The sequence below is a fragment of the Acanthopagrus latus genome, chromosome 11 (assembly GCF_904848185.1).
Source record: "Acanthopagrus latus isolate v.2019 chromosome 11, fAcaLat1.1, whole genome shotgun sequence".
NCBI classification, from domain to species: domain Eukaryota; kingdom Metazoa; phylum Chordata; class Actinopteri; order Spariformes; family Sparidae; genus Acanthopagrus; species Acanthopagrus latus.
In genome coordinates this window covers 26719358-26791446 of record NC_051049.1, presented here as the reverse complement: position 1 = coordinate 26791446, position 72089 = coordinate 26719358, and the positions used below count along the sequence as shown (strand labels likewise).

General features: G+C 40.9%; 2 long non-coding RNA genes across 2 annotated transcripts; both read right to left on the bottom strand.

Moving 5' to 3' along the window:
* Positions 1-27173: 27173 nt before the first annotated feature.
* Positions 27174-27985, bottom strand: LOC119029150. Its single transcript, XR_005077913.1, has 3 exons — positions 27844-27985; positions 27621-27727; positions 27174-27298 (listed from the first exon to the last, which is right to left on the bottom strand). It is a non-coding gene; the product is annotated as an uncharacterized LOC119029150 (long non-coding RNA).
* Positions 27986-57154: 29169 nt separating this feature from the next.
* On the bottom strand, positions 57155-57613 carry LOC119029154. The gene is made up of 2 exons (XR_005077915.1): positions 57440-57613; positions 57155-57310 (listed from the first exon to the last, which is right to left on the bottom strand). It is a non-coding gene; the product is annotated as an uncharacterized LOC119029154 (long non-coding RNA).
* Positions 57614-72089: the final 14476 nt, after the last annotated feature.

The window sequence follows — 72089 nt, the reverse complement described above, 5'->3', positions numbered from 1 at the left end:
AAACATAAAAAGGGTTAAAGTTTAATTTTCAGATTAAAAACTACCCAAATGCTTGACTGGATAAGTGATTCAATGTGTTTAAATTAGCAAGTGCTCTCCTTACGTAACAGCAAAACTAAACACAACTCCAAACCACTTTATCTGAAAGTGTTCCATGTGACAAAACACTTAACATTTCATCAGAAATATATATATATATATTTTTTTTTAAACTCCAAAAGGCTCTTTAGTGGAAACACTGTCCCTTTGTTCTCGCCCCGTGACCCGCTAAGTACTGTAATTCCATTAATTTCACTATCAACAATTAATGACCTCCATTAGCATATTAATGAGTGATGTTCATGAAATGGATCTCCATCATGTCTTGTGGAACTGGAGCAACCCAGTGGATTTGCGGCTCCAGTGTCTGTGATGAACAAGGCTGTGTAACTAATTTACACCTTAAGCACAGTCTCATTAGAGGACCTGGGAGTGTCTGGAGAGCATCCCATTCATTTTAGCTCTGCGACTGTCTGGACGGGTGCAGAAAATGTCCCTCCAATAGGGAGCCGGGTGGGTGGGGGTGGGGGTGGTGGGGTTGCGCAAGCTGTCACGTGTCATATTTGGCCTTTTTCGCTGTCATTCTTCATTTTGGAATGTCAGCATTCGGTTCAAAAGAGGAGTTCACGTCCGTGTCAGCTATGAGTCACTCCTGAATCAGAGATGAGATGTAACCTTTTTTGGGGGGGGCTCTCTCGGGTTTCACTCCGGCATGCTCCTTTGATACAACATTTTTGACGATTGCAAACTTTAACATGCAACAGGATTTGTGATTTTCTCCCGCTCCTGCGCCTCCGTCTCAGTAGATCCTACTGTACAGATGACTGGCTGACTGTCAGGCTCCGGCGAACTCTTAAGCAATCGCCGCCACCCCCACCACCCCAATATAATTTGACCTTAGCAGTCTCCAATATCCCCGAGGCAGCCATGGAGGACAGTTGATTCAGATAACTCCATTTCACTGGGCCTGTGAAATGAATTTAGGTCTGTTCAACTAAGGGCCCATTCATTTTGGCTCCATTTCACCGTCTATCATTTCCCCAGAATACCATCAGACCAGCAGTTATCTATTCTATATTTAAAACAGCAAGGATTATTTGGTGCATGGAAAGGAATATACCTCATACGGATCACCTCAAGCTACCTTGTGGTACCTTCTATCTGCTGCTGCACTACAGGTTCCGTATTAGAATATAAGCTGTAGCCAGCAATATCATACCCTGTTTATTATGGTATGCGCTTATCGCTGCGCATCCAGGACAAAAGGCTCATGAACGGAGGGAACTTTTAAGCTGCTCATGGGGAATATTTCACTTTTTTTTGTCTCATCACAGAGCCAATTCTGCTGCTTCCCCTCTTGACTTTTTTAAGGAGGCAAGGGGCAATCATCATCATTTAGCCGAGCCTTTATTGAACACCACACAAGAACAACCCCATTGACACGTTACCTAACTGGCTTCTGAAAAAGTCCTAATGAGACTCTTCAGGGTTAATGTTTTAATCTACCGGAACTTCTCATAATATCATAACCAGTTCCCAAATGTGCCATACTGTTGTACTTATTATACCATAAACAACACTTTGCGTAATGGCCACTACGAGGCTTAATGATGAACCTGATGAGAAGAGGAATTAAGTTGATACTGGAGGCCGCTATAAAGGAGATAACCTTGTTTTTTTTTTTTTTTGTTTGTTTTTTTTTGGCTGGAAGCGACCACGGTAATGCTGTGATAGTAATCAGTGTTCCCATTCAAGATATTTATCATGGAACGCCAGCATCAGTGCTTAACAGTGTGGACGCTAATTCGGTGGGATTGTAGGATTGATAGAGCAACTGTGGAGAGGGGAATGAGGGAGGTAAGCTGCTTTGTGTACCCGCCAGTAAACACAAATTCACATTGACTGTGTCGGACGGAGTTTGCGCTGTTGTTCTGAATAAATGTTCAGCCGTTCACTCGGCACATAGGAAGTGCAGGCGAAGAGTGTTTCAGTAAACATTTAAGTAAAGGTATCACGTTGAAATATTGCTCTGGTGAAAGTATAAATCACCCATATGAATAGTACTTGAGTAGAAGTCTTAAAGTACCTGATATAAAATGGACTTAAGTATTAAAAGTAATTTTCTGGCAATAAATGTACAAAGGCTCCTTGCATGGGTGAAATATAGTCCTGGTAGAAATACATTGAAACGGTCCAAGGCAGACTGTGGAATCTTTTTCTTTCCGTCAGCTCGAGAAATGTTCATCTGATCAGCATCACTCAAGGGACTTGGGTTTTGTTGCTGTGGACCCTTTTGTTGAACTGGGACACGTGTCACGTTCAACAAAAAAACAAAAAAAACAAAAAACATTTGGATCAAATGGCAGCGCTCTGTGCAGCAGTGTGGGCTCCGGCCTCTGAAGCTGGGCTCACATGTGACCCTCCTCACAAGATCCCATGGGGAAGCAGATGTAAACAAAATGGAGATTAGCGTGGTGCAACAACCTGCTGTAGTAACACATTGAAATTGTAAATATCAAACATGGAGTTCAGGAGGTGTGACACTGGGTCTGGAAACCCCTCACGTTACCAGATGATCTGTGTCTGGCGGCATGTTTTTCGATCGGGCACTGCACTGGTGTATTTAAAATGACTAACACAGGTCTTCATCAGGGTCATTGTTAGCAGCAGCTTGTATTTCACAAATAAGTTGAGGCGGCTCTCTATCACTGTGCCAGCCTATTGGTCCAAAACAAGGAAGTGATATATCACAGAGGGAAGAGAGAAGGAGACAGGGCGATAGAAGGGAAGAGAAGATGGATTCAGGGAAGGAGAAGGAGGACTGGAGCAAGAGTAAATCTCAGTAATTAAAAGAATATAGATTTAATGTGGCTGCTAAGTCGAGGTGGACCTAATCCTCTCTCTGCGCACACATCATACAGTCTGTTAACTGCTACACATTCTTCTTCTGTCTTTTCTGAAGGTGACATGCTTTTTATATTTCACGTCCCCGTGAGTACACCCGAAGTCTCCCAAAGAGCCCCTGTGTGTGGTCAACATAAAGACGCAGCAGTGCTTCCACTCCACTGTTTTAAATGACAAGAACACGTACTGTATATATCTACTGTATACTCTGGGGTCGACCAATCACCCACCTGATGGATTGATTGATTGAGTGTTGCTTGCTTGTTTGTTTGTTTGTTTTTTAATCTGATTAATTCAAAAAACTCCTACACTGGCACTGATGCTGCATGGACTCTATAAAGCAACCACCAACTAAAGTTATCAAATAAATGTAGTGGAGTAAAAGTTCAATATCTGGACTTCAGAATGTAGTGGCGTGTATACAGCAGCAGGAAATTGAGAAACTCAAGTCAAAGTGCCTCAAAATTGTACTTAAGTGCTGTACTTCATAACCTCCCACTATGACATAACTGGGAGAAACAAATTGTGTTTTCCTTCTGCAGTTAGAGAAGTGAGAATTAAAAGAATAAAAATAAAATAAAATAATAAAAAAAAAAAATCAGTTATTGATAAACATTTGACAAAGAATTCCCACTGCAACCATCCCCTTGCTGTTGCTGTAATGCATGTATCATGCCCAGAATAAAGGTTTAAAACACTGCATGATAAAACAAAAATGATGATGGTCTATGGCACAGCTGGTATCCACCTTTGTAGAGACTCACTCCAACTGTATAGATATAAATGGAGAATTGAGAGGCCAGATATGGACAGACCAGTGCCGCTGTACCAGGAGTGTGCCGCCGTGGCGGAAGCCTATCATTGAAACCCAATGAACAGATCGCTTGGAGATTTATCAGAAATGATATAGTGCTGTGAATGAGAAGGGTATGGCTTCTCCATTACCCATCCGTCACCAATGATGTATTGCAGATAAACTACCAGGCAGCAACAAGCTCTTGCTGAGAGGCTGACCTCGTTGATGAAAGCGAAAACTCCCCCATGGCCATTCCAGCATACACAGCCCCCTCTTTTCAATACAACAGTCAGAGCTTGTCTCTGTACGAGGTAACCCGTATCAACACTATTACTTCTTGGGGGTGGTGTGTGTGTGTGCACTGACAGAAAAGACCAAACACACAATTTGTCTACAGACATGGGATGGAAAGGCCCTCTGCTCTGCATCAGTGCTTGAAGGTGAAGTCAAAAGGCTACTCTCACACGGCGCAGCTGATGTGCATCTTCACTAGCCCGCGCCTCACCTGTTCAAACGGCACCTGGTTTTTATTCCACATTGGCAGTGATAAATAGACTGCAGCTGTGCCCGTCCCAGGCACTGTCAAGTTTTGCACCGGATTTCAGCACAGCGCAGCCCTCATTTTGAGTGCCTTAGTGCCCAGGAATCCCTTTAATCAGTAAACTGCCACATTATCAACACAAGTCAGTCTATAAACACTGTTTGCCGGATGACTCATCCCTCAAAAAGCACAAAAACATGACCTTAAGCAATTCCTTTGCATAATAATATCCTGACAATAACAGTCCCAGCGGATGCCTCACTTGAGTTTTTCAGCCATCTGATTCAAGTCCTTTAATATGGGGTGTCTGATAGAGGTCAACACAGTGTTTACATTTTCTTTCATTTTGCATAATGCCTGCACCGATGTACATAAGATAATTTATTTATGTTGAAATGACAGAGAAGAGTATGACTCTGGCTCTGTTGCTGGCAGGCTTGGGCAGCAGGGTTGGGCAACGTCTACAGTGAAACATCCTGATGGACGATGACATCCGTGTTCATGGATGTGAGGCAGCGTGTCCCCTCAGCGTGATCGTAAGGCAGTCGTTACATATCAGCTCGCCAACTGTAGCTGCCACTGTTGCTCTTCTTTGCTGTGACATGACTCTCCAACTGCGTCACTATCTCCTGTTAACACCGACACACATCCCTGTGCCAGGTTGAAAAGCGTCCCTGTCTACGCACCACATGTCCGTAACTGAGCGTTGTTCAGCCTCATATGCATAAAACAACGTTGGTCGACTAGCCAGCCAAGTGTGTAAAAACGGCACAACTCAGGAAAAAAACAAAACACTGCCGCCACAAATTTAACCAAATGTCTTGAGTTCTCCTTCCTGAGCCAGTTTAATAAGAAAGTAATAAACAAGACATGGAGAAGTAATGTTGGGGTCGCAAACAAAAACAGCTCTGCCCCACGGCAACACTGAGGGGACACGCCACTTCATCGTGCTCTCTGGTGGAGAGCCTTTTACGTCACGATTTTACGATGGTCAGGGAGTAGTAGTCCATGGCTGTCAGCCATCTACTGCTAATCCCTGACCATCCCTTATTTTTTTAGAGAAAATAAATGAAGTGATGCAACAGGAGACAAGCGAGGGACATGGCAAGAACGACACTAATAAATAAACAAAATGTCCACTGATAGTCCATTTCTTTTGGTTTCTTACAATATGTGCTTGGAACATCAAAAACGCTATCAAGCATTGGCTGTTTATGTCAAGGCACTCGCAGCACTTTCTTGCATTACTGTATCATGATGACGTAAATGTTGATCGCACAGTGTAATGGCTATAGTGTAACGACACTATCCACATTTAGCTTGGTTCCCTGTAAACTTTGCTTTAACGCGGCAATGTTGTCTGCCACCTGCCCAGAAATCTCCTGGGGAAAATGACAGCAGACTGGCGGTTTCTTCATTAAGCCTGCCTGGTACCAATAAACCTAAAGTGATCTGCATGTGTGCAGCAGCGGTGAGAATCACAAAGGAGAGTAGTGGTCTGTATCTACTTTAAGGTTGGGGAAATACCAAACTCCTGGCCATTAGCAGAAAAAGGCCAGGATGTTTTTTTTTTTGTTTTTTTTTTTTAACTGATTTTGCTGTTACCACACAAACACTGGCCCCTGGTATTAAAGTCTTACATGCCCACCATGTAAATCCATCCCAGCAACCTTCCTTCAGCTTGCATGCAGCACTCAATTGCAGCTCTTCCTTTACTTCAACGCGCATTACTCATAGAACACTGCTACGTAATTGGTGAAACAAATTACAAGAAGCTTCACCAGGCATTAGTGATGCAGAAATCCATAGTACCTCTCCAGACTGAACTGTCCTTTGTGCAATTAAAGGCCCTGTCCAACCAGTGCAGGAGCAACGAGGGCAGGATTCCTCACTGGCTTCCCATCATTCTGCTGAATGTCTTTGGTGGAAAGCACGATCAAGCCACAGGTGACAGGGAGTAGAGTTGTTCGGTGCAAGCTGGTTATCAAAGCTTTTACTCGCCCTTTCAGTGTGTGTAGGGTTGTCGGTGTCAATTAAATAAGAGGATTATATCCCAGTCCCCAGTTCATGCAGTCTACCAGTACATTTACATTTGACAGTGTCATCACCAACATACCAGAATGCCATTTCTAAAAGAAATGTGGTATCACTTTCATTTCAATGTTACTATCTTGACTTTCCCTCCAGGAGGTGGAAGAGATGGTGGTGTAGTGTACCGGCAAGCCTGTGCCCATGGCCAGAGACAGCGCTTCCAACGTTTCTAAGAGTGAAACCGCTGGGTATATTTGACAGAGACCACAGCATTTCAATATTTGTGATGCCAGTGGATAGTTTGAAGGAGACCTCGGCACAATTTGGATTTCCGATGCAAAGTCCTAACATCTCCAGCCAGGTTTGTGCCGGGAAGGAAAACGGGAATTTTAAGCCACAACCTGATCTCTTCCAAAAACCCAGCCATGTAGGTTTTGTGCCCAGCCCTAACCCAACTGTAAGCACGGCACTGTCATAACATCACACTGAAAACTCAACAAACGAAATGTAACTGTGGTTTGCAGAAACATTCATTCCGCCGACTGTGTTAAGGATTGGCAATGTGTCCACAAAGAAGCCCTGGACAAGCCTTTAGGAATTGCAGAAGAGTATCATCTCTCTCTCTGTTGTGTCAGATGGAAAAGGAGGGCTGGAAAAATGTAATGGTTTTCTTGTCTTTTTCATTCTCTGTGTATCCTCCTTATCCAACCTTTTGCTTCGGCTGGAAGAGGGTAAACAAATGACACAAAGCTGAGTGGAAGTCGCGGAGATAAATTCTCAACCTGTGGTTTGCAGAGGAATCGAGCGTTTGGACAAGTTAAGGCATGTGAAGTGACCCGGTCCACATTACCCCTGTCACTATCTGTATTTCCCAGCTTGGCCTGATAGATCCATGGGCCCTCTGCTGACAGAGATAATACAAGGTGGAAAGAAAGACTGTTTTGTGACAGCACTGGGGGGAAAAAAAGCAGAGAGCAGTGGGGGAAGGCAGAGAAGAAGGGGCGAGTGCATGACTCAGCGAAAGGTGTTGCACCATTAAAATCAAATTTACAGCTGGTTTCAGACAAATCTGGAAGCTCTGTGGCTGTAGGCAGAGGTGGTTGGGCATTTGGAGGACATTACAAATTGACACCCTACTTCTTAGGACTCCTGAATCATTTATTGCACCTACCACTACTTAAGCTGTCGAAGCGGTGATGGGTTTGGCACTGTGTTGTCCACAGTTAATTTATCAGGGATGAGCTGGCTGCTGCACTGTCTGCACAGTCTGCTGTCGAATCTCCCTCCGTCATTAAAGGTGTCAAAATCTCCAGCTTTTTATCTCATCAGTATCGCTAAACATCCAATGAACATGTTCGCCAAAGCATGTCACGGAGGACATTTATATGCAGGCTCTTTTGAATAATCAATATCCTAATGTACCGCTGCTGCTTGGCTATTTATTGTTTCCGTGTAAAGTCGTAAGAGCGTCAACAGTTACGGCTGAGGCGAGGTTTTAATTTCTCGAGCAGTGTGGCAGGTACCACATCATTCCCCGTGCAACTGATTTCTCAGCGGAGCGGCCTCAGTGGGACTCGGTCTCCGCTGAACCGCTGCGCGATGAAACGCTTCTATTGTCCCACCGAAAAGGGAATTTTTAAGCATCCAAAACCAGCCTACAGGAGAGAGGGAATAAAAAGGAAGATGTATGTAACCTGAGGGCTGTGCGATCTCAATGTGTGTGCAAAACCGTGGATAGAACTGATGAATTTCTCCCGTGGACTATGACCCCTGATTAAACAAACAAATTAAAAGCATAACTAAAACCTGGCTTTTCCCATTGAAGTATTACTAAAACCATACGCAAGGAAAGTGATTTTTTTTTTTTCTCCCCTCAACATTACCATAAAACCCTTATATCTGTCTGCCCAAATTAATTACTTCAGTTACAGTGGAGCTTAGCAGAATGGATTTGCATTTTTTTGGCCATAGAGCATAAGCCAGTCACTTCTATTTTTATCATTATTCATTTTTGAATACTGGATGAAAAAAAACAAAAAGAAAACCAAACACCACATGTCTACAAATAGGGTTTAGTGTTCTTTAAAGCTTATTTTTAGTCTTTTATCGCATTGAATATTTATATGGGTTTGGTACTGCATTTAGAAATGTAAATTTAAATCAAAATACGATGTGTGTTACATAAGACCATGGTTCTTACCAATCCGTGATTTTTGTGTTCCTTTCCATGTTATGCACTGAGGTTGGGAGTCTAGATAGAGCCGGTTTAGCTCGCATAGTGAAAGAATAGAATATGCCAAACATGTACCTGATCGTCCCCTGAACATTCAACAGTCAACATACTCTGGTTCATGTTCTGTGCATAATGTAGCATTTATGGCACAAGTTGAAATTAACAGCCCAGTATAACAGACCTGCTGATCCAGTTTGCTTTACATAGAAAAGAAAAGTACACATGCGTGATGTCTGAATCCTGTACGAGTCGAATGGGGATTGTTTTAAGCAAAACCAAGAATGTTTCCTTAACCTAAACCAAGTGTTTTGGGTGCCTGTGTATTGAAAGTGTAACTCAACGTTGCGTATTTTTTTAAAATTTCATACTTCACCACCGAATGAAAGTGACAGTGTCGCAGTGGACCTGTGGGCGTATTACATCGTTTTGTTGTGATACCAAACCATGTAGTCGACAATAAGCATTCAAAACTGGATTTGAAATTTTTTTTTTTTTTTTTTGTAGAAGTATTTTGGATGTGGTCAGTATCTGCACAGATTTGTTAGAGTTTCAACAAATAAATTATAAAATGTGTGATGTTTTCGTTATCGAAAGTCATTTTCATTATTCAAGAAGAGGGGATGAAAAGGTGTTTGGCGATGAATGATTTAGCCTCCAAGCCTCCGAGTGGGCCGACCAGTGAATGTACTTAACTGACAGGATACCTAGCAGGATTATAGCGGCACAATATAAACAAAGCCTGTAGCGTTTAAGCCAAGGACAGACAGCCATTTAGCATTGAAACCGGTCTTGAGTGATATCAAAGCTGTTCATATCGGACAAGAAAAACAGCTACGTAGCCTGCAGAATGATGCGGATGCTGCTGCTGTAGGCAGTCGTCTGTTATTGCGGGTTACTGTGGGTTGAAGCTGTGGTCAGGGTGTTATTCAGTGTCACTGTGATTGTACAACAATGATACTTCCCTCATCAATCGCCTCACCCTTCTATCTGCGTGTTGAAAGTCAGTGTTGCTGCATAAAACAACTTTCAGTACAGATACTAACATGCTGAATATGTCAAGTTTGGTTAATGATTTGGATCGTAGCGTGATTTGGACTTAAAAATGAGTTCTTTTGCTGGGGTTTGTTGAGCAACATTATCACTTTTCCTGTCTGACCACTTGGTGAATGTAAATCCGAGAGTTGCCCTCTTTTAGATCTGTTATGTCTCCAGAAACTCGGCAGGGAAATACCTGCCTCTTTAGCCCACAGTAAGTTGCGTACAGCGGGCTTTGAGAGAGTTTCGCCGAAAACAGCTGCCTGCTGTGGCCGCAGACGACACAGTAAGAGCAGCGAGAGCGAATGGAAATAGTACAGTCGAGCTGAAACCCGCTACAACGCTCCGTAAAGCTGAGGGCAGCTGCACATTCAGACGATCGCTTTGTGTAGGTTCATGACTACGAGCGAGCCATTCCTCAGTGCCACGCCGTGTTCACGTCGCCATTTGCTCCGTTGTTATTATAGAAATATCGATCAGAGCCACTTTAAATGAGGGTGATCTGTAATACAAGAGGCATCAGCACATCCCCGAGCAAATAATGACATGTGCCTTAATAAATCAAGCGATTGATTTCCAACAAACAACATCTGCAGTCGGGGTCGTTGAAAATATTGGATGTGTCCTCACTCGTGGCGAGAGAGAGAAAAAGGCGATTAAAGCCGCTGAAAATCTGCTTTAACCTTTACGTGCGGTGAGTTTAATGAACTGACTATCAATTCAATCCTCAGAGTACACAGAACCTAAAATAGAATATTTCAAAAGTACATGGTTATCAACCTGAAAACAAGGAAAGGTCACTGTCAGAAGAGTTTTTTTTTTTCTTTTTTGCACCAGTGAACTATTAAATCCAAGCTCAAAGTCAGTTCTATATTATAACTGCCTGCCTCAGGAATTCAAGTGGGTGTCTGTTCCACACACGGATATCTGCTCTTTATTGGGACGCTGAGCGCTGGTGATTTGGCTCGCTCTCAAGACAAACTTTCAACCATCAACATTAATTTAGTTTGAATGTTGGACATCTGTTTTTCAGGGTTTCAGAGAATATTTACTGCGAAACCGAGCTGTCGCCGGTCCCTTGAGTTGTTGTTTTATCCCCGCCACAACACAAGGGATTTAGAAGCCCTTTAGAAACAATGATTGACAGCCATGTTAAATTACACAGAGCTTCCGGAAGAGGCTGCTCCCCCCCCCTTGCGGTATGACTGGCTGTAATACTCCCTGAATCTGGTGCAAGAATTCCCCTGTTCCCGAGCCCTAATTTAACAGTCCTAAAACACCCCTGTGCACTCGGAGCTGAACAAAAAAACCAAATGCTGCTAATGCCAAGTTAATTAATAGAACCACAGCTGCTTGGGCCTCAGAAAGACATTCGATGCCAAGGAGGAAATATTGTGCTCTGTACGTGTCTATTGTGACAATAATGCTTTGGTGTCAATGGGACATGCCCTTATTGGCCCTCTCATCTGCTTTGTTAATTTTGTTTACAGAGCCAGCGCTTTCCAAAAAAATTGCCCTGATTAATTTTGGTATCGTGGCTCGTGGGGCTTCCATGAGCTGTCACATCTGAAAAGAATTTAGCGCCGCCACACAAGTGGATACTTTTCACTCAACACTGATTCATCAACACTTTCATCTGATGAAATCCAATTAGTTAGTTATTCTTATGCCGAGAAATTTCAGACTTCCCTGTGCCAAGTCTTTTTTTTTTTTTTCTTCTTTCTCCGCTGCTTTTCTGAAATCATACAGCAGCTGAAACGTGTACACTTAAGCACAACAGGATGTTTAGAATAGCAATTGTTTTTTTTTTTTTTGTTTTTTTTAATATGAAAACCTTTTCGTTCAATCATTACAACGTGTATATTGCCTAGAGGACAAACCATGACTGAAAGGCTCTGTGGTGCTGGATGAAATGTCTAGGATTCGCCAGTGAGGTGTTAGGGGTTTGAAAGACGACTGCCGGATGAAAAACAGTGGGGATAGCTCGTGCACAGCGGTGCTGCTCTGCTGGGTGCCGAGCGGTGCAGGGTAAACCACAGCGGATTAAGACATGATGTTCTTTGTACTCTTTCATATTCTTATCTATGGTATCTCACACAGTGTATCTACTTGTCCTCTGTAGTAGTATAGAATAGCCAGATTTTGTACTCACATTTTTAACTCATTGTCTTATGACATGTACTGTAATGTTTATTCTAGTTCTCTACAGCAGCGTTTTGATTGCAATTACACACGGTTGTTGACATTTGAGGTGCATTTGCATTGAGGAATATGAACCTGTTGGATCTTCTACTAATCATTACCTGATTATTTAAAAAAGGTGTCAGAGCGAATCTGATGAGGCGACGTGGATCGCTCCGTGTTGTTTTTTATTGCGACGTGTTAATAAAGTACTGTCAGTCCTAGTGTCCCGGTGTGCCCTTGAACATTTATTTTTCAGGTCAGCTATTAGATCAACTCCAATTACATTTGCAGAATATTCAACACGGGGGGGCCTTGAGCTGAATTGTAATCACTAACTCTTTAAGTTTCCCTTTCCAGGTTTTAATCATCTGGTCCAAATTTCAATTTGTCCAATTTGAGACCAGATATTTGCACAACTAACATTCTCATCACCCCAGCTGTATTCTGGGTTTAGTGCTACTTATCATGCTAACATGATGAGTGCTACGTAAACTGTATCATTTTGAACATTTCAGCACTCTGACATCAGACTGTCTTTCACAGCATCACCCTTCAGCGTACCAGCTACAGGTCTACTGAACTGTGCCTGTACGGGTGCCTTTGGTTCATTCAAGAAGACAACTTGGTTAGGTTTAAGAAAAGGTTGTAATTTAGGTTCAAATCAGAACCTCACTTCTGTAACTTCACTTACAAATGCACCTACCTAACATACTGCTTAGGTTACATTTGGTTTTCACCAATGTAGTTTCCAGATTGGCACTACTAAGTCTCATTACATTCAATTATATACATCACATTATAAGTTAATGTTTTTTGATGGTTTTGGACATTTAAAAAATGTATATAATTACCTCACTAAGAATGCTCTTCTCTGGTGTCTGATGTATGTTGACGGTGACGGTACTTGAATGTTTGAACATTTGGAATCATATTTCCGGTCTTGTGTGTATAGAGATATTTGTAAAATGACAAAGGCGACATATATGAGTTTAGGAAGTATCCCTAAATCTCCATGTGACAGCAAAGATTTACAGGAAAATTAGTATACATACTAATATACTACATAGAGTTAAAAGAGATGTTTGGTAAAATGATGTCCATGAATTTTTGATGAGAATCTGACATGAATATTAACATCCAAAGACTGCATTAAAAACAGGGGGTACACAGAGAACATCAGTTAGAGATGTGATGAAAGCTATATTTGAGATAATCACAGTATTTAAAACACCACTCTTTATCCTTCACTTGCAACAAGTTCCAAACCTTTTTACCCCCTCCTTTCAAATGTAATCCTCCCTCCCCTTCATCAAGGGACTGGGGTAATTGAAAGGATAGATAACAACATGTTTCCATTGGGTGGGAAGCCTTATCTAATCCAGTTTTGAGGGAAGATAATTAAAGGTCAAATGATTGACCCAGGTAGCTCTTCCATTTGAGCCGTTGCCCCCTCTGATAAAACACTGAGTCACCCAATCATTTAATTGACTTTGCTTTACATGTGGTATCTCAGAAATGGTGAGCGATATACGACTGTGGGAGGCAAGGTCATAAATCATCTGGCCTGACTGTAAACACTATCACTTAAAAGGGATGGTAGAGATTGAGCAGACGCTGTTAACAAATCTCCTTTGACCTGAAAAAACAGACCGGCGGCCCTCCTGCTTGGCCCCGCCGCTTTCAGCAGCGAGCCGAAGCGGCGCGTATCCACCTTTTTCTATCTGACTTTAATTTTTCATATCTTGCCTACGTCCTGATACGAAGAGGCAGGTCAAATTGAGAAACATTGCCCTGAGTATGGTAACTGTGGTCAGTTAATGGCTATGAAATATGTAGCCATTTTCCCCTCGTCTGAGGCATGCGTGCTATTGATTTCTCCGGGGCTCCATCAATCACGGCGATAACCTCACCGTCACAGAAGTTACTGAGAGCCATCGCTCAGGGCCGGAGGCCGAGGGAGGACGGGACAGGAAGAGACAGAAATCTATGGGCTCTCTGTCTTCCCAGTGTGTTTTATTCCTGTATGTTGTTTTGTTGCCACCGGTCACTGTGTGATGTCATTAAGGGCCAATGAATCAGCTGACATAAACATTTTCCCTCTAATTGTGTAAACTGAACCGTCTCCTGTTTTATCACCTCTTACCTAATCAGCTCTGTAGTATCATAACCTCGCAGGACTTTGGGATGCATATGGATTATGTGTAACGCTCTAAATTTATGCGTTCCATTAGTCCTTGTTTGGAAAGAAGAGAGGTCTACGGTGGAGGAAGACTACTGAATTAAGTACAGATTTATCTTTTTTAACTTGCTCAAAGCTCCACTAATCAATATTTTCTATATTGTTCTTCTTCTATTGTATCCCCATGTTTCTTCATGAGCAACTATACAGGAAAACAATACAGCAGATGTATGTGGTAAGCTTATTTGGAGCCTGAATAACAATAAATCAACAATCAAATGACTGTATGAAAGGTTTTCAAGTGTCCTTCGGTGCATTGCTTTGGTCTCATTGTCATCTGACCTTTCAGTTATTCTGCCAATTGGAAGATAATCATTTGAAAGCACCGGTGGGATGTTGGCCCAATCCCATTTCCAACTTTTACCACATCTTCGAGTGGCCCCTCGCCCCCCAGAGCAGAGTTACAAGGAGTGGTGGTTAACATAGGCCAACCCTCCAAGACCAACATGCATTGCCAGTCAATGCTGATGGCGTTGATGTAAACAGATACTAGCGGACAATTACAAAATGGCGTCTTGGGTTGTGGTGATTTCTCTTGTGTTAATGTTACAATCCCGTGTTACCACAATGCAATTCCCCATTTAATTGCTGGAGACAAAGAACGGATCAGACTGAAAAAGAACACTGCTTCACTGCCTGGCCACTGGCAGTGCTGTATAGGCTGACAATAGCAACATTAGCAATTGCAGCAACTTTACTGCTCAATTTATGTTATAGTTTGAGTGTCATGTCCCATCACCTAACACTGGCATATGTCAAGATGTTGGATTATTATGCAGAAATCAACAATGTAACGTTAGCCAGCTAGCTAGCAACCTCCCAAGACATCGATAAACTATGGCGCTTGCTTTATGCTTTTTCTAAAGAAAAAGGACTTCTATGCATTTAAACATTAAAAACTTCTCATAACATTTGTGTAGCCCTTGCACTTGACCCGACCCCTCAATCCTAACAAGAATTGGGACAAATTACCCTGAGGAATGAACACAAAAAACTGGCAAAATAGTAAGGGCAAAGGGTGAATTCAGATTGGGCCTCAGTGGCATCTTGCTGTGAAGTTGGAAATAGCAACTAACTGAGCACCACTTCACTCAGCCACCCCTCCGGTGGTGGCAGCTGAAAGCTCGCAAACTGTGAGGGGCCCTCTCCAGATTCGGTGTTTGATGGTCCGCCTGAGCTACTGTAGTAACATGGTGCTGCAAAAATTGCCTACTAAAATAATTCACCAAGATGTATGTCTTTTCACAAGGAAGCTGAGATCTAATCATCCCAGCGAGCGACCTGCGTGGGTGTGCCTTGAACAGGAGCATCTGTTGTTGTCTGATCTGGGTCTCTGAGATTAGAGCTCGACACGCACTTACCATTTTTATTCAGCCTCCAAGATATGAAACTTAATTCCATGATCACAAAAATAGAAAATAAAAATTTTTTTTTAAAAAGTATCGCCAAAAGGTATGTCTGCCTTGTGAGAGGAATATATCTTTTTGGTAATATATTGGTTTCCATAGTAGCTTTGGAATGAGCCTTCTGTACCTGCTACCTACAAGTAGTCAGACAGACCGTATCACTGACATACTGTATTCTTTGCTTTTTCTGTGTCATTTGTAAAACATGCGCATCTCATGGTGTGTCTGTCCTCCCAGTGTAACCTGGCCGTTAACTCAGAATTTCAGCTGGGTTTCAGGAGGGCTCTCGTGTCTGTATGTTGTTCTGCAAATACTTCACCTTGATCGGAGCGCTACTCAAGGAGAACCATGAATACGTGCAATAGTGGTATTCAAACACATTGAACATCAACAAAAAGAAATACTGGCATCTGCAAAGCCTCAGTCCTGAAAAATCCACATCGATATCTCCTGTACCAGCCACCGACAGCACAAGTACATTCTATTTGTTTTTAAGCACGTCACTGTTTGGTTTTGCGATACTTCAATGCAATTAGCTTTCTGACAGTAACAGAAATGAATCGGAAAGTCAATCTAGTATATTCTTCATGTGATTGACAACCTTTCAACACTGCTGCCACAGTCTTAATTGTGCCGGTGCAGTAAATCCCTGCCATCATGTACTGCACGCAGATTAAAACACAAAGATTGATTTGCAAGGACCTGGGCCTTACTCACAAGCCTGTGCAAATGTCACTCACAACACGCTGCACGTTCGAGCAAAGAGAGCCCGAAAGGCAGCCGAGAACAATATTTATTTAAAAATGATTTTGATGGCCTTGCAAAAGGGCCTGTGTTTCTTTTTTTTTTTTTTTTTCCTCTCCTCTGACAGCCAGCTGTGAGTAAACAAGTAGCCATTGTCTGATTGCTTTGCCGATGTCAAAGCTGCCCCTTGGGACTGACATAAAATATTCATAAGGCTTGTTTAGAAACGCGTTTAAAGCCATAGCAGTGAGTGAGTTGCAGAGGGGTTGCACTGTATCGCTTCAAGATCCTTTAATCTTGAGAAGAGCCGGCGTGCTTTAACCCCAGTGTCCACCTCCCCACTGCATGTCACCTTAAAGGCCCACACGGGTGTTTTCAGTCCAGGCTGATTAGACCTCTCCTCAGGTTGATGCTGAGTATTGATAAGACATGAATGAAAAAAAACAAAAAAAAACTAGGGCATGACCAATGATGCAATTAACTTTAAGATAACGTCTAGGAGGGAATGAGATATTCCTAAAAAATGTTAAAAAATCACTTACATTTTTAATAACACATAATTGTCAGGGTGTCCTAAATATTTTCAAGAAAGGAACTCATGTGCAACTGTAAATTGGAGGGAAGTTTCCTGGGCTGATATTAAAAAACTTGTGTAGAGTGTTCAGTTGGCACACTCCCAAAAAATGTATTCCTGGTGTTTGCATAATCTAGAGAGTCTTTTTTCAGCGTGCAGCAGGTCAGTTGAATATTCAAATGTGTGATTTCTGCAGGCGAGAATGCAATTCAACAAATGTGGAGACAAAAAAAAATAAATAAATAAATAAAATGATGGTGGAATATTTACTGTGGTTGGAGTGAGCTCTTTACGAATATAAACAACTGTAGAACAAAAATAACTTAAGGCGCAAATTGACTATTTGGACTGAATTCATCAGCATCTCTGTGCTCATAACCACAGGTGAATTATTCATCGATAGAATAAACCTTCATATGACAAAAAAAACTTAATCTGAATCTTTACAGTCATGCTTCATGCTTCATGCTTCACAGTGGGTGGACAGCAATAGCAGGACTTTGTTCTGAGACCTGCAGCTGCCTTGATATCGTGAGACTAATGGCAACAAGACATCGCACTAAAGTCAGGTATATCATGACCCAATTGTTATATCCTGCTGCATACTGCATACTAAGTGACTGTTTGAGGATGTATGTTTTACCTGCAGGCTGGTCACACTGAACAATATTCAAGTGAAACGTCTTCCCTGCAACAGACACTACTGATAACAACATTACCGCTCTCCTCATCACATCCACCAGCCAGCTCTGAATGAACCTGATTTATCACAGCTGTAAATCAACATTACGTACAATGCAATATATCCTTGGTTTATTCTAAGGGAAAGTGAAGCGCCCAAAGGAAGAGATACAATAAAGGCTATTGTTTGTGGTCCTCGTTTGATTTAAAGAACAAAGAACGTCGAGAAAATAACCATCAGGATCAGAGATGAACCGAGCAGCGTTATCAGCCACCGTCTGGGTGGAGAAGCAGAAGAGTATAGGCTGCTGAGCTGAGGGGGCGACTGCCAGTGAAAAGAGCCAGGAGGAGGAGGAGGATTTGTCTCAGGCTGTGTACCTTATCTTGTAAAGGAAAATAACTAAAATCAATGTGATACAGTTGACAGAAATGTTGCTGAAGTCAACCACTGCGTCTGCTGCTGCGGTCTGGGTGACCGCGGGGTGAGAAGGGGCTGCAAGCCGACCAGCGAGGCAGTTGGCCGGCTTGCTAACTAGCCTGACCCGCGGGCACACGTGGAGGTTCTGAATTCTGAGAACTCCTGCCCCACATTGCAGCTCCACACAGCTGACTTCTTTGTAAAATGTCCTGAGGAGGGGAAGATGGTGTTGGAACAGCATTCTCAAAAATTGAAAATACAACTCCGGCGCAGTGTTTGAACTGTCTGCCGTCTGACAGTCTAATGAGATACAATGCATTCTGGGTATGTGCAGAGGACGCACGCCGCATACTCAAAAACACAAAAAAGGTCTTGCTCGTGTAGGATACATTGGGAAATTCCTCGCATGCACAAAATCAATATACTATGCCGGTGAAACGCACTCCACTCGATTTGAAATCATCATTAGTAGAAATGATGTAAGCATGTGATTTAAAACAGGCTCAAGTTGCACAGAAATATAACCACAACACTGTGCCAGTGATTATAAGCAAGCCTACGGTATCATTTTTACCTTTATTAATTTAAAAAATGTATACAAGTTTTTCTCTCTCTTTTTTTAGAGGAAACTTAAACTCTAAATTTAATAGAAAACACTGTCCACAAGGTCAGTTGCTGTTGTCTTTTGGGGCGTGGGAGGGAACTGATCCGGGAGCTGTTCTGTGGTTAATGATATATATATATATATTCTTTTTAAAGAACAAATTAAAAAGCACCCCAGAAGAAAATAATATTGAACAAAATGTACAAGCTGTTCTGCCTGAAAAAGGTTTACCAAAAGGGAACATGACAGTGAGGTAATGCCACTGCAGCACAGTCCGTGGAGCACCTGTTGCTGTCTGATTATGAGCCTGACACACACTAGACTGCTGTTTTAGTGTGGTGTATATCTAAAAGGAAACACTGAGTTTGTATTTATTTATTTAATAAAAGCAGAAGTATTATCTGCTCAACACTGTTTTTTTTTTGTTTTATCTTTTTTTTGTTTTTTTTGCATGGAATTTAGTGTTGGGGTACGTATTGTTAGTGTCGCTCAGCCACTTCTTTTTTTTAGATTTCCATTTAAGGAGCTCTATTGACTTCAATCACGCAGAGCTCAAGAGGACTGAATCTTAATCGCATAAATGATGGGCACGTTTTCTCACCGGAGTTCATCCTCTTGGCTGCATTTGGCTCCCTGCGGCCTGATGATCTTTGCGATGACAAGTCGAGGATTTCGTTCTACCTTTTTTTTGGATTTAATGCATGCTCTTCGTCGTGATCCAACACATCTTGAGGTGGGCTTCCGACAGTTATTACCGTACCCCTCCCACATACTATTGAGTGCAAGCATTTGAAGAATGGGTGTGTGCCTCCGCTGAAAAGAACGTTCCCCTATTACCTCTTTTTCTGATCGATTTAGATGGTTTTGACAAGTGACACAAAACGGGAGCCGTTTCACTTTGTTGCCACTACTTTTGTGCTGTTGTACATGTGAAGCGTTACCTTCATAGAAGTCCTCCTGGACTGAATGCATATTGGTTCCCTTTGCCGCGCTGTTTGAGAGGAGACGGCAGGGAGGCAGAGTGGGAGAAAAACACTCTCTTTTCAACAGGAAGCAGCAGGGTTTATGGGGAAATGGCACAGGTGCTAGTGAGTTATCAACTCGCTACAACTACAGCTGTCAACTGAATGATTGATGCCTTCCACTGTTACTCGCTATGAATGAAATTGGAAAGCAAATAGCTTGAAATGCTCGAGTGTGATGCAAGGAAAAGGAATTGTTGTCTCTCAGAAAAAGAAGTCTTTCCAGAGTTTGTAGAATGACTTCCTTTTCTTTGAGGAAGCCAGTGCTTTTGATTTGATTTGATATTTTTTAAAAATCTAATGTCACAGACTTGGTAAGTGCAAAATGTGTAGAGGGGAGAGAAATGCCAGCGTCTGTAACTTAACCTGAGGGAGTTCTCACTACTTGACAAGGCAAATGAAGTCATGGTTGCAATATAATTCACAGTCTTTGGAGGAAGTTATAACACATCTTTTTTATAAGTATAAATTTAAAGCTAAATTTCATCGCGGCACCTTGTTAATAATTAACTCCAAGGTCTGAAAGAGGTTTGTCCTATCAAAACAAATTATCCCCAGCCAGTTTACGGAGACAAAATCGATTACAGCAATTACAGAACACCACCATAAACGGTGAAATTAGAGGTCGATCTCGAGGCAGACTGCTCCTCTCACACTGTGGAGTTTGGCTGCCATACGTAATGATATAAAATATCTGCACTCCCACTTTGGTGTATTTTTCAAACGCTTACTCATTACATACGCTGGAAATCAAAAAAGGAGTTTGTCATTTTCAGTCAGATCTTTCCCTCAATTACGCTCGGTGGAGTCGTGATTATTAAGACGGAGCCAACATTAACTTTTCTAATGCTGGTTTTTCGCACAGCGGGCGCCGTCATTAACACGGGCTCCTGCTGCGAGCCTCGAGCCTTTAACTGTCCTCAAACTGCCCATGCAAAAGTGGGAAATTAGCAAACGTCAATCAGCGGCTGACACTGCTATCAAGGGGAGTCAGTTGGAGCCTGAGCAGGCCTGGGGGGGTGTGTGGTGTGGTTCGGGGTGGTCTCTCCTACACATTGTCACACTCCGAGAATCAACTCATCATATTATGTTCGTCCTCCTCGCCGCGCCGAGTTCTTGCCCGCGGCGATTCGCGCCAAGTCATCTCGTCCTCCGTCACCTTGTTTGCTCAGAGTGACAGCCACTGGAAAATCGAGTGGGTGTGTCAATTAGACGGCAGCAGGGTACACACCGATTACTGGCACATTATCCATCCAGATTCCATCCAAGACACCTCTTCCTGTGATTCACTGTGTGGATGATGCGCTGAGGACATGAGGTGAAATTATCTGAGTTGACACCAAAATGTAAACGCAACTCCGAGCTGAAATAATGCCTAGTTCTTTCCAGTGTCTCCCCTGACTAATCCGTCCACCCGACAGGTGTGGGGTACCAAGATGCTAATCAAACAGCATGATTGCTGCACAGGTGCACCTCTGACTGGCTTACAACAAAGAACTGCACGTGTTGACAGTTTTCATCGAGCGTGGACGTTGCATGCTGACTGCAGGAGTCTCCACCGGAGCTATCGCCCATTCATTCAGTTATTTTCTCAAATGCGCTGGATCTGCATGATGTGTGTTCAACAGTTTTGTGGGATAAATGTTCAAGCAGTAGAGTCTTTTGTCGGCTGGACCAAAGAGGTTTGAATGCCCTCACGGGTATAATTTTAGATTTGGTCATGTTTTATCTTACTTGCTTTTTGTGGTCGTTTCAACACTATTAGTATTCTAAGAACAAATGCTGTGTCTCTGATGTAGAATGCTGTTCGTGGGGCATTGGGAAAAGTGCAGTCAAGGGTGCTCGGGGCGCGGATGCTGATTTTTGATGATGCTGCGTCAAAGCAAAGTGTGGACTTGAGGCACAAATGCATTATTTTGGAGCTTTCCAGGCTAATCAACACAGATCTGTGATGTGTCTTCTTTCCCTTTTTTAAAAAGCTGTGCTCAAAAACACTTGTACATGATACAAAAGATCTCTTGCAATACAAATAACTATATTCTACTTTTTTATATTTTTTTAAAAAACTCTCTCTCTCTCTCTCTCTCTCTCTCTCTCAGCTCTCTGAGCTGTTACATATTACCTTAATGTTTTACAGACTGTATGTTGCTTTGGATGTTCCAAATATTTATGACAAGTTTAAATAAATGTATTCCACGACTCCTTCACTGCAGTGCCAGTGATGAATCTGCATGTGGCCGATTTTATTTTTTTTTACCTGCATATGAATGTGACCGTAACATGCCAGTGTTGACAAGGACCTTCTAAATGCACCATTAAACAATTGTGGACGGTACAATGGGCCGCAAAGGGTGCAGCCGTTTGTGTCCTCCAAATTCAAACGCGGTTGGCTGCCTTTGGAAATGCACACGATGAGGGGATGCAGCCTTTGGACTGAGATGCAATGTGATTGAGTGCCATGTGGAAGGTCCCGGAGGCTCCCATTGTGTTCCTCCCTGCACGCAGTCCTGTGCTCCCCTGTCTCAGCTGCTCCTAATTAAGGCCTACCTTATTATCCCCAGTGTATTTAGGCTGCGTCCTTAGTCAGTTGTGCACTGGAGTCTCAGCTGCTGTCAGCACTGACAGACCAGTTTAATTAATAAAAATGGGCACAAAACAACGCAAATGGTCCCAATTTAGCATAACGTTTTTTTTTTTTGGTAGTTGACATTCTAAAGATTTTTAAGACAAGCCCGTGCTTTCATACAATCAGTGTTTTGGCGGAATAAGTGCCATTTACTGGGGAGAATGTTTTGAACATCTTGGATTCAAAACTTGGCTCGCTTATGAAAAAGTAAACAGGGGGAAAGACACGTTGATTTGCTTGTTTTCTACAAGCGCACACACACACAAAAAAAATAATAAAAAATCAAAGAACAAACAAGTGCCATGTGAGATACCCCAGCTATCTCACACAGTTTTAGCATTGCAATTTCCATGTTGTCAGATATAAATGGAATAAGCTTTTGGCGATGTGGCCTCTTAAGTGTGACCACCAACACAGATGTCAGAAGTGCCAAGACAGTTTACCGCTGGTGAACAGCTATAATTTGCATGCCAGCAAAGTTGAACCACGTTGGACAGCTCTGCACACTTGAACTCTGTCGCTGTTGGAGAATTGTCCACAATGTCCTCTGAAAAACAGTCTTATAGGTCGTCTCATAGGGCGACGAATCATTGTGCCCATAGAAATTAAGACAAGAGGAAAGGAGGACATCGGGAGACAGAGTATAAAGTGTGACCAAGTCTTTCACCCAGGAGATTTACATCACATGAGTTAACATATTTGAGTCATGTCGTGTATGAAACATAATTTCACTTGTGTCTACAAATAACATTTTAACCCAACCCATGATCTTTTCAGAAACCTGATGAGCTCCAACACTGTCACATTGTTAACCCCGTATTTGTTCAGAGCCTGTGTTGCTGCTACAGTCCAACTGTCAAACGTGCTGGTCTTGTGGTTTTGCATGTCCTTGGCAAATGACATATTTGTCACTATCATCCTGTTAAGGCACACACCTGGAGGCAGGCACCTGAACGCTACACACAGCAAAACAACCACAATCTCTGTGACTCGCTGACTTAAATATGGTCAATTCTTGGCCACAATGTATGACTGTTCAACATAGAGATTCTGCCACTAGGGGTTTCTCTATAAGAACAACACAATATTCGCAGAAAGGTTGTGTGGGTGGGACTGGGCAGAGCGGGTGGAGAATGCTGTTAAGAGCTTTTGATCTCTGGAGGAGAGAGTCAAGTGCAGAGCCAGACACTTGGAGTCACATCACAATCTGCTCGGATACAGAACTGAGATGAGAGCCAAGAGAGTACTTTTTAACTGCTGCAATTATAAAGTGGATTTATTTGTATTCCTGTTTGTCTTCCCACGTGCAGAGGTGCTCCGCGGAGGTGTCCTCCATTGTGTTTTACGTGCATGCATGTAATGTTACAGAGCAGAGAGGAGAAGAAGAGAGAACCAGAGTGGATGACGAGTTAAGCGAGAACTTGAGTTGAACCCACAAACACACAGACACATAAGCTCTTGACACGAGCCGTTGCTCGCTATCTTACGACTAATGTGCAGTAAAGTAATCCGGTGGTTGGGGTGGATAAACACATGCGAGTAACACACAAATGATATTGCAGTCAAACCTGGGTGAGTAAAAGGCGGTGCGAGGGTTCTTTGCTGGTGGTGAACACACCTTTAAACAACCACCATGCTGATGAAAATAACATCTGAACTTGTGAGTGTCTCTGGGTTTGAGATATTGCGGGTATACTTGACAAAATAACAATAGTTGTAAGGAGGTTAAATGACTGATAAATGATGATGTCATTAACTCACGTCACCCATCGGCACCACTCCCATGTGTGAACAGTGAATCAAAATGAAAAGCAACTTTTTTCATGTCATGTCATTCGATTGCTTTATTTGTAGACAAGGTGTCATCATTCAGTTTTTCAGTTCAGTTTTTCGGTGGATTTTCTGTTTTGGGTGTTTTTTCCCTTTATTGCCAGTGTGTTTCAGGGGCGCAGTGGAAGCCCGGTGTGTTTTTCCTGGAGGGCTGGAGTTTCCCATCTCACACACCTGCAGCAAATCTGCTTAAATGCTCTGGGCTACTCTGCATTCGATGCCAGATTGTTTCGTATCACCCACGTGGTAGATCAGGCATTCGAGCCGTGAGAGATTTTATATGCTTGTGTTTTGTTCTCCCGCAAACCTAACCCTGTCCCTCTTCATCTTCTCCAGTGCTGACATCCTACCCAGGCTCTATCCTCACAAGCCTCCAGCCTCCAGCCTGCGCGCCTCGCATCAGTCCTCCCAGATTACTCTCCGAGCCTGCCTCCCCGATCTCCACTCTGCGCTTCAGCACAGAAGGGCACAGCTCTGCCACCCAGCCAGCGACCCACCTGTCCGACGCTCGAGCCCGACCGCAGGTAACCCCTCAGTCCACCAAGCCTCCCTGCACTCAGCTCCTGCCAGCTGTTCACCTGCGCTATTACCCTACCTTTTTTGTCAATAGATTCCTTTGTACATTCCCCAGTCTGTTGTCCTCTCTTGGGTCCAGCAAAACACCCACCAACCATCAAACAAGGCTCACTGACTCACAAATATGTAAACATGTTGTCATCCGATTTTGACAGTGTCACAGTTTTCATGCGTGCTGCCTTTGGTCAACAAAGCTGAAAAGCAGTCCAGAAGCCCTGATTTCGATGATGAGCACAGATTTAACTTCCTCTCAGTGTTGTCTACTTTTGTCAGCAAAAGGGGGATTTAAAAAAAGCCTTTTTTGTGCAACAATTATGTACCAATTTAGTGTCATTTTTATTTCTCTTTTTAGTGTTGGTGTCACAGATTTTTTTTTATTTTTTTAACTATTTGTAAATTGTGGTTCTTCCACCAGTATTTACATGCCCACTGAACTCAACACATCGCTTTTGTCAAGTAAGCTTTGGACATTTAGTTCATCTGAGTAAGAACAACAGGCCAGTTAACTAACCAAAGCTTTAATACAAAACAAATCATGGACTTTAAAAGCTCCTCTCCAGGATGGCAGAGAGCAGCAATCTCACCAATTGGCTCAGATTTTAACAGCTCATGGTAAATTGCCAAGTCTGCTTCGGCTTACCTTTTTCCCCCAAATCTTGTAATGCTGAGAATCCTGGAGCCTGTGCTGCCTGGCCTTTCAATTCCTGTGCTTGTAGTTTCCAGGTCTGTATTAGCAGCAGAGTTCCTTGGAGCCCAACAAATCTGTGATGCCTCCCTACAGGTCTTTAACAAGCCCTAGTCTTTTTTTTTTTTTTATTCTTTTCCCATGGTTGCTTCTCTTCCAGTAAGCTGCACCGTGTCTACCAATTCCTTGAAAACTCAAGTGGGCTCTTATGAAATCAACCCTTCTGAGACCAGGAAGTGAGTGAAAAACGATGCAGGCGACACTCAAGGGCCACATCTTGCAAAAAGATGTATTCTGATATTTCCTTTCTCTGAATAACGAAAGCACAAGTGTGCCTTGTTGCCTTGCGTGATGGCTGAAGTGCTGTTGCCTTTGGATGCGGCCCTCGTCACTCTGCATGTCACCACTCTCGTGACTTATAGTGCTACATAACACCACAAATCATCAAATGTCAAAGGAACTGAGGGAAGGCATGATAATGATTACTAAACCAGCACGCTGCTGACTGGCATGTGGGTCTGGAGCCCAACCTTTCAGTTTGGAAAAATCACTGTGTTTAAAATAATGCGTGTTTTACAAATGATTGTTTTCTGACATTTTGGACACTGGACGGTATTTTTCAAGGGAAATGTTTTCCACTGTGCTTATGCTTACAGAGAGCTAGAGTGGAAGAGACAATGGAACATTTCAGTGATCAATTTTTTGTGTTGACCAGCCGGTTTTGAACAAATGAGAGCCGCTTTGGCGACTCCCGAGGGAAGAACTACAGAGTAATACATTGGAGGAAAACAAAAGCGAGAAATCTGATTGCAGCAGCAGCCGCTGATTTTATTTGCAGTGACTTTCACTCACCATCAGTCAGATGATAAGTAAAATATCTGCACAGCTCAAGACACCAGAAGTGTGCTGTGCTGCCTGATTGTTACTGACACATCCCCTCACTGTGCCTTTCCCCTGACTTTGACAAGTCATGTTTACAGCGACTCAAGGCCACCAAGTGAAAATGCCATCTCCCCTCTAAACACCATCTATCATATAAACAGAGCTGCCAGAGATGGTCATATTTTGTGTATGTTATTATAAGAGAAGGTGTGGAATAACGCAATCCATAATTTCTGCATCATTGCATAATTGACTGATTATGAATGGTGAAAACTGAAAATGTATTAAAAAAGAGGTTACCCTTTTTCATAGCAGACTTTGTGACCCTGGGCATTGAATGAAATCATATGTGTAGCGAATAGATTAACATTAACAGTGACTCCACGGGGGTAAAATGGACTTGAGCCATCATTAATTTGATTATTTACAACAGTGCTTTTCCCACTGCAGCACATCAATATTATGTATCAATACATATCTATCAATTTACTGTCGGTAAATCATATTGTTCAGAGTTATTTAGCTATTTTTTGATGCGGTTAGACAAACTGTTGTCATCATCTGATGTATTCAGATCATGGTGGATTGATAGACCTTTATGGAATTGTAACAACACTGTTAAATTTTCCCTTCATTATATATATATATATATATATATATATATATATATATATATATATATATATATATATATATAAAGAATATACATCCACTTCCTGCATAGTATTCCAATGTCATGCTCGTGTGTCCGGTACAGAGGAAATTCTAAAGAATCTGACATCTGGCTTTTTTTTTTTTACATCCCGTAAGGCATCAAAAAACATCATTCAGTAGTTTTTGTGTAATCCCACGGCTAAACAGTCAAGCCAAAAAGAATCCCTGACCAAGGAGAAGGGCAAAACACAAAATATTCATTTAAGTTAATGTAAATAAGGATTAAAAGTAATTTTGAAAAAGCTTTTTCACAGAAGAAATGTAATACATAATTTAATAAAAAAAACAAAAAACAAAAAAAAACCAATATAAATTATATTAAAAATAAACAAACCTTTTTTTCACACAGTGGTGGATCGGGTGGATGGGGGAGAACGGGTAGTCGGATAAGGAGCTGTTGCCGGGGCCCGGCTGTCGAGGCCTGGGTCCTCTCAGCTCTCCTCTCGGCCTCGATGTTTCCTCCATCGTCTCTTATCCCCCCACAGCTACCCCCCTGCTCCTGCTGGGTGGGTCTGCCGGCAGCCTCTGTTTGCTCTGTGGTAAAAATTCACATCAGTCACAATGATCAGATATTTAGATGCTCTTCAGTGAATATGAAGTTGTTAGACTGTACAAAGATCACATAAGAGGAACTGCATATGAATTGAATGAATATGGAAACAGAAAAGACCAAAAGGAATACAAAAACTGCAACGACTTCACATAAAAGCACATCAGTGAGAGTAGTTGAGGGGGCCAATTTGATATGGCATACCCGTCTCCTACTTACTGCACACATTTCAGCAGATAGATGAAGTGAAAGCTTTAATTGTGAGATGTTTTTTTTCCTGCCATCTATAAAATGTAAGTCACACACCTCTATTGAGCTGTTATGCTCACAGCAAACACCCAAGGGAAATCTGGTTCTCTGTTCGGCAGCTACAGCAGCCTCGTGCTTGCTTTTTTTGTACTGGAAACAATGTGCTGAGAGAACATACGGATATTATGCTTCTTTAAGAGCTAGTCGTGTGATTCATTGTTAATGTGATAATATAGATTTTTAGCTCCTGTAATAACATGTATTTAAAAAATGTAAGTACATTGTGCTTATGATGCATAATATTGCCAGTCCAGTCTAGAGTGCTCATTTTCTTAGCCTCTTAACAGTGAACATTAAAAACCACAGTGCAGACCACCAGCACCTATGGTGCAAGGTCTTTTCAGACGGCTTTAATGCAAATCTTAAACAAAGACAGATAGTCCATGATTAAGCTTCCACCTTTAAGGAAGGCTGGGTTTGATAGCATAAGAGTGTGAGATCATTTGCATTGATTATGTCACACTCTTGTTACAGAGAGCCAATCCCCGAGAATTAACTTCAGTTCCGGAACTCCAATAATTTTTAACCATCCTGCTGAAATGAAGGCAAGAGTGATCGATATGACTTCGACTGGTTCCATGTGAGGATCGCTCCACGTCTTATCTCCTCCTCTCACAGCATTGACAGATGAATTTAACAAGAGGGGCACTATCTGCCTCGCCAAGAATAGACCGGCTAAACTATCCGCGGCCTTGCTTGCATGGTTTCAGCAGTATTGATGAATATATCACAGTGTGTTCAGTCAGTAGGAACCAATCCTCCTCCCGCTTTTTTTTTTTTTTTTTTTAATCACTGATTCAGTTAGATCTCTTCCCATGGAGCTGGGTGTGATGACCCGCGGTAAGCTGCATTTTCACTCACAGATTTGTATTCTGTTAAATAGAATAAGCTATTGATGCTGAAATGCATTTATTCTGTCTTACCTCCCCGAGGTCATGATCACTGTTATAGTTCAGTAATCAAGTTGGGTGCAGCGTGTGTGGTAGAGTATGTAGGCAAATTAGCTCGAGCTACGAGATTTCTGACGTCACATTTTGCTACCTTAAGGAGAAACTGGCGCACAACAGCTTCGCATTAACTGACATCTTTTTGCACGTGCTTCTGGTTTCAGTTGCGTGGTAGACTGAAGTCTTGGGAACGAGGACTTGTGTTTTCCCAAGTTAGTCAGCTGCTGTAGTTAAGATGTACAACACAATTGTTAGTTTTTATATCAACTGTGTTTGTTTCTTGACTTTCCCAAGCCAGGGCAACTCACAGCACCTCAGGCAGACAATCTAATTTGATTGCAATTAGAAAGTGATACCATCTGTGGCTTTGTTGATCCCAGTCTTCATTAGTAAACCTTCAAGTAACAGTTGCCACAGTTCAACTTGAAAACATGTAGAGAAGCAACACTTTTGGTCTTGAACCAAACAGGTATGAATCCTAACTTAGACAATCTACAGGGAGTTTTTAACTGGTTATGAACGGGACTCAATTTAATACTGATGCCTCTATAAACACTGTATTACCAAACAGGACCATCGGCTGCAGGCTTTCATGTAATCTGGGTTTGTGAATGGCACTAAAGCAAATTTAATTTATTTTGCCGATGTTATTGTACAATGATTAATTTTACATAGCCCCGAATGGATATATTACATTACTACATTATTACATTACTTTGCATCCTGCGAACACCTGCCGTCTTTCACTTACAAAACAAATGCACAACCCAGCCAGATCAAGAGCTGCACGTGCGCAGGTATCTCTTAAAATGAAGCTGTTGCTGTGGATTTTCACCTTTGTACATCCATAGGTCACAGAAAACATCAACTCAGTTTTCAGTGTTTATGTCTCAGACGGGCAGAAACATTTGCCTCCTCATCCAGTCTTATATCAGTATATGCATCACTGGCAAATCTGAACTTGGCGCATAATGTGCCTTGACAGAATGGATATTATATTATTTATCTATAGAAAGTCGCAGACAATGCACACTGAAAATACTTATGGAAAATAGATGAAAAAAGGGTGCCATCAATGTTTTAAAAAATAGCATTATCCAATAAGCTGAAAATAGCCATACTTAGTTTCACAATGATTGTTCTACCTGGAGATGATGGGTAAGCTCTGGGCTAGAAGACAGCAGGCAGCTCTGGTGTTTGAACTGTCAAGCTTTATTAAGCAACATTGAAACTGATTAACAAGGACAGTTTTAGATGTTGCTCACTTACAGCCTATACTATTTACAACACCAACGTCTAGTCTAGTCTAACTATAGATAGCCCTGAGAAAAAAAACAAATAACAATATCCAACCAGGATTTTGATTCTGACACACAGCAAACAGTTAATAAATGCACTTCCGCACACGCTTTGAGTCAATGAGGAAATCAAATAGCATGTCCGGTTCTCAGAAGCTCAGTGAACCTGATGTGTTCGCTGTAGTCTGGACTTCTCACATGTACCATCTGGTGGTTGTTGGTTTTGTACTGCAGCTAATGCAAAATCAGCTGAATAAAGTCCTCCTCCTTTTCTGCCATGTCCTGGCACCTTTAACACCACAGCAATGGCGTCTTCTGAAAGGAGAAACATCTGTGCAGTACATCTCATAAGGTTGGTGCTTTTATGACATATATTTAATGCAGGTCGGGACAACTTTTACTTCAATATTTTGATGCATTCATCATCAGTGAACTTCTGTCCACTGTCAGTGATTGAATCATTTTTTTTCCCATTTTGAAATGAATCATACTGTATCGGACACATTGCCCTTGTTGTGTTCACCTCCAGGAGAAATCTTCAAAGGAAGAACTCCCTCCATGTGTCTCATGGCAGTGATGTTTGTAGTAGAGCCTGAGGTTTAGAAGTCTTACACAAAGCCTGGCAGCTTCCCTTGATACTCCTGGCGGGCACAAACCGTGCCTTCGGTTCAAGGTGAAACAACTATAAATGAAATCAAACTAAAACAATCTATCCCATACGTTTTTCTACTACATTTTCTGTTGTGTTGTGTTGTGTTGTGAGACTACTTATTTCCTGGCCTGTTGGTCCCAAGACAATTTAAGGGTCACACTTTATTTCAGAGTACACTAATAACATGCAATAAGCTATATTTTTTCGTAAAATTAGACAAGAACAAGAAATAATATGTAAATATATATATATTAGATAGTAAACTAAGACAGTTACAAGCTAAGTACAAAAATTAAAGTTAATAATCCATAATTGTATTAAGTTAGGCAAAAGCTAGAAATAACATGGTTTATATTGGACAGTAAACATACTGTACTTAGTTTATAATGGTGTACGTTTATTATGTAATAAAGGCCGTACTGTTTCTAGTTTTTGCCTAGTTCAATACAAGTTATGGTTTATTAAGTCTCTGTTAGCATACATAGCATATAACAGTGTATGTTCACTGTCTTATGTAGACCAGATTGTTTCTTTTTTGTTTAATTTGACAAAAAGTACAGTTTATAATCCCATATTAGTGTACTAAAGTGCAGTAAAATATAAGATTCCCATGAATAGAATATTGAACACAGATTGAACTGAATATGAACAACAAACCTTCAAATGTGTCCATTAAAAATCCTTATTCTACACATAATTTGTTCATGTTTTCAGCAGATGGATTATCATGTTTCCGGGGCACATTTACCATTTTCTCCGTCCAAAGTCATAATTAATGTTTATATTCATTAAATACCAATGTATTTATTAGCCTGATTGGATAAGTAAAAGCACCTGGATGGTGACACAGTTTGTTTCCTCAGGATTGATTTAGTGTGGTGCATAGGTTAACAAGATCCCACCGCGGGAAATGATGAAGGACACTTATTAATATCGCAGCACGCGCAGGCCTGGGGAAAAAGGGCGCTCATTGTTTTTCCAAGCAGTCTGCCATCCTACAGTGTCACTGTGGCGAGGCAGGGAGGGCTTATTTACCATTTGTCCCACAGGTTCTGTGACATTTTGGTATCAAATTTAACCCTTTACATCACTCTCTCTACCCTGCATTTGTATCGTTTTAAACAAATGTCTTCAAGAAAAAAAAATGTCCTTGGAGAGCATTGGCATTGTCAACTGGATAGGTATAACATAACAAACCACTCTTTCGATAGAGTGAGTAAATCCAAAAATTGTAAATATATCATGAGTCTCTCACCACCGTTCCACTCTATTTGTTACAACCACTATGGGTTTAAGCATTCACTGAAATGTGAAGCTTCTAGGGCAAGGTGAGTGATATGAATGTGGAGTATGTTTGCGTGTGTGTGCAGCACAGATATAATGTAGGCTATTTGGTTAGGGGGTTGCTGATGACAGAATACCATCAGGTGATGTGAAGATATTATCCCCAGGGATGAGTGTATTTTGTGGTGTGTATTTTTCTTGCCATTCTTTGGACGGTGTGGAAACCATGCTCATAAATCAAATCATGATGGGAAGAAAATATTGTAAAGGTTAGATACTGTACAGCAGTGTAATGCGATCATTGGCTCAGCATTCACTTGCTCGGTCTGACAATAATTTAGCTTCTTATTGTAATAAAAGAAAAAAAAAAGTGTCTTTAAGCTGCATTTATGTATCTTTGGTCATGAACAACACAAACTGAGAGCTATCTTTGCATCTAACTATGCCTCACACGCCACCCAACCAAACACCGTTGCAGACCAAGTGCACCCTTTAATGGCAAGGGCACTCTCTAAATGGCAGTGGTCATTTAAAGGGGCAAACTTGCTAAATAAAATAGTATATTTAAGATCCAACAAACATAAAGTATACACTTCAGCATACATAACATAAATTATGTCTTTGAAATATGGCTAATGAATTCCAGTCAAAGCATACAAGTAGGCTTTAGTATGCATAGTTACATACTGTGTATAGTACACTATTCTATCATCTACTATACAATCTATCATCATTAATGTTACACTGTAGTGTTATCTACAGTTTTTACATTTCAGCATTGTGGAAGTGCTGCTTACAGTGTGGTTAAGGATAAAATGAGTTATTTGTTTATTTGAACACAGTGTGGGGGTAAAAAGCAGCAGGACAGATAATGTTCTGATTGTTCCTGTCAACACTAGCACCATCTGGACCGGCAGGCAGTGGTTAACTTCATACAGCAATTACAAAACGAGCGCCCTGTGTATACTTTCATCAAATCTCAAAATAATCTCAATATGTTCAGTATTATGTATGCACAGAGAGGCACCAATAACCCAAGTTATGTTTCGTTGTTCTCAGTTTTTCAGATCACCCATTTGTTAATGCATTGTTACATCTTCTGTTTTGTGTTTAACTACTCTACGAAAAAGAAAAAAAATAAAGTCTGCGCTGCAATGGTGACGTGTCGACAATTAACTCTGAGTTTCCTGCAGTATAGACTAACTTTCAGTTGTGTTTATTGGCCTCCAAAATGACACGTTATGTCTTTTTTTAAATTTTCCTGCGGAGGTAATTAGAGTAATGAGGAACATGGCTGTTTAACAGGAGCAGGCTGCACAATTGTGTTTGGGCAGACAACCACTGCTGCATTGAAATGTGTTGATGGCTGAATTGTAAATGCTGGACTGGCAAGCAAGCAGAGGAATTTTAACAGAAGCAAAGACGGAGCGAAAAGAGAAGGGGGGGGTAATCATTGGGAGAGGAATGTGCTATCCACAGGGGCTCCTGCTAATTGCCTCGCTCATGAGTTTATGGGACGTGTTAGTCGGCTACTGGATCTGGATCCAGCTCTGCCGCCTCAGGGGTGTTGGCATCTCAGCTCACCAGACGACAGCTCAGTTTGACATGGACTTTTTTTCCCCCCTTCCTCCCAGCAATTGCAGCTTGCCTCCCCTAGAGGTTTTCCCCCATCAGAAGTGGCCTAGCTGTGATGGATTGGCATCCTGTGAGTGTCAAACTGCTTTATGGCTCTTTAATGAGGCGATCAGGCAGAGGGAGCCGCCACTGCCGCTATTGGCGCTTAAATAGGAAATCAAAACAGGTGAAGTTTCATTATAGCCGCCGCTGTTAGCATCAGCCTCCAGTGACCAAACTGCTCCTAAGTCGAAACAAACATGCACATTTTCACCGAGAGTTAAAATTGAAGTTTTTCCATATTTCAGCTTGCCTCAGGTCAAACATTTATATTTTATGTAATGCACATTCTCAAAGGATTCCTGGGAATGCAATTTTTTTTTTTCTCCCATTTTTAATGTGAGTAATGACTTTCTGGAGATGCAGTTCTATGAGCGTAATCACAAAACCAAGATTGCATTCTTTTTACATTTCCATTCAAATGAAGGCCCATATTGTATTCATATGTGCTCATGTGTTTTGCATAAATTAAAGATAAGGCTATGGCACACACATGCAGAAAGCAGATGTCTTCCTGTCATCAATATAGCATTAATTCTGGAATTACATCATTAGTGAAACACCGCAGAACAGCCAGCAGATAGCTTCATTAAATAATGATGTTACAGCTCGCAACAATCTGTTGCTTTAAAGTATTCTGCACCGACGGAGCACCCACCCACACTTACAGTCTGGATATATGCACACACACACACACACACACACACACACACACACACCTACCCTTTTTCAGACATACAGGTCTGCGCACCGCTAGACCAGTAGCCAACACACACTCAAACACACACAAGCACTCCAAACGGGAGCAATATGAACCCTGTTGACAAAGAAATACTCCAATTATGCATAAAAGAAGATACAGAAGCAAGCAATTACTCAAACTGTGCCAGCTGTCACCACAGTAATATGGCTGTGCATATGCTGTATTCCATCAATCAAGAAACTGCCACATGTTTGCCGCAGCACAGAGCTGTAGTCTGGTGACTGGCGAAAATAATCTACCCTGACAAAATTAGTCACAACTGGAAAGCAAAAAATAGGTCTGTTTATTGCAAACAACCAATCACACTAGACTGTGTGAGTGTATTTTAATTATTTCTGTTTGGCTCGGAGAACAATTTAGCAAACCCAAGTAATAGTTAAAGGTACAATATGTAGGGTAGTTGGCGCTAACATCATCAAAACTACTAGATGTAATACACATTGTTGAGTTGTGTACTAACTTTATCTCAAATGCTTCCAACAATGTTTAAATGAAGAGATATCCACATGTTTACCAGACGGATCAGTGTGTCATTTGGTCACCTGTTGCTATAATTTCCAGGACAGAGCCATGTGTGTGAGTGTGAGGGAGGAAGTTGGCAAAAGGGACCAAACACAACGTGAATGAAACAAAAACATTGTGTCATCTATTTACATTTGTGCTGACTGACATCAGATGGAGTTTCACCTAGTTGCACTTATGCATTCTAACATGGCAATATGTGCTAACCTGTGTGTGCAGATATCATTTTTATTGTATTTAATATGCTATAAATGTCCACCAGAGATATATGCAGCTGGCTGTGGACGATACTATACATAAACTACAGGCTCATAACCACCATTATCTCAGTTCTAGTCCACTTTATTTGTCCAGTATGAGGAAATTAAAACAACATATTGAGAGTGATACCATAAATACACGCTCATGTCGAATTCCTTAACACAGATACCCCTTAATGTCGCTGCTTGTTTTATTTTTTGGGGGGAAAATGAGCCAAAACAGTGAGCTCTGCGTTGTCTTGTATTTCCATTGCCCCACAGAGGGTGAACATTCAGAGTTCTCTGATTGGAAATTCTTGCTCCTCTTTTGAAAAAAAAAAAAAAAAAGTGTCCCAGGAATTGCTTGCAAACAGAACCAATTTCATGCTGCTTTAACACTCAGAATACCATTTTAACTCAGGACCACAAAGTTTATCCCAGACTGCTTCTGTCAGATGAAGGCCATTACGAGTCTGGGATTAAATCAACAATACATGGTATTGGCATGAAACTCAGTGTATTCCTGAACAGTGTACAGATTCAGCAGCTCCCCCCATGAGGCTTACCGAACTGACAGCTTCGCTGATATGTTTGAATCGTATAATTGCGCCTCTGAGAACTGTCCTCTGCACTATACACTACTACAGCCACTATAGGTTTATGCTCAGTACATTCAATGATAAGTTGATAGTCGAGTATCCTGTATCCAGTATCACGTTCTATTAGAGTCTTCAACATATGTGATAACCAGACCAACTATTAATTTTAGTCCTTTTCAAACCATGAGTCCATTAAGTCCTTCTCTAACATGTGTAATGACTCTGGACACATTTTAGCATTTGAGAATACCTTTCTCGTAATTTATACCATTGGTTTTAAAGCATGTTATATGGTTCAGCCTGGAAACACATGTATGTGAGCTAATGTAGAACTGACCCCACTCCTCACTTGATTTGTTACCTCGTTAATAATGTAAAGTTTCCCAGTGACTTTATGGTCTCAATTGCTAGTTTTCAAATCTTTGTCAATAAAGCATAATGTCCTCTTGTAATTTATGGTGCCATTTTCTTTACTTTTTTTTGTTTTTTGTTTTTTGTTTTTTAATGACCTAAGTCTTAAGGTTCTCCCATCCAATCAGGGTATCCTGCCCAGCTCCACCCTCTCATCCAAATGTGGTTACTCATGGCACCAGATTAAGGTGGTGAATGCTGTCATGACTGCAAACCAAAGGATAACATCTGGTAGGTTTGCACTTGGGTGGACCACGCATTTAAGGAATTCTCTCTGATTACTGCTTGCCTGATTTCAAACCTCTTGGATTGTAGCCCATATCTCCAAGTTTGTTTTTTAGTGTTTGTAGTGGTTAGTGGTTTCAGAGCTGTTTCTTAAGTTTGTCAAATAGCCAAGCCACGCAGATTAAACTAACGACCACTAACATGTCTATGTTTACTGAAAACAATATTGTTGGAATAAATGCTACATTCTTCTGGTTCATATTGCCAAGATAACACCCCCCCTTCAGAACAAAGAACAGCTTACATCCGCACACTGTTAGACTGAATCATGAAGAAAAGTGAAAGTCACAGTTTAGTTTGACCAGGAATTGGTCAGAATGTCATGAGAGCTACAAACCCTTTTTCATTATATTCTGGTTTTCACATACTTCTGATGTTTGAGGTTGTGCACACAATTATCCTCGCAAAAAATGACATAGTTATTTTCCCTGATTTTAGTATACCATTTACTGTAACCACGTTTTTTGCCAAATGTTAACTAATGTTAACTATACCTTACCATGTGCTGGTATTGTCAGAGAAAAATGTGTTTAAATAATAATAATAATAATAATAATAATAATAATAATAATAATAATAATAATAATAATTCAGAGTTTTGCACATTCCATTACCAACATTTTTTCCTACTGACAAGGCTAAATTGGCAGGCTGAGTTATGTCTGCCTCATGCATACTGTGGGTCCGGCACACAAGCGCAAGCAATAATATTTTTCTTTTTGCAAAAAACCTCTCCCATTGAAGCTGAGGCTTGGGTGGGGCCATGTTCAGCGCAACACTGCTTTATATGCAAAGCAAACCCATAACCTCCGTGCTTCGCCACCACAGTGACTCTGACACTTAGTCTGTCACTCCACAGAATAGCCTCCCTAAAAAGCACAGCAAGTGGTGATTATGTAAGGTGGTGAGTGGGTTTCAAATGAATCATATCCTGCAGACTGGCCCTATGGAACAAATTCAATCTCCCCAAAAGTGCAAGCACTGCCTCTCCACCATGGAACCCATACACTTAAACTCATTTTAAGCATCCTGATTGCTATTTGTCCATACTTTAGATTCTAATCCCGCTGCATGGCTGACTGTTGAAGGCAGCAGGTACCATTAAAAAGTTTCCAAGGATAATGATTTATGTTGACGTTGTGCATTTGTAAAAGCCAAAATTGTACACAAAAATACGTCAATACTTCAAAATAAAGGGGTATGCCACATTTTCAAATGTGATGCCTAAAGTAAAGGACAAGACAGAGCATTAGCCATTTTTTGTACTATTTACATTTAAGATCAATTATTGACAGTAGCTTGGCAGAAAACACCTGGCACTGTCCTCGCATACTGGAATTTTCTCTACTGAACAGACTATCAGCTGATGAATGCTACACGACACGTTTAGAAGGGCCAGTTGTTGGATTTTACGGTCAAACAAGGTGAGGACCCAAATGGGATCTTAACACCGGTGGGTCGATCATTTTCAAAGGTTGTAAAGTTTAGAATTTAAATATGTTGTGGTTTTTTCTCGACTTTATTCGTTTTCCCAGTTGAAAAACAAACCCTGTATATGCTCTTTCTAAATGACCAAGTTATCACGTTATTCGCTGATGAGGACAAGATGTGGCTGAAAGCTCCACAAAATGTTCGGTTATCAGACTTGGAGCCACGCACCAAACCTCTTCATGTTACTTTACTTTTATCATCTCTACTGCGTGATAAGCCTTGATGCTCTCATTTTCTGTTTCTTTGTTTGCTGAAAAATGTTATTTATTTTGTTAAATTGAACATCTAAATCATAGATAACACGTTTTTGATCATTATTTGTTGGAAGAGTGAGCACAGTATGTTGTCCAGGAAGCCTGCTGTTTCTTCTATCCCAATGTCAGTGAGAAAGACTGCATTTAAATTATCTCATCTTTATAATAAAGAATCATAATATCAAAGTTTTACTTTATGTAAATGGTTTGTTGAGTGTACTTTTCATATTGCCAATGAGCAGTTTGGACTAATGATTCTGCTTCATTATTACTGATATAACACAGTAATGGCTTTGCTGGAATACTTTATGCAAGTTAAATTCTATATATTGGACAATGGCTCTGCAGCGCCGTGTTATTACTGAGATGAGCCCTCCAACTTTGCTCGTTTCCATCCAAATGTCAGCTTTGATTAATCACCTCAGTGAGAGCCCTCCACCATCTCATGCATCTGCCAAGACCCAGCACACCACACAGCACACCAGCAGACTCTCAAACAGGGCCCTGTCCACTGGCAGCCTCAGGATTGAGAAATTACAGTATGCGCTTCAGTACAGCGAGAGGATATTGGAAGAATGTCACCAGAGTTTCATCAAATTAAATCATTTCTGAGATGATATCAAACGATTTGGTAGTCTAAATTGAATTAGTAGAAGTCATGGTATTCCCACCACATTGATTGACATTTCCGTCATATGTCATGTCCCAATAAATGTTTATCATCTTTCAATCAAATTACAAATTGAAAAATCGACATTATCGCGGGTTATTTTTTTCTGACTGCTCCGGTGAAAGCACTTTGACTGAGGACATCTTGACAGTTAAATGCAAAGTTGGTGGGAATAAAATCAATAAAGTTTTTGAAATTAAATCCGATGCAAGCCTCCATAATAGTTTTATTAAGCAAAATAAATGGCATGCAATATTTTATTCCCCATTATTAATAGAAAAAAAAAGAATGATATCAGTGAGGTAAGATAAGTTAATCTGTCAAACTTGTCTTTCAAAAATGATTTGTTTTTAAACCATTTATAATAATTGTGCTTTATTACTGATGACTGATAGGGGAAACAGATTAACATCTTCCAATTACGTAGCACAGGTGGTGATTTATGAAATATTATCTAATTACGATAAAGAAAGTTATTAATAAAGCTCACACAAAGTTTGGTGTGGAAAACAAAAATTCAGATATCAGGCGCAAACTTCCTCAACCAAAATTCAATCCAGGCAACATTTCAGTGCTGATTTGTGTCATTGTATTTTGCTGTTTTGTTTTGTTTTGTTTTGTTTTGTTTTGTTTTGTTTTGTTTTTTTATGGTGTAAATTGTTATGGCTATTATTAATAATATTATTATTTGTGCCTAAAACAATAACACTATGAGCTGAAGAAATTACAGCTTGACATTGCAGATTTGTGTTGCCATTCTGCTTCAAATGAATCTTCCCATTCTTCCCCTCTGACAATCCTCTAGTTCATACTGGTGTATTACTCTGTAATTAAACTCTTCATTTTTACCTTGGTAAACATGTGTGTCATATTGCTGCACACCATGTGTGTCTTACATATTTGTGTGCGGTCATGTGCAATTCTCTTCCTTGGTCATTTCTGCAAGAGAAAGGAGAGTAAAGTGTATATGGTCCCACTGAATTATATGTTTTTGTCTTGTTTTCATTTTTATCCATCATTTAATCACTGATCAACTTTTAATTTTGACTGTTTCCCCAGTATGGGATCAATAAAGTCTTATATTATCTTAAGTCATACTATTTGTCCCCATTACACCTCCAAGCCTCTCATAGAAAACTCATCAGTATTCACATTTCCAGTGCAAAATGTACAGCTTTTTGAGGCAAAAAAATGTCCCCTTATCCAAAGCAAGTATTTGCTGTTTGTATGGCCACAAGTGTCTGTAGACTTTTGGGGTTATTCAAGGTAAATAACTATGCTCAACTGTAAATTTGTTGTTATAAAAAGTTTGTTTTTTATCTCAAAACTTTTTAAATTTCAAATCTAAATGAGATTCAGTCAGTTCTGAATTAAATGATGTACTTTCATCTCCAGACAAAATCTCTGCGGAGCATCCTCCACTCTCCCTGGACACTCTCTGCAGGTGTGTACCGGTAATGTTAAAGAATATAAAAGTATAGCGTGGTAATCACAGCTACGGGGGATGAAGTGGGCCTCGTACATTCAAAGGTAATTGTCGGGCAAATTATTGTCAGCTAACAGATGGTGCAATAGAGTAGTCACTGATGAAGAAAATCTCCTGGCAAAGTTCCTGGATTGTTCATTTTTTGAAAATTACTGAATGGCTCAGCCACCCAAGTTTTGCGGATATTCTTCTCCACTCTGAATGAAAATAGAGCCATTAAAATAGACGGAGAACGCAAAATTGGAATACTAATGAAACGGTGGTTAACGTCAGTGTGGTGGAAACACAAACACTTGCACGTGCACAAATCCTAAATGCTTTAGATTTACCTCAGCAAGGTGTGTGTGTGTGTGTGTGTGCGTGTGTGCATGCGTGTGCATGAATAAGAGCAGAGAATTAATCGTCTGTCTTTTTCTGCATCAACAAAAAACAATTCTTCCTTTAGCTTTATCGCCTATGATGAAAGACCAGTGAACATACAGTCCCTCTGAGTTAGCGGTTCATTTATTTCTCTGGTATATGGCCACCTTATACATAGTACTGAATATATATGGGGTTATTTCACAGATATTTGACCTGAGCTGTGTGTGTGTGTGTGTGTGTGTGTGTGTGTGTGTGTAGGCTAACATGAAGACCACCAGAGTAACAATGAGCAACAGGGAACACATTAAATGACCTGAACTGGAACTACTGTATTTTCTTTTTTTTTTTTTTTATCGTTCTCTCATGAATGCCACAGCACTTAATGAAGGCACAGCACAACACATGAGGTCTACAGCTGTATGACCGTTAAAGGCAAATTCAACCTTGCTTTGATAATTTGCCCATCATTTCAATCACTGAGGAAAATGTCTCCTTTATCACCGAATCAGAATGACGGTTTCCTCTGCTGTTGAAGATGGTCACAGCCCCCTCTCAGTGGTAAAGAAAGACGTAACATGATAAGTTTGTGACTTCCAACACCTGCGTATGGTAAAGAAGTATTCTCCTTTACCATCAGTCACAGTTGCTAAAAGTTCCACCCACTCCACCCAGGCCTCCCTCCAAAAAAACAAGAACACGCCCCACCTGATTACAACAGCACCGAATGCCCTGAGCTCTTACAGCTGGCCGGAAAGGGACTTATGTGCGAATGATAAGTTGGCTACGTTCAACAGGCTTATCAAATTTTTATTTTTTTTTTTCTTAATTGTTTTTAGCCTTATAAATATATGACCCAACAACACTGTTAAATGTCACGATCACAAACACAAGCAATATAGCTGTCAATGTACCTCAGATGGAAAAGGCTACCTGGCACAGCAGCTACTGCTCGCTGCTGTGGGTGTGTGCTCGTGCTAACACTGCAGAGTTGGTTAGTGTGCCAGAGTCTGTCACTGCTGCAGCAGCTCGCGCTTTGCCTCGGGGGCTGTTGTCACTGTTGTCATCGCTAATATTGATGTGCTGGTTGTGAATGAGCAGGTTCTACGGGCCTGCTCTTTTAAGTGAAAGATGGGAGCCTGCTCCCGTCTGAGAGCCACGTTGCTTCCTACTGAATGAACACCAGACAGAAGAATAGGGAGATGAGCACGTGTGCGAAGCAGAGTTCCTGATACGTCTGACTTCAGTCAAAATGAAAAAAAAGTTCAATATAGATAAAACATGTTTGATGTTTTCACATCATTTGATTTCAGCGTGAGTTTCAGTGTGACTGTGATTACATCGATTAATTAAATTGATATGTGCCCACATACCCATCACAGGTCAACAGTGCAAAATGTGTCTCAGTTATACAGAACAAAAGTGATTGTTTATGCTGAGCTGAGACAAATGATCTGGCTCATTTATCTCTAACCATATACAACTGCCTCATGTCTCATTCACATCAGGATGAACTTATCCAATGAACACACAGCTGTAGTGCTATTAAACTAGCATGTTAGTACTGGGCAGTTTCACTAGCATTTCCCTGCCACATTTGAGCGGCTAGCTGGCTAAAAGCCTTAGCAATTAATATACCCACTTTGCAGCTCATACCTGGGCAGAGTGTGTGTAGGCCAGCAGTCTGTCCATTCATTTAATTTAACCTGAATGACATGATCGGACTGGCTGATTAGAAGCAGACACAGACACTAGGTTGTTTCCTTTATTTGTCAGACCATTTGAATTACTGATTACTGTTGATGATGAAGGTCCTAATTCATCCAGGTCACGGTAATTCTAAGTGCCGTATTGTAGGCAACTGGGCTTTTTATTTCAGTTTCAGTTTCTTAAAGATGTTTCACCTCTCATCCAAGAGGACTGGAGAACTGAAGAAGCCTCATGGATGAGAAGCGTCCTCAAGAAACTGAGACAAGTCCAGTTGCCTGTGATACAGCTCTTAAGAATTTATTACTGTTGACTGTTTTCAAACCATGGCTTTAAGCGCTAAATGCTCCATGTGCTGGTGATGGGCAGAGAGTGTACAGTCCATTTGATTTGTCAGAGCTTCTTCACTAAAAAAAGGCTGCTATTTGCATCAGGATGCAACATTTGTTAAGACTAAACCAAGTCAGTCATCACTGTCAGCGATTCTTTTCCTTTTTTCATAGTAGTCAAGAGAGATTTACATTCTAAGATTTAAGATTTGAACCACAAAGGTGAAAATGTAATATTCGTTGTGTACTTGATTTTTTTATTCACCTGCTCAATTGAGGACAAATTGGACCATCTGACACTTGGGCTCTGTGTGGAGCATCAGGTCTTCAAGTCTGATTTTAAACATGTCCAGCTTTCAGACCACTTATTTTGAACTGAAAGGCACATCTGGTGTGCCAGAGCTACTTTCTGGTTCGAATTTTCCCTGCAGTTCTTACCTTAGACGCGTGCATGGAGCATTCCACATTGTTTTCCCTTTTCAAATAAGTGTTTTACATACACTGGAATAAGACCACTTAAACACTTTCTGTTTCCAATGCCATACCCATGTGTGGTCTCATTGTACTACTACATCCCAGCAATTCATCTGGTGAGAAAAATGTTATTGTGACACAGAGGAATGATTACAAATGTAACACCCAGGCTGTTTCAGAGCAGAACTTCTCTCTTTGATAAGTACTTGCTCAGGTGCTGTGGCCCTGATGCCATGATAAAAACCTTTCAAACGGCTCCGAAGAGCACTAGAAGCAACTTTTTAATTACAATAACAAAACAATACACCCCCATGCCCACGTTTGGCTTATCACTTCTTTAAGCCTCTCTGATGTTGAAAATGCCTTTAATACTTAATGGACTGTGGTGGTAAAGAGCTTTAAAATGATCCATTAATGGAAAAGCAAGACATTCTTTCTCCTTCCATCAAACGTGACACTGCTCGCAGCAACAGAGTTGCTCTTGAGAGGACATTCAAATACATCATGTCAGGGACGAGAGACGAGTTTTTTAAATTTGATTTCATTTTTTTTTCCCACGTACGTTCTGCTTTATACTAAAGTTTGCCCCTCAGAACTCAGAGTACTGCATGGTGAAGAGAGAAGGGGCATCTCTCTTCAAAATAAGAGGCCGTTTCCATCAACCTCTGACACGGAGGAATCTGAGCACTAAAGGAACATCTGTTGATGCTGTGTGACTGTGCATTCATGTCCCGGCCCTCCCTGCACTGATAGTCCCAAAATACATCAGAAACTCTCAGAGGCCCAGATCAATCAAGCCCACCAAAGTGCCCAAATGTCTGACACATCCCCATCCAGTCCTGCGTTTTCTAACCACATTCCAGCTCAGCAGCATGTAAATGTTTTAAAGCCCCCACATCTTAAATATCTGCAGCAATTCCAATTTTATGATCTGAAGATGTTGTTAAACCTCTCAATTAGCTTCTAATTAAGGCTCCTTGAAGCGGCTGAGGCAGGAGGGAGAAGTAGGTCAACCAGAAAGCATCGCAGCCTGGTCAGACTCAGCGGCTGCGTTAATGAAAACTGAACAGGGTACGTTTCGTTGCGAAAGACAACAGGCTAACTTAAAGGCTGCGAGCCAGGCACAGAGCTGTGCTAGTTCCTGTTGAAAAGGACATTATTAATCATATAAGCTGGCTTTCTGAGTTATATGTCTTGTGTTGTCACCTCCATAGGGTTTTTTTGTGGATCACAAGTCGAGGCAGCCCATTTGGAGCAAGGTTTTGCTGGTAGCATGTTACATCCTGATGCAAAAGGTAGCTGTTTTTAGTGAAGAAGATTTGATAAATCCACTCCACCGTATATTATGACCCAAAAAACATTATACGTGTCAATAACAGATGTGCTGATTTGCACAAAATGTTTAACGTGATAAATTGTCACAGAAACCTAAGACTTGGGGAGCCAAATTGCACATCATATGCATTGCTGCATAATGTTGCTTTAATGACGACAGTCATCAGAGGATGTGAGAATGATGAGATCCCCCCCCTTTTCATTGTGAAATTCTTCAGAGGATGTTTAATTAGTAATTAGTTGTCAGTTGTTGGTTGAATAATATGACAAAACTTACTTTACTGTAGAGTAAAGTTTTGTATCATCATGTACATCTAAATTGTAGTTTTATTTGGTTTAGTTTTTTGGTATTACTGTGCATACCCACACCCCGCTATGCATCTTCAACCAGCGTGTCCTTTCACTGAGAACACTGCCACAGCATTCTGTTGTCTCTCATTCAACTGGTTGCCACATTGTCTTTTGTGCATTTTGACAGCTGGGAAAAGAACAAAATTTGAATTTTCCCTTGAGCAGCAGTGTGGCATGAATACACAGCTACAAACAGTGTGTCTAGAAAACTGGGATTTCTGTAATGGCTACATCTGTACTGTCAGCCCTCGTATTGAGAATGAGAAAGCATCAATAATCATGTTTTCTATTTTCGTGGCATGTGGCGGGGGGTGCTCGCTCGTCTGTTTGTGTAGACTGTCTTCTCAGAGAAGAGGGACCAGCGCTGTGGGATCTATTGCAATCTGCTCTTGCCACATTTCAGATCATATAATGTGACGGGGCAAACATCTCGCTGCAGTCTGCACACCAATGTGCACAGGCTCGGATAACGGTGTCCTCAGTGGAATGTCAGAATGTTACAGAAAGATACATTGCAGGTCATGGTAAAGTACTGGCCTCTTTTTTTTCTGAGTGGAATGTATATATCACGCTGTGATAAGTGGTCTGACTCTCATAAATCATCCCCTACATTATTCTCCTTGGAGACTGGCAGTGGGTGATTCTCTTACGCTAATACATACACACACCCGCCCACACACACACAAACAAACACATGCAGCTGAAAAGCTGAATTGATAGGTGGTTTCTAATAACATCCAAATGTACAAATCGTAGTGTATTCCAGGACTGGATCCAAGAATAAAGCACCTGTATAAAGCTCAGCAATGAGGTTTTCATGTTTTGTAAATCCCATTCATATCCTGAGTGGAGCCACATGTCCTAACCATCCGATGTAGACTCACCACGAGCTATAAGATTGTGAAAGGATGGTATTTGCTCCTATAGAAGTCTGTATAATATCAAAATTGTGGTCAGAACTTGGAGAAATGTCTACAAGATGACTACAAGCCAGGCCATGTATTTGGGAGTCGATAGTTGTTGGAAAGAAATCAATGGCTTTGGTTTATGAGAACAGTAGTCCTTACTCCTGAATATTTATGTACGCAGTTTTGACCGCCTTTCAAAATTAGATTTTGCTGCGAGTGAAATCTTTCATGCTCGCGACTCATCACATGTCAATGTTTGGCTGGATTCGGGGCGCTCCGAGACGTAGGTGGAGAGAATGAATGGGAAATTCCCCTCCAGAACCAGTGCCATTCAGAAAGTGGTGAGTGTTGTGCTCCATCGGAACCACAGCTAAAATACAGTAGCCTGCTCTCGCTCTCAACGCCTCAAACACACCAGCCCAGTCAGCCTGTATGCTTCTGAGTTTAAAGCTGTAGCTACCCCTCGAGCACCGCTTCTTGAAGCATGGTCGGGGTGGTCACAAACTAAGACTATTTTCACGGACACCAGGGTTCGTGTCCTGAGTTTGACCAATGATGTTCTTCAGCAGCTTTATTTTGAAAGCGTAATCTAACCTTGCATGTTATGTATAATTGACTGCAGAGCCATGCACATGCAAACCAGAAGCTAGAGGGTTCAATAAAGCATCATAGTTTAAGATTAAGGTTGTGAACAAGCTGTGCAGACAATTTCACGTTCATTGTTTTTTTTTTTTTTTTTTTATATATCTAAATTATAGGATATTCTCAATCTGTATTCAGTGTGGCAGTGCTGTTGCGTGGATGCAGCGACTTTGCTCTCACTATTCTATTGATTTATCTGTTATTTTCTTTCGGTTCTTTGAGAGGATTTGCCACATCATCATGCAAACAAAATTCCCCATGTGTCTTCTTTGCCGTGATCACAGAAATGGATTTAAAAATACACCTTAACATTCTGGTTAGAAGGGCAGAGACAAGGAAACAGCCCAATGCCACATAGTTGGTCTGGATGAATTGTTGCAGCTGAAAAAAGGACAGCAGGTTTAACTCAGAGCCCTGTTTGTGTCCCAGGTGGTGTTTTTACCAGGTGGCATTTCTTGTGTGTTGTGTGTGTGTGTGTGTGAAAACAAAAAAAAAAAAAGAGAAGAAAAGCTTCTGCTCCAACATTTGTAACAATATCCTCCCATGTTTTCTTAATTCGGTCTTTGTCTCTTCATAGTTTTGGTTAATGGTTTTTATTATAGTCACCAATCCATGTCTGAGATGATGGGATGCAGCATCATTGCCAGAATGTTAAGTAACACGGGCAGTCAGTCGGTCAGAGAGACTGCGGACAAATCTCCATATTTATGTAATTTATTTGGAGAAAAAATGGAGGCGAATATGTTTGATTTGACGGACTCGATAATGTTCCTGTTGTCGTTACGTTGCCACATACTTTCATCTAGTAACACAAATGGCCATCAGTATGCAACATTTCCTGATGTGTCAGTATAGCTTGAGTACTATACAAAGCAGCGTTGGGCAAGTTACTCCAGACATGTGATATATTACCTAATACTAGATACAATCACGGATGAAAGAAATAAAGTACTTAACAGTATTACTGTCAGTGCAGAGTAATTGGTTACACTGTTACTTTTGCCAAATAACAGCAGATGTAGGATGAGGCATTATAAAACGTTTCACTATAGTAGCTTCAGTGGTGTGGTGGTGTGTATTGACTAAAGAACCTCTTCTTGTCCTTTCAGACTCGTTGTTTATCATCAGTTTTCTTGTGTTCTGCATCCAGCTGCATTTAGCAAACTAGAGGAAAAACAACATCATTGCAAAAGCCTGTGATCTGTCTGACTGGGCCCTGAAGCAGTCAGTGACTCGGGACACCGCGTTAAGACACAAGCATGAAATAGGTTGGCTCCCATGCAGCCCAACTACCCACTAACACACCGTTGGAAAGAGAAAATGATTGGCTACTATCGTGGGTTACTGATTTGATGACAGCCAATGCAGGCTTGTTGTCGTTGGCTCCCATGGCAGCAAAGACACACTGGCCTTCCAAACTGGGAGCGCTTGAGATACTGCAGGAGCTGTCCGGGGGTTTCAACTGAACTGAAAAAGGTGGGAACACATTCATGGTGCAGGTGGCAACAAAACGAAAACAACAACACCGGGCAGGAAGAAGAGAGACCAGGGAATATTTCTCCTGCTGAAAGACGTAATGTTTTTCTTTGTTTGTGGTGGAACAGAGTTGGCAGACAGTGAGCTGTGGACTTCACAGGACAATTTTGGATTAATTTATGAAAACCCCGTTTGAGTTTTTTGATCTGTAGAACATTACAGACAAAAGGAATATAAATCATCAAGCAATGGACACAAATAAGAGCTTTATGACTGCTTCAAAGACTCACCGCTTTCCTTACCATGTCAGCAAATTTGAATTAGTCTTAAATTATTATGGTTTCCATGACTGAAAAACTGAATTGCGGATAATCTAATAGATTTAATTACTGTAACACATTACTTTAGTAGTGCATTACCACCAACACTGGTGCTAAGTGCACTTTGAGTGATTTCAATCCATTTCCTTTCAAGCAACTGGCTGACAACACAGTGTGGCAAATGAGTAGTGGCCACTACCTTTCATTTGTTTCTACAAGCTGTGGCAAATCACTTGCTGTATATGACAGCTGTGTCAGCAGCAAAGGGCAGGCAATACATTCAAAAATGAGTGAACTTTGATCCAGAGGTGGTGGAAAGTCACCGTGTGGCAACCAACCCCATTTTTTTTTTTTAACCACCTAATAAATTTTCCCCTTCTCTTCTGTACCTTGTTGAGCAGAAGAGGCTTTTGCCCGGCCTGTTGAACACCCCAAAGTGCTTATTCATCACAGAATGACCTATTAAAGGTCCACAGTATGTAATTTAAGTCACAAAAGGAATAAAATATTGATGATTGTTTTCATGACTGAATAATCACCTAATCATCTAAAGAGGGCTTCTTTTGTTTCTTTTGTTTTGTGACCTCTGCCAAGATGATTATTTTCTCTTCCACTGATGTTGAATGGCTCTTGAACCAGACCCCAGTAATATTCTGGTGCAGGTTCAGCTAAAGGGGTGAATCCAGGAGTTTTCTCTCACTTTCTTTAACATTGCGTAATAGGGCGTTATTCAACAGTTATTATATACATTCTCAGGGAACAGTGCCTGGACCATTATGAAGACATTTTAAAACACATATTGTTCAATTTAAAGAGGTCATAATATGCTTCTTGGGGTTTTGCCTGTCCTTATTTGTGTCAAGTAACATTTCTGCGTTATTCTGGATCACACTACCTTGACCTGCATGACCTGCTCTATTCAGCCTCTGATTGGCTACATGCTGCCCATTAAGTGATGACATGTGCAACTCTCACCAAAGACTAAACAAAGGTGAGATGTCTCACTCTGTTGCTGTAACGGTGCGTTCAAGACACAGTGTGAAAATGGCTGCTGTAGCAATGCACCATATGAGAAATATGATGAGTTTTTTGAAAATAAAAGTACGTAAACTTATTCTACCAGGAACCCCCAAATAAAAGTTTGAACCTGAAAATTTGCATAGTATAAAAACCTATACTTTCATCGAAATATAACTGTTACAGTGTATGAATGTTCACTTGCTAACACGTGACATGCACCACAGCACCAGTTAAAAACGGATTGAATGCTGTGAATCCTATTATTTTCTTGCTTCATGGATTTACATGAACATAAAAAAAAAATAAAACGTTAAACATCACACCGTCACACAATACTGGTAGTATTTAAAGTGGGATCTGTTTCTGTGAGTTTCAGGGAGAGCCCGTTAAATTCAACAGGACAGATTTTTTTGCTACGCTTCTTTGAGCAAGTGGGTGAAATGAGCACAAATCATGCTAATCCTTGACACAAACCTTCGCTGCGCTGCTTGTTAGTGACATACCCTCTACCTAACCTTTCTCTCTCCTCGGGTGCAACCAATTCCACAGTAAATACCAAGCTGGCACAGGTGAGAGGAACTAAAAACCTGTGACAACAAGCCTTGCCATCCACCATATGCCATCTGATTTCTGTATTTCAAGACAGTGATCCAAGAGGGCAAATGATTATGCCTTATTGTCCTAATGCAGGATATGTCTAATTATATGTCTGTGTATATATATTACATTTTTTTAATATCATCTTTATGACAAGCAGATACCACCTACAGAGGAACTAATGGGACAGACTACTGGGCCAGATATGGCAGATGTGCCAAGTGTAGCTGCGAAGTCCCCTGTTGTGTCATTTGGCCCAGGTAGTTTACCACACATGAGCAAAAACCACAACAAGCCTGCGTGGGGCTTTCTCCAGGCGTGCAGCTTGCCTAAAAGCAGGAAACCCACAGAAAAAGCCTCACAGGGCCAGCGCTGCTGGCTCATCAGAGGGGAAATGACTGCCAGAGTACGCCGTTCCAACTGTTGATTATTATTTTTCACTGTAAAACTACCACAGTGATAGATTTTATTGTAGTAATACTTATGTAGGGCTCATTATCTGAGATTTTTTTTTTTTTTTTTCAAAATTTATTATACATCCCTCAGCATCTCATACAGACACAGAAGGTACGCTTTAGCATGGAGCACCTGAAGTTTGCTTACTTTGGTCTGGCTCATGTATTTTGTCGCATTTTCTGGTCTGGTTCCTGTTCCCCATGGCTTTTTACAAACCAACCTAGAGAAGTAAACATGAAGTCGTACAGAGTGACACACCCCGATCCGCCAGTTTTGGCGATTGTCATCCTGCATCATTATGACCCACGCTGGGAAATCAAACAACAGCACACAGAAGTTTATGTGGCACTTTAATGCGTCTGATGTGCGTTTATGTTCTTCGGTATCACAAAGAGCTCATGAAGAAATGACTGATTAGAAGTGTCATTAGCAGACTGTACCTGTTGGTCATTATTCAAGACATTCATTAAATTTGCAGACGGAACGAAAAAGGCGGCCTCTCGTACAGTAATGACTCGGGGCTTATTAGTGTGGGGTTGCTGTCACACACTTTAATGGATTTAATGAAGTGAAAAGTACAAAGAGCACAGCATTTTTAACAGTTTCTGACTTGTTAAGCAGTGAAAATTCCCATGGTGACATGCTTAAGTGGTGCCATGAAATAATATAACCTAACATAAATACACGGCATACAGACAACAGATTCAATTATACTATCGCTTCTTAAATGATCATGAGATGGATTTAGTGTTATTTAGCTTTTCAGATTCTTCTAACATCACACATGTATTATTAACGAGCCTGCGGTTGGTCCACTTGTCATCACACCACAAATAAACCACACCAGAGTTCACTTGGAAGTGAGCAAGACCCACCTTTTTAAGTGATCCCGGCCTGGTTGTGTGGCACACATCAGTGTTCCATTGATAGCTTTAACACCAGTCCAAACAATCCGCACTTAACAAAGCAGGGTCCATTTTAACCGGGGCCAAACAGGTCAGGTGTGAAACATCCGGCTTTAAACTAACTCAGATGTAAATCAGTCCGAGGCAAGTATGAGACCATCAGAGCAACTTCTTCACGCGACGTAGCATACGGAGCAGAAATGTCCCCACACGGATGGAAGCTGGAGTTAAGAAGAGGGTCACAAAAAAAAAGAGTTTGCAATCCCTGATTTCCTGGGTGATCAAACCAAGCCAACATTTCATAGGCTTTCTGGCACGAAGGCTTGACATGTCACACAATTAAAATTCAAAGATCAGTTAGAGACATTTCTCATTGCAAGTAAAATGAGGGCTGTATTTCAAAATAAAATAGGCTGCATAACAGAGAGCTTTTGAAAAATGTGCCTCTAACGTGCTTAATTTTAGAAAAAATACAGTTTACCTTGAGTCTCCCCTGTTTCTCTTATAGTTAACTCCGTTTTACATCTTAACATTCTCAACCAGCTGTATGAAAACAGTCTCAACACCTCCTAACAAGTGAGCGGTCGTTCTTTCCCTCTTATGCCTCACTCCCCTTCACTCCTTCTCTTGTTCAGTGAGCAACATGAGCGTCAGCTTGTCCTGCCAGGATTTTAAATCTGGGCTGTAATGGTTTCAGGGCCGTTCTCATACACCTGTGTAGGTGCTCAATGTGAGCCTGGAGCCATATTTTCTTTAGATAATGTTCACAGTGGAGAAAGCTGCCATTATATCTGGTGCCCTTATTTCAGATTTGAGCCTGTATGTTTGCTTTAAGACGTATGCTTCGTCTCACAGTGGCGCTTCACATGCTGCTTTTAATAGTCGCCGCGGTATCAGAATGTACGAGATGTACTGGTTTTAAGTTGCCTGTGGGAAGGATCAACATGTTAGAGTCCATTCGTGATTAAAAGCTCTGTTTTCGTCATCCACGTTTCTCTTTTTTTGAGCACGACATTTGAAATGCCTCTTCTTGGATGTCTGAGTGTTTATTTTTCTACTCACTCGAGTCGCCCCGCTTGTCTGAATAAGCTGATTTGACTGGCAATGTTGCGTCATGTTAGATGATTTACAGCACATGCAGTTGGTCTGTGGGTTTTGGGGTGTTGCTAAACCAGCACTGTAAAGGCTGGAAAAGTGGCAATACTTTTTATATATATATATATATATATATATATATATATATATATATATATATATATATATATATATATATATAAATCCATTAAAATGGGATAATTTTGCAATAATTTATTGGTTATCAGTCTGTGACTGGATGTATGGGTCTGGGTCTGGACCGCCATCCACTGACTGATGCCCCTTTGTGCATCCGTACGGGATTCCAACAAATGTGACAAAGCAATGTCGGTGTACGATTACGTGTGGGAATTTGACGTCAGGTTATTATTTAAAAAGTGATAAAAAAAACTGTGACTAATAAAATCCACATAGATATTGAAATGGGGAGGATAATTAAATCTTTATGTTTGTGAATTATCTCTGGTGAAAATCTGTTCCACTGACTGCACTTATGGAGCAGGGCAGCTAATTATTACAATGACTTTTGTTTTACATCCCATGGCGTACAGATGGCTGCTTTATTATTGTGTGAGAAAAAGTAGTCAAACTTCAGAAAAGAATAGTTTAAACAGCTCATTGTGAGCAATTGGTATCACAGCAGTGGGAGATAAATGTCATCTTACAACTGCGACTGAGAATGTAAATGAATTGGTGCACGTGTTCGGCCTGTGTGAACAGAAGTGATATCGAAACAAATAATGTCCAATAAAATGGGTAGGAAATGAAACCCTTTTGTGAACAGACATTGGACAAGGACCCGATTTAAAAAAAAAAAAAAAAATCCCAAAACACAGATGTAAGATAATTTCCCCTCTCTCATATATCCACAAGCTCCAGGATACTGATGGAAATAGTCTGGTCATTGTTTCCAGCAGGAAAAAAAAAATATCCTCCCAGCTGAGCAGAGAATAGGTCAGGGCCCTGAGAGAGAGATTGGATCTAAATTGCTCCAATCTTTGCGTTAGATATTGGCGGAAGGACCCCCGCTGCTGCGCTGTTGCACGGCTCCGCACAATCACAGGAGCTGTAACGAGAGGTCCGCAGGTTCGCTCTTCATTATTTAGTCTTTTAAAATGTTGCCCTTTCGCATGCCTTTCACCAGAACAGTCAGCCCCCAAAACAGCAGCAGGGCCCTCCGGAGCCACTTTAATCAGCCGTGGGTGTTGTTGAGGTTAATCTGTATTGTTCACGGCGATGTGAGAAGAGGGGTGGGTCTCCCCCGACCTCCTCCATGTGCTGATAGCTGCTTCCTAACAGGCAACCAACATCCCATGGCACGTCTTGTTTATGTAGCCCTGCAGTGGGACTGTTTGTTGTGCTTGTGTCATGGACACAGAGATAACCTCACTCCAGCAAGGAGTTTAATTGCTTGCCCCCTGTGTTGGCAGGATCAGAAGAGAGGAGGAGGAGAAAAGAGCTCTGCAATCTCTCTCATGGGGCTAACTCCATCTGAAAGCACACTGATATGACTGTAAAGCAACAAATAGCCAAATATGCGCTGGAACAATTTTGAGACTAATTAAAGTTACTGTAACTAATTGAAATGCATTGTTAGTTTTGACAGCAAATTTGTATCTAATTTGAGTTAGGCTTTTGGCTAAAATTCTATTTAGTAATAGTCAAATTTTACTCAAATGAATTGTGTTACTCTAGTTTTGGTGGACTAAATATAAGATTTCAGTTGACTAAATCCGAAGTAGGATAAGTCGACTAATGGGGTCAGTTAAAATTAGGGATGCACAATATGAATTCTCTAAGCCGAAACCAATAACCAAAAAGTACCTGCTTCTCATGGCAGATACTACCACCAATAACCATAAAAACTTACCAGGTTTATATTTTAAAATTTGTTCATAACCCGTTCATGTATCCCTGAGGGTAAAAAGGCTAAGATGTACTGAGCCATAATATTCCACATCTCTGACCTCACGATTGTTAATGCACCAAAGACAAAGAACAGTTCTGACTTCAAATACATTGGCTTTCATATAAAAAAATGTTATGAAGTATTAATTAAATGCACTGACAATATCTCAGACCGGACACGTATTAAACACAAGTAATTGAATCAAATGGATGAAGTGCGTCCCTAAACATGGAAATAAAGGCAAGCCTTTTTAGCCTCCAGAGAAAACATTGACAAAAGGTACATAGTTGGCATACACATTTTTATGAAATCAACAAACCAAATACATTTCTTTACTCAACTCATATACTTGCTTAACAAACTTACTACTTGCTACTTTGGGGGCATTAGGGTGAGGAAAATAAGCATCTCTGCCTTCTCGTATCTGATAACCTAAGTAGGTTACTGTATCTTTTCTCATCAACTACACGAGTGACAGCAGATAGCAAATGCTCACTGTGGACACTAGTGCAGGGGGCTGACAGGTATTTCAGTGCAAGTTGGACAAGATTCAGCAAACAGGTTTTGTTGCTTCTCTAGTGCTCCATGGTGTGCTATTAGTCCTGGGATTTAGGGACTGAAAAACCTCCATGCTGTTATACACAGCTGTACACAGGCACAGTAGTGTGACGCCATGGGCGTGACAACTGCACACTGTTTTTGCCAGACTATTCATTGGTTGTATATTGATAGTGTAAAACTCTCATTATCAGGTCGATATTCTATCTGCCCTATGTCCTGCATCCCGAGTTAAAATGTAATGCATTATCAAAAGGTGCAATATGTATGAATTTTAGTTATTTTTTTTTAGACATGATCAACAGAATGTGAAGAAATAACAGTTTTGATGTCCATGTATTGTATAGCAGATATCGCCTGAAGTTAGCATGCTAACCCGCTAGCCCAGCCCGCCCAGTCTCATATTACCATGTTGTACCTCAAAAGGAGCTGAAGCCCTGGTCAGAGCTGCCGTCACTTGGAGGCTGTTTTCAGGTCCAGCCGTGTTCACAGAGAGGCTGCTCAGCCTGTCCGTGGCCCATTTGCCTGTCTCCAGTTCCGATGACCACACTGGTACCGCTTCCTGCCAAAATTCTCCGCTGGGTCTTCTCCATCCTGAGCCTTAAAAAGCACCTTCTTAACGGTGATTTAACACCAACAAGCTCCCCGCCTGGACTGCAAGCTGCATGGCTAACTCAGTGTGCCAACTAGCTGAAGGCACCGACGTAGTTAGCAGTTACTCTGGCAATATGCTGCCCCCTATTTGTTTGGAGTATGAGTTTGACAGATGGCCAATTCTTAGACATCACACTTTTTTTAAACAAGTGTAAATTGTTTGATCACATTCTGATTTTCACTCATACACACATGCACATAAAACTCCAAATTGTCTCTATACTACATTTTGGATCACTTCTCCAATTATGACCAACACCGAGTTCACAAATTTATTCAAACACGCACGCTTCTTTTTGTTGGTTTGAAAACTCCAAGCACTCAGTTTTACTTTTATTAATAAATAAGCAAATTCTCAACCAAGTCTACCATAGACTGAGAACATGCTGTCCTAAATTCACACAGATACAAACAAAAAAGACCAACTGGCACCCTGAGTGATTTGCAGCCTTTGAAATGATCAACTTACTTCTCTGCAGAGAGGTATATTGGATTCACACTCTTAATACGGCAGAGCCTCTTAGCCGAGATGACAAACTGAATTTGTCATGTTTCTCTTAATTTGTTGTGCAGAGGGGACGGGGGTGGGTGAGGAGTGTACATGCGAGAAAGCTGCCAAGCCAGTGACTGCAGTTTATGACAACATTTCCACATTTTTTAGTGTGAAAGCACTGAGTACATTTGACCAGTCACTACAGCATTTCAACATTCTTAAATGTGACACCACTGGATATCATAAAAGGAGACCTCTGGACAATTTCCTGCCATGATTGTGATGACAAAAAAAACCCAGATGTTTTTGAAGTGAAGTTGGAAAATCGCCAGTCAGTTTTTGTGTCCTACCACAACCCTAACTAGATCCTAAACAAAGCATTTGCTGAAAAGTTCATCGCCAGCATTTATTCTGGCGATTTGGTTGTCTTTGGTTTATGCACTGCAGCCATTTTGAAATTGTAAAGTTGTGTTATTGGCACAAGATTGAGAAGAGGGGTTGGTTTGAGCATGTATCTATTAATACTATTACAGACTGCACATCAATCAGTGTGATCTGAACCCTTTCTTTCTTTTTTCCCATGTAAGTTTGCTGTTCTCAAACAGAGAAGCACCTGATTTGGCTGCCCACTGCTCGCAGATGCGGAGAAAAGCCTGTTTCAAAATTCATTGTTATTCAATGCATTTGCTCAAAACTATTCTCATTCGCACCTGGCTACTTGGATACAATGTAGATGGACATTCATGAGTCACTTCATGTCCATGGAAAGTGGATGCCAGATAGTTCTTTTCCACAGCCCTGGAGGAAAATTGGAACTATATTACTAGTTTCTTTATAGAGGGTGTATGGAGATGTGCCATCTTATTGTGCATGGCTATTATGAATATGATATGAATACGGTTTGATTGCAACACTCCCTTGGGCCCACACAGGCGCCATTTCATTTATATAGCTTAAAACAGAATGTCTTGTCAAGTTTAGTCAGTTAAAACCTCTACGTTCGACTTATGTCAGAAGTTGTCTCATATAAACCTTTGATTTAAACTATAAGCCAATTATGGCAGTACTCAAAAATTAGGACTTTAACTCAATTCAAAGCCCAGAAGACAACACCATTAAGAGAATATTCAGATGAGGAATGCTGTCATGCTGTCTCATGGCTCAGTTTCAAATGCTCTGAACTTTTGGAGCCCTGCACTAATAGCAACAATTGCATATTTTAGTCACATTTTAGTTGTCTAACCAGTTGCTGATTCTTTTTCAAGGATTATACTTTCTACTGTTTATATGGCATCCTTTTTATTGTCTCCGCAGCCATGGTAACTATCATTGCTCAGGTTTTCTTATAATTCTCTTGCTGCAGCAGGGAAAGTTATATGCCTCATTTATTGCATGGTCCACAGTTTTGGGGCACTGGAACAAAAACATTAATGTACCGCTCAGGATGTGTCACCACTGTGTGGTTGCTCAACAGTGTAGAAAAGTTCAGCTGTGGTGGAAAAGCAGGATTGTAGTTTATTCTACTGTGAAATGAAAACATAAATTATTGATATCACTGTAATTGGAGTGAAACAGGAGTATACACACAAGCATTCATATTTGATCAAGCTTTTTTTTTTTTTAAAGAATTATCAAAATCAAGATGAGCTTACATGCATTCTTAGAGCGCACAAGTTCACTATGAGCTCATTTGCTGAATGTCATTAGCTTGAGTGTTCACCTCCACAAATACAGTGCATTCATCAGAGGCTGAACTTGGACAACCAAGTGCACACTGTTGCCCATAAAACGTAACATTAAATATGATGTGTTGGAGGATCTCACTGGAACTCTTGAAGCCTCTTTTAAGCTCTGATTAAATTGATCGAGTGTCAGACGTTTACAGTGGGCCCTCAAGGACTCCCTAAAGAAGTGTTTCCTGGAGATCAAAGCAACAAAGGTACTGTATTCTGACAAATGTGCTCGGCTGTAGTCTGATACTTTCTAGATACCCATTAAAATGAAGCTTGATGAACCTGAGTGCATACCATTATTAACATAATTGTCTCGCTGAAGTCGGTAATTATATCTGTTTCAATATAGACATTCCCATTATTATATAATGAGTAATTAAAGCCATTACTTCTTAAGTGAATAGCACGCATCCTATGGGACTCCTCATGGAGAGATAGTGGTGGAGTAGATTTGTCTTCTAGTCTCTTTAGTTGTAATTAACACATTGCCTTTGATTACATCACTACATCGAATTTTCTTTCTACTCTGTTCCATGGAGTTTTACACTGTTTCATACACTATGTTACTTGAGAATATGTCCAGTACTTTTGATTCCTGTATCCAGTGTTTTGGACTTAAAGTGACTCACACTCATTTAAAACCAAACAGAAGAGGTCAGTATGTAATGCTGAGGATGTAAAAGTTTTGACCACAAACTGGGACCACTTTGGACCAAAAAGTAAAACCTGAGAAATTGTGGGAAAGACAGTTCCAGGGCTAAGAAAAGCTTTTTTTATTTTTTATTTATTTTCATTTTTTTTAGATAAAGTTTCATTATTCTGACAACTGAAGGACGCGGGTAGATCTAAAATCCCTCATTGTCAGGGCTCTTTCAAACATGACGGGACATGTCAAGAAAGTAGAAAGTTAATGATCACATTTATGACGCTGAAATGTCAAGATCTGAAGACTCAACAGTGAAAGCTAAAGTCAAGGTGAATGTAATCTTGAGCCATAATGAACCGGGTTTAATAGCTGCTGTTTACTGCACCGCACAGCTGTGAAGCTGTTCTCAGGGATCTGAATGGATGAAGCTAAGAGTTACTGTCGCTTAGGTTTCATAATTCAAACTACCTGTGAATGGAATTTCTTTGCATTTTCCATTTGAAGTATCAACATTCTGTAATTACCTCTCCATAAAGTAATATACATTTTTAGTGGCAGGGTCTGCCATTCCCTCACCAGATTCAAATTATTTACCTAAGTGAGTGATTTACAGGCAAAGATGTTTGCTTTTTTGTAATTTCACCTCATTCATCAACTGTTTACTGCTCTTTCTACTTATCAGAGCTGTACTAAGGTACTCCAAATGCAAACCCATCGTTCACTGTCGCCTCTTCATATTAAGCACGGCAGGGTGGCATTTAGTGTGAAGAAGACACAAGTAATGAAACACATTTGCTATCGAGTCGACTGCTGACAGCCGTCTTTTGTCAAAGTTGCACAAACAAAACTTGAAGCTTGATAGCTTACCTGTTTTAAATATTACAGGTAGAAGTGAAACTAGAAGGAGGAGCCACAGTGAACGAAGATGACGAGCTCCAAGCAACAGGCTGCATGCCTCCAACTCGCCAACTGTACAAAGTGTACATGACATGAGATCATGTTTGCACACAGCTTGAGAAAAGTATTGAGCGACTTATGTTAAAACTGAATGTCTTTGACTTCACTGTAAACAGATACACCTGCTGTACCAGTAGTGTTGAGCTGTTCATGTGGATGTCGTCTCTGTGATGTCACCCATAGGTTGCTGAAGAGCCATTGTAAAGCTTAGTGTGGTGGTATGGGTGAAGCTGAGGCAGGTTGAATGAAGCCTGGTGGCTGAAAAGTAACTTGACGGGTACAGCACCCTTAACACCCTTTATTATGTATTACTTTAACAAGGTCACATTTGGCTTATTTTCAGGTTCATAGTTTTTTTTTTTTTGTTTGTTTTTTTTTGGGTGGGGGGATGGTCCTGGTAGAATAGGTTTAGAAAAATTTCACACTATGGATAGGATGCTCTGTTTCAATTACAGAGTCAGACCTCTCGTCTATGCTCAGTCTTTAGTGAGAGTTGCTTAAGTGCACGATGGACAGGATGAAGTCAATCAGAGGCAGATTAGGTAGGGTCATGCCGAGCAAAGTAGTGTGATCTAAAATAACGGGTGTTTCAGGCAGTGCAGTGTTTTTTTTTGTGGGAGACAGTAACTCCCTTTGGTGTGGACTTCAGGCGTTTTCACTTTGCAGACCTTTTACATGCACAAAAAAATGCTACATAACACAATAAAGGTAAGGCAAACCCCCCCCAAAAATCATGACCTCTTTATACCTTAAAATAACTTAAATGACAGCAGTATATAAAAAATGCACACCCCCTTCAGAACTCATGAACGGGGATATAAGCCATGGAGACTGTCTGTTGTACAAAGCTTTATAAATATTTATTTCTGCTTTAAAGTTAAACATTTTAATATTGAGGTCTGTGGGGATCAACTCACTTTTTGGATGCATGCTAGTATTGGTCTGACATGAAGGTCTTCCACCAAACACTTTATCTTTGCAGCTCAAAGCATTCCAAACAACTGCTTCTAAAAAGTCAACAGCAATGTCTAAAAGTCTTTATTTCTTAGGTTGGAAGCAGTTGCAAAGGAAATGGTTGGTGGTGCTGAAGTGTATCTCAGTGCCTTGAAGAGTTCTCTAACTTTGGTGATATAGTATACGATGCATGAGACTGCATTAGTGTATTATTAAATAGAAGTTAGATCCACCATATTGCTTTTCAGTATTGCAGTATAATTTAAAAATCAATCCTTGATGCATTTTCTGAGTGACAAACCTTCCTGAGTGGATTAAAGGTCTGTGAGATTGTCTTGATCCATCTCACTTAGCTTGTAAATGAGAACTGTGACAGTACGGGTGTTTGATGTAAATATACTCTACTGAGGTGGTGAGGTGAACACACTCTTCCCTGAAGTTGTGAATGCCTTAGCCAAATATCCGACCAGAACTCAATGATGCCTGAAAGCTTTCGCCCATTAAAAGTAGCCTTTTTTTCCCCCTACTTAGTCCATTGCCACCTGGGAAAATTACATGCTAGTAAGGAAGTGATTTAAGCACCAGTGAGCAGACGTAGTGGCTTTTACTGACTTACCTCTAACCACCTGAGTGGTCCAGTAAGTGGAAAAAAAATCTCATCTCCTAAACCGCCACAAAACTCAATAAATCTCAAAAAACATGCTGATCTCATTTGCCATCCCAGCGCTCCAGTGTGCAACGCGGTACTGTCCAACTGAAACTGCCATCATGACAGTCTCTGAAATAGCTGGGATTAGTTCATAACCATGCACAAATAATTTTGGCTGAATGGCTCACTCCAGCCCCATTCGATTGGAAAGAAGAAAGAAAAAGACCTCTATTAACAGTCAATTGGATATCTAAAATTGTACTACCAATCATTTTCTTCTGGTTTGCCCAGATTGCCGGAGGTAATACCCAGATGACATTGTTGTTTCCTGCGGGATGCATCTCATAACAACTGTGTTTAGCTGATAATTAAAAGTCTCATAGTCCAGCAACTCCACCGTTGCCTGTGCAATTCTTGATTTAGTTGTTCTTAAGACTGATGAGTTTAATTATGCTCTTTATTCAAAAGGCAAAGTAATGTCATGTAAGAATTTACAGTTAAAACTCATGGGTATGTACTGTAAGTAGTGAAAAGGGTCGTTTTTTTGTTTTGCATCAATGCAGAGTGGAAATGTACCCTGGCTGCAGAGCAACAAGATCTGAGTCGCGTTTCAAAAACTATTCCAGCATATATTTCATCCCCATTGATCGTCTCCTAAGCACAGATGTGTAGACTTGTTAGTTTTGTTGTCTGGCATGATTTGCTAGTCCTACCTTCCTTGTATATCAAAGCACTCTGTTTCTTTCTGTTTGACTTAGCAGACTCATCCTTAAGGATGTCAAGTATTGATCTGTTGTCTGATCTTTCATGGAGTGCACTCAATTCCAGACTTATAGACTCCTGTTGTATTCCCAGGGACCAAACCAACTAACTGAATGGGGATGAGAGGTGTTTAAGTATCACCAACCTTTTCTGTACGGGGCATTTTTCTTGGACGACCTCCTCTCACTAACTACAAGAAATACTGACTGCGCTAGTTTGCTCTCAGCACTGTTTTTACATCTGCATTTCCTCTTTTATTCTGCCTGAGCCAATAGCTCTAATGAGGCTTCTGGAGGATCAGCTGTACATACCAAATCTTTCCAGACAGATGACATGTAGTGGTTACCACAGTTGTCATGTGCATGATATAGATCCCACAAAGTTGCAGTGGGAGAGTGCGTGGGCCCTTTTGAATTGTCTGAATGGAGACTGTGAAGTGCACTTGTCTGCTTTGACACGCTGATGTAACAAAGGATCTGGTGCAGTGATAATAACCCTGTCAGGCAAATCTTTATATGGATTTCTAATGGAAGAGGAGTAATTTTTCGATGTTTGATGATTCATGTAATTTGTGTTAACTACTGTCCTACCGCGCCATTCTCAGCCAATTGGCAATACATTGAGGGGGCATAACCCTGTTGAAACAGTAAGCGCCCATCATCTGAGCACCACTTGCTATTTAATGGCCATTATCATTCACAGCACAGTCTGTACTAAATTAAAAAAAATGTCGATTAAAAAAATCATACAAATCTAAGCTCCAGTTCTTTCCTTTATTTAGATGCTAGCATTAACAATAAATCACAATTCAGTGCATTGCTTGCTGGCCGATATGTTAATACAATTAACAACCTTTCAGAAATTCCCTTAAGGTTCCATTGTAAATCTTCCAGAAAGCTTGGGTTACAATGGGAGAAGATGTGATCACGGCAAGTCAATAGAGGAATACAGTAATGGAGCCATTCACAAAAAAAAACAGGGTTAGGCAGTACGATTGAAAGTAACTCAGTAAATGACAATAACAGCAAAACAACAGTTAACAGCCACATCAACGGTTCTGTTAGGCTGTACATGCTTAGCAGTGCTTTAAAGTAGCATCAGCATGTTAGGCTTACAATCCAAGTGTGACCCCGCTCTTAATGCCCAAATACTGACGTTGAGTCAAACTATGATTCTGACTGTTGAAGTGCCTGATGATTCAACATCATAGTTACAAATAGAGCACTTATGCTCACAGATTCTGTTTTTTAGCTCATGTTTTGTTTGACCTACATAATACAAATAACATGGATATTTTACTACACTACAGATTCAAGGTTAATTCCCCCCCTAACCTCAATGTCAACACCTGACCTTGGGTGGTTGAAATGAATCCCCTTAATCATAAAATAGCAGTGTGCACAGTTATGGTGGTGTATGATGGTTGGCCCTGCCACTGTGGTCCTGCTTGACTTCTACTATCATCATCATCATTATCATGATTGTTATTAATACTATTATTATACTTTTAGTATTATTAATATTCATATCTCAATTACTAAAGCTGTTATCACTGCTGCGGCTGCTGTATCCCTCTTCCTCCTGCCTCTCTCTCACTGTGGCTCAGGGGTAGAGCCAGCGTCATGTTATCGGAAGGTCGCTGGTTCAATTACCCTGGTCTGCATGTCGACATGTCTTTGGGCAAGATATTGAACCCCAAAGTGCTACTGATGTGCTAGTCGGCACCTTGCATGGCAGCCACTGCCATCTGTGTATGAATTTGTATAAGAAATCCATTGCTGGACACAATCTGTTATCCTGGAGGACGTAGCAAGTCCAGACATTCAAATTCATCCAGAAGAGCAGGGCTTCCTTTTTGTTGCCACAATCCTGGAACCATGTATATAACCATAGTATATTAGCATTTCCTCAGACACTCCATATTACAGGCAAGTATAATAAAGAAATTAGAGACTTATTATTAGTACTAAATGGAGGAAAACACAAGATTTGATTGGGGAATCTACTAAGAAAGACTTTTCTAAGGGGGAAAAACTTCTTTCTTTTTATGGTAATGTGTCTGTTCCATCTAAGGCTGCTGTCTGAGAGGTAAGAGACAAACAGACCAACACAAAGACACAGCTGACCATGACCCATCTGAGCTCATATTGGACTTGGCTCTCCAAATGTTTTCTTGCAGTATTTTTGTCAAGTGTTTACCAGATCACAGCCAGGACATGCTACTGATGAATTCCACTACAGGCTTACTGATTAGTCACTGACCAAATCGTAAAGATATCCTACCCTTTAAACAAACCAAATTACACAGAGGGAACCTGGAGCGTTATATGGAATGAGGAATGTGTTAAGAGAGATGGCAGTGTGACTATGGATCCACCCGACAGCTAGGTAACACTGTTAGTTCAGCAGAGTATTCATTAAAGTCTGGTTATATTTGATGTCATTTTAAAGGACTAGATCTGGAATATGTTGTGATTTGGCTAATAGTCATAGTTTTTGGTTCTTTGAATAACAAGACCAAAAGTGTGCAGCCATGTAAATGGCACTGCGAAGGCATAACACCCGAGGGAACAGAGGGAACAAGACTCTCCTATGCTTGGAAAATTATGAGACCTCATGTTGCCGCTTGTGTCAAATTCAAAAGATTATAAATACTGACATATGTCATAACCTCAGGACCATGAATGTGTGTAAAAAAATAAAAAAAAAATAAAAAAAAACATATACTGTAAATCCATTTTTTTACTGTGTCTAGTTGGGTTAATTTGGGAAAAAACTAAAAAAATAAAAGATGTTTGAAATGTGATTAATCAACCACTGACAGGCTGCTACCAAGGTTTTATTTGAATCAGAATAGAGTACAGTAAGCAGATAGTTATTCTCAGTCCTTAAAAGTTAGTATAAGCTAAATTCAGCCTTGTATTTGCCTAAACACCATTGGATGCACCTCATACAGGTCAGCATAATATGTGAACAAAGGTTTCACCCACACACCCCTTTTAACGGTGTGTGTATAGCCACATTTCCCATTGAATGCAGTGGCCTTCCTCTGTGTAATGCCGTTGAATGTGAAATTCATTTTACGAAGCAGTCATTATGGCATATTGAGATTCTTCAATAGAGGGAAGTCTCTGCACTAAGTAAGGTGGTATGCATGGTTTGGCTGATAGCTTTATAACCCTCCTTGAAATGCTTTGCTTGTCCCTCTTGACTGGCTCTGCAATTTTAAACATTTAATGGCTCAGCGTTCCTCTTATTAATGTTGGCTGTACTCCCATCTGAGTGGACTTGGACGCATTGATGCGCCATGGTTCATATTCTTTTTGACGCTCGTGTTTTCTTTTTCTGTCATAAATGGTGCCATGATGATGCTCACCGTGCTCACTGTTATATCCTGACATGGGAAACCTGTTGTTGTAGAACGCGACGCTGTTTCTCCATGTTTGCTTTATGCCGTATTACATTTTGCCTCTCCAAGTGCCATTAAGATGGGGAGCATTGGTTATGGTTAATTATACATACTGTGTGTGTGTGTGTGTGTGTGTGTGTGTGTGTGTGTGTGTGTGTGTGTGTGTGTGTGTGTGTGTGTGCGTGTGTGTGTGGTGTGTGTGTGTGTAGGGGTGGGAAGGTCTACTGCAAAGTGTATTTCTCCACGGTAAAGTGATGAGCATATGTCTGCCATAAGAGGCCTCTCCAGATCATCACAGTAAGAGAAGGAAATTGCAAGCAATGTGTGTATCAGTCTCCTGCTAGGACACCTATTTTGCATAATTAGCTGTTCGTACCTCATTAACGGATATGTGGAGAAGCTAGCCGCTTAGCACCTAAATGCATGAGGCTCCTACAATCAAGGTCAGCTCAGAAATTAGTTTAATCTGTTACTGCCTGCGACATGACAGATACTAGGACGTCAGGTAATTGCTTCTTTGGAAAAATGGAAGAGTTCTGTGAAGTTAGTCATCCGCAAGGATGAATATTATAAATTGCAGCGAGGAGCAAATTAACTGGGTTGATATATTATATTTCAGGAAGTGTGGGTTTCTGTCAGGGTGCTGCACTGTGTTTTGGCTCATGTTTAGTGCGTCTGATAGGAGTCCATTAGGGCTTTGATGATCAGTCAGGTTGATGGCTCAGAGCAAACAATGTGGAGTCAGTGATAGCGTTCTGAAGAGACAGCTGTTGGTAAAAATGTCAAATGTGTAAACAGAACACTTGACCATGAAAGGAACGACTATAAAGAATGACTTCATATCGTTTTGCATTTGTTGCAGAAACGCCGTTTCGCAGGCAGAAAAGAAATGAGCAGCAGGAGCAGATTAAACACTAACCACATCTCAGAGGCTAAAAATGGTGTTTGTGAGTGTGAAAAGAGTCTTTGTCACATCAGTAAAATTTTGATCCGGCGCTGATCTGCCGCTGGAGGTAGTAACAGAAGTGCAGTATTGGCGAATCCAGTGTGAATTGATAAGCTGGCGGCGCGGAGCGAGTGCTTGTCAGTCTGACATTCTGATGTCCCACAGGTCGTTCACTCAGCAAGATAAAGAGAAACATTACAGGACCAAACAAAAGTAACGTACTAACTGTAACTCTCTCTGGCGACTTATATGAGGGAAAAAATACCGCAGATATACACAGAAAAGCGTCTGTCCTACCGACTCTTTGTCACATTTTTGCCTGAAAAACAGCGTCTGTCACAGGCAAAAAACTTTAACTCACTAACCTTCCCCCAGAAAACAGCCTCCCTCCCACAACTGACAGAGTCAGACAGCATCCAGTAAACAGATGGGGATTATGTAATAATGTCATTTAGAGTACAAAACATAACTTTGTCACTTTCCAGGATGTTTGTTTGGTCAAGCTCTCAATCACAACATATTATAACAGCATCCATATGATTATTAACAGCCAGTGGGTTTAGATTGACAGGAGGACACCAGGGAAACACCTTGAAAACGTCATCACCATGACGTGTACCAAGCCACGCCTCTTTTTGTGAATTACACAGCGGTTCGTCCATAAGGCGGAGATGCTTCTGTGTGAACAACCATCGGCAGAAAATTAGTGAACCACTGCTGCAGCCATAATGCTGCGTCTCTGTGTTGAAAAGGGCTAGTGTCATGTAATAGGGGGAATGGTGTCTCAGCCACCCTTTCCTCCATCACCATGTAACTTCAATGAGAGGGCAGGATCATACAGCATACATGTTTGCATACAAGTATTCAACACACACCACTGCTGTAATGTAATGAGCTTTGTTTAAAGTTAGCACCTACATTACGTCTGACAAATTATAAACACAGCGTTTACAACTCATAAAGCCGATTTTTTTTTAAATTTTGGAGTAACAACTAACAACTGGCACTTCTATATGAAACATCTGTCTTTTTATACTTAAATGCTACCAAATATACAGCAGATATGGGAGGTGTCGTTGGTTCCAGGGAATGTTAGAGCCATTTCTGTCCTACATGTTTCAGCACTCACAACACACTCAGACAGGAAGGACTAAAAAAGATCTCTTGTTTCTGGGACACTTCCTTGTTATTCAATGCTATTAGCTATTCTGTCATTGGCAGCACGTGTCTTTTTCAAAGACTGCCTCCATGGGTTGAGGCAGGGGTGCAGCACTTCCTGTCCTCTCTAAATGAACACTGATGTTTATTGAAGTTCTCTTTGGCTCCAGCTGAAAACTCATTATAAAAACTTCCAACATAACTCAGCAATATGTTGAGGTCTGGTAAGCATGGCCCAGATCGATGCAGGCAATCAATTCATGTCACTGTCTGCATTAGCAGACGGTAAATGTAAAGCATCTTTTCAAACAGAGGGCATGATCGCCTTATAGGAGGACAAGAAACTCTGTGTAAGATGGGCACTTTTCTCTTCAAATGTTTGCTTTGAGGTCAAACTGCACCTCTTCACTTGTCTGACACAGAGAAGCACAGGTTAAAGTTCTGGGCTGAACACAGAGAAATATCAAAGCAGCAGCAGAATACCACATGCTCGCACTTGATGCTTTTGTCCAGACAACTCTGCCTGACCTTGGCATGACCTGACCATCTTGCTGAATGGGGCAGTGGAATTTGTCTACAGTAGGTGAGCAGGAGCCAGAACTCTTTTCACCGCTTCTTGTCCAGGTTCCTTTCATTTTTATAAAATCACTTTCATGGTTTCCAGCGATTCTTCTGTTGTTGATTTTCATTTTTTTTTGTTAACTATCATTTTAGTGCAAGGTTTACAGATAACCAAGAAAACAACTGTTAGGAAGATATCAGGATTCTGATTGTCATCTCAATGTTTCTCATGGTCTGCTTCAAGCCAGCTTAAGTGTTTTTTTTTTTTTTGTTTGTTTTTTTTCAGAAATAAGACTACAACCTTTTATTAGCTTTTTAAAGATAAAGAAAATGTAACAGTATCTAGTTGCCAGGATAAGATATCGGCTGACAATGCCACCAATCTAATACAACCCAATTGCCTGAATAAATGTTGGCAATGAAAGTTTCTGTAGACAAAATATATCTTAACATTATTTTAGGCTTTAAGTTCTCAAATGTATCTAATGACACAAGTTTAGGCACAAAACCACATGGTTAGGGTTAGGAAAGGAACATGATTTTTGCTGTTATGTTCCCAACAAATACAACAGTAGATAGTCCCAAGGTCGCCAATTTCAGCGCATCCTCATACCTCCACGAATGATTTATTGGTCATTGGCTGGGAGTTTGTTCTACCACTGAGGCGCCAGAACGGAGTCCCGACTTCGCTGAGCGAGCTTTGTTTGCTTTCAGCGATGGTAATACCAGCCGGCCAGCTAATGTAGTGGAGCGAAGTGCTGGTGCCGGGTCATGTTGTCTGACCAGTGTTTGGAGGTAGATGGGTGCAGTTCTCTGCTTGTTTAATCGGGAGCCCAACTGTCCATCCCTGACCTCCTCCTTACACAGACTTTTCACTGTGTTTACTACGCCTGCTAACTTCCTCCTTTGAAGATGTAATTACAGCTACAGCAGCTAGAGGTCACCACCAACAAACAGAAATACGGGTCAAAAGAAGCTGCTCGCATTTTCAGTCTATGTGGTCAGTAATCTGAGGTCAAGCTCCCTGTTCACATGACACTATACAAGGTAAAGGATAAGTTTGTTTTAATTTAAGAGTTGATAATGTCTTACATCCTTGAGAATTAAGCTGCTCTGTCTGGTGGTTATGGCAGCAGATACCTGTGTGTCTTTTTCAGGATGGCAGATTTTACAGAGTGTGGAGAAGGTGGGTGTCATATTTTAGTATCCTTTGGGCTCTGTGCAGGCATCTCACTTCACTGATATCACTGATGTTGGGCCTGATCCGGGAACAAACCATGCCAGATTGTGATGTTTCCAGTCGGGATGCTTGCTATTGCTCCTGTGTGATGTTGTGCCAGTCTATCTGAAAAGGTCAACACACAACCGCTCCAAGGAAATTGTTCTTTTGACCAGGATTAGAGGATTTTCCGATGCTTTCATGAACTGGCATTAGGAATAGGAGTTCATTTGATGAGGTCTAAAGTCATATGATGGGACTCCGCGAATGGAAAGAGACAGAAAAAGACACATTGAAATAGTGGAATCAAACTTTGAGTCCTTCTGTTTACACTTGCCAACACTAACATACCTCGCTCCATTCATCCACAATGTAAACAGAGGCAGCTTTAGCCAAGTAGCACAAAGCCCTTCTTCCATAGTAAGCAAACCCTTTATATCACAAAATGGAGATAAGCATGTGTCTCATGAGAAACATCTTATTCTAAACCCATGCCATTGAGGTGTATATTGTTTAAACACATCACAGTGTGTCATTTTAACAAATTATTCAAATTTTTAATTTTCAGGAGAAGCACATCACTTAGCAGTGCTTTAACTGACATAGGTAAGGGGTGTTATGAGCAAGTATCCTTGGGGGGTGAGAATTAGACAGGAAGTAATTAGCTTCTCTTCTAATATTTGTAATTTCAGCATCATAAATTGGCAAACTTTACCTCCAAAAGAAAAAAAAAAGAAGAAGAAAAAAGACAAAACAAACCACCCTTGCTCATGGATAAAAGCAAGAGTTACTAATGGATGCCTAAAAAAAAAAAACATTTAGAGAAGAAGCGGTATCCTCTAATGACTGGATCTTTCTATGAAGAGGAGCGTACCTTCATTTTTTTTATTCCTGTTTGACAGATTAAAGGAACACTGATTAATTGGTCTCTCTGATGCTACTTTTAATGAACAGCTAGGTCGGACCGTTGGGGGCAAATTAGCTTGATCCTCTTTTTGCAGAACAGAATTAATGAAACCCCTATGGATTGAGCTGAAGTGTGCCCTGTATCTGCTCATGTGCAGTTAGAGTACCTCACACTAGTAGCAACTGTTCCAATATTTGCCCAAACTGAAGGTGTAAAGGTTCAGTAGTTAGCCCTCGTAATGCAGTAAAGCTCCCATTAATGAGATTATCAGGCACTAATGAAACTTCAACTGTATCATTACATCTTCAACATCAGACCGTGCAAATCTGGAAAAGAGGAAATCTGAGCTTCTTCATTTAATTATCTCTGAATAACTGCATTAGATTACACAACATCTACATACTGCTGTCCCTAGAAATACTTACACTCATTTCATACTCATTTTCACATAAACTGAGTCATTCTACTGCATATAAATAATCACTTTTACCTCCAGGCTTGAGCGCTTTCACCTTTCTAAAAATCATAGGAGGTGAGAGATTGATGCAGGACTTAGAGAACAATGTGTTTTCACACCACGAGCCGACCAAGAACAGCGTGACGGCAGCCGTTAGTTGCTCAGAGCAAAGCACAGTGCGTCCTCGAGAGCAGTTCACTGTAGTGGTTTGGGGTTTGTCAAATACAGAGATTTTCAGGAGAGATGTGATGCAGAGGACAGTTACATTTTCAAAAGTGAGGAACCCCGGATCGGTCTGGTAGCGATCTGCCCTCATCAGACAACCCTATCTGCCAAAGATTACAACTATGCCAGATTGCATAACAATGAAAAGAAACCGCGTGACAGCCTGTTGTAACTGAAGCATGATTGGTGTGTTTAGGGTCATGTTTGAGCAACAAAGGAACATGGTAATTTTTTGTACATGTGTTTTCTGTATTGCAAATTTAAACCAAATTTTTGAGAGTATCAGCAAAATGAATGCAAATCAATGCCTGTATCCATCCACTCCCGTTATGTCATCGTTAGGAGTGCCAGTCAAACCCCGAGTGGAAATAAACATAAAATACACAATGGAAATGACCTCGCTGTTTGATCATGTGTTAATGAATAATGTGTTCAGAAAGTGTGTTTCCATCCCATTAAGCACATTTACTGTTTTGTTTTGTTTTTTTACAAAAAACAAAATGAAAAACTACTTTTCTACGCTGTACTTCAAAATGCACTTAAAAAGTTTTGGTAAAAATCCATTTACACAACACTGAACGCCATCAGCATTGATTTGAAATCGGTGTGTTTCTGTCCTGTTGAATCCAGTCATGTCCGATGTTCACGCTCCTTTTAGCTCCCTGTGGTTTCCCTCCAACCACTGAGCAAACCTGGCCAGTTTGGATTTAGCAAATCCCTCACAGTGTTCACCTGCTAAGATGTTAACAGTATCTTTCTGCAGTTTGGTATTGCTTAAGAGCTGTTTTTGCTCTAACCAATCACCCTCCTTCAGCTGGAAACCAGGTTGAGTGTGATGAGCTAAACTCAACCAAAAAAACTGCCCTACAGAGCTCAAATTCAACAAATTATTTTTTCGAGTTTGTCCCAACAAGAACCTCTTACCACTTCCCTGGAACTTGGAAAGCAATATTCCAAACTATAGGAGCATATAAACATGTGTAGGAGACCGGGCTGGACCTGAAAGGAACAGAATCAATTGGTCATTTAAACTCAACAATCCCTTTTTACAACTCGGCTTTTTGAATATTGTGACAAACAATCAAAAATACCAATTTAAAATAAAACAAAGGTCTAAAGAAAAATCTAGACAATTGTATCTCCTCTCACAGACTGCAGTGTAACATCCTCCTTGTGAAAATATGAGCAGGGGAATGTGGGTTACATAGTCTGATAGCATTAAGTGTGGTTCAGTAGCGCTAGATAGGGTCGCCTGGAAATAAATTATACACCCAAGGCCACAACAGTGTTGTCATGTCTGGAAGATTTGTTTTCACAAACGGAGGGGAAAGCTGTTTTTCGAACTCAAAAGAAAAAAAAATCCATATGTTTTTTCTAACATGGAGAAACTGCTGCCCGATAGTGACATCCGAGTGCAACGTGTATTCATCGATCTTGTTGAAACAGCTGGATTTGTCGGTGCAGATTTTTGGCACTTTAAAGTGCAATATGCATTTGCACACTGGCTGTACAAGGTGTCAGCATGTTGTTGCTGCATGAATAGAAATATTCCAGTGCCCACAAGTCATAATGAAATAAGCTGTGAAGTCTTCTCAGCTGTCCTCTTTGTAGTGGCAATAACTGTGTGGGTGGAGGTGTGGAAGAGGTTCAGCCACGTTTCTTTCAGCTTTGTGGGAGGATTCTGGATTTGACTCTCAAGTTTTGATCTATCTGTAGGAA